This window comes from Aricia agestis, chromosome 4, assembly GCF_905147365.1.
Source record: "Aricia agestis chromosome 4, ilAriAges1.1, whole genome shotgun sequence".
In the NCBI taxonomy this organism is placed as follows: domain Eukaryota; kingdom Metazoa; phylum Arthropoda; class Insecta; order Lepidoptera; family Lycaenidae; genus Aricia; species Aricia agestis.
In genome coordinates this window covers 8,202,634-8,273,963 of record NC_056409.1, presented here as the reverse complement: position 1 = coordinate 8,273,963, position 71,330 = coordinate 8,202,634, and the positions used below count along the sequence as shown (strand labels likewise).

Sequence of the window (71,330 nt, the reverse complement as noted above, 5' to 3'; positions counted from 1 at the left end):
CATGCAGGCGTGGCACAAAAAATAGGTATGATTTCTCGAAAAAAGTATTGAAATCCCACCAAAAACATACCTGTTAAAATTAGGGTCCCTATCAACTCTTTTTTAAGGCGTATAATTAGCCAATAGGAAATTGGCCCTATTTTTTACAGGTATGTTTTTGGTGGGATGTAAGTTACAAGGTTTGTTCAAATTATAAGGGTAAAAATGAGTAATTTCCCTTATGTTATATATTGTTACTTATCCACTTCATCCACTCAAGTCTTCAATTATTTTTATGTTAATGATGTAACAATTATGTATATAAAATAAATATTTTTCAATTATTATTTAAATAAAAGATTTACTTTTCAGAACTACCATGGTCTCAAAACTCATTTGAAGTGTTAGATGGAGCTGTGAATCACGCAATAAGTTTAATGAGGGAATTGAAAGACTGCTGGAACAGTGTCCTGCCATTAAAAATGTATGAACTTTCAATGTGTACTCTTGCACAAGCTCTTTGCCAGTCAATGTTGCAGAGGATGTTTGCTGACACCAAACCAATATGTGAAGAGTTGGTTTATATGCTGGCTATTAGATTTGAAGACACTGTTGATGATATTCTATTTTTGTTTGAGGTAAATGTAATGCATTTTAATTGCTCACTAGCTGTTGCCCGCGACTTTGTCCACATGGACTTTGGTTTATCGCTGTGGTTCCTGTACATCGATTGAATAGTTTAGGCGAAAATTATAAAAGTTTATTGTGCGGGAACCGTACATTTTCCGTGACAAAATGTATCGTATGTCATATTCTGGGACTCAAAGTATGTCTATACCAAATTTCAGCAAAATCGGTCCAGCCGTTTACACGTGATGTCATTTTTTTCTATCGAGAAAATTTTAAGATAGTGTTTTTGCTCAGATCGAATTCTCGGAAATATAATATAGTATCTAATTTTAGAATGAAACAATTCGGGCCTTATTTTCAAGTATAAAAATGAATTATAAAATCGACACTTTAGGGTAGTCGCCCCCTTAACTCACGAGACTAGTTAGAGCTAATGTGACTTACAGCTTACGTGAACATTTTTATTTTTAGCAAAGTTAAAAAAAATCTCCTTTTAATTTCCAGAAATCAGTAAAATTGGAAATGAAAATAAACTGTTGGAATAAATTCATCAAAATGCCCCAGCTTTTGAAAGCTCAATTGTTGGAGATCACAGACCTTTGGAAACACGATACAGACTTGAATCGAAGCTACACATGTGAAGAAATACGATCTATTATTAAAATAAGATTTCCTGAGGATAAATATAGATTAAGAATATTAAAAGAGATACAGTGAACAATTTTTATTTTTTATTTTAAAACAATGATTTAATTTCCGTAAGTAATGGAGGACTTTTCTATTTACCATTTTAGTTGGTTAACTGGCAACCAGTAACATATGATGTGCGGCATATATTTGCGTGCTCAGATTGCATTATTGCGTAATTTGAGCCAATATTGAATACAAAATTGCGGAAGGAAGGAAACAGGAAATTATGCACCATATGCTGCACTTTATTAGTTTAAAGCCGAAAAGTTAAAAAATGTTAGTATTAAACGATCGTTTTTTAACCTCCGACAAAAAAAGAGGGGTGTTATAAGTTTGACGCGTCTGTCTGTCTGTCTGTGTGTATCTGTCCGTGGCAATAATTACATAACTGTGATTAAATTAAGATTTTAACATAAAGCCCATACTTAAATTGTCTGCCAAACTATTTATTTAATTACAGTCAAGTAATTAATATATTTCGTCTCTGAATGCGGTAGTTAGTCTATTTTAAAAAACGTTGTTTAATAATATTTGGACCTAAGACCCAATTTCACCGACCTCTGTTAAATCCTAACAAGGCATTACTTAACGGACCTTGGAAAATTAAACAGACTGTTAAAATACTTATGTCCCACAGTAAATATTTAGCAGCCGATTAGTAAATACAATGTTGAACAACGAGTGAATAACATTCAATTCGTTTGTTCTTGTTATAAGGCGACGAAATTGCAATGTACAAGTTTAATACGACATGTTGGCTGCAATATGTCATTTTCACCTTATTCGTATAATACGTCATCTGGTAGATAATGCGACCACATTAAAATATCACTGATCGCATACATTTGTTACACTACAGTAGATCTTTTTAATTTACCAGGTTAATAATTATGATCTGTCAAAGCTGAAAACATGAATCATGATACAAACTTTTATTTACCTACTTATTTCGGTTTGGTAATTTTGATACAAGTCAGTGTATTTGCAATGTCAAGGAAAATCCGAGGGCTGAATTTTTGACAAAATTAAAATAAATAATTATGCATAACATGAAAAATAATAAATAATATGTAAGGATGTGGCGAAACATGGCGGAAACACTCAAAAGTCAAAACAGATTATTTTATTGATATTGGATATTGTCTAATGTCTTTGAAAAATGTTGTTTTGACTACTATAACGGCATGTTATATATTTAACGGACCTCCCCAGCAGTTAAAGCAGTTAAAGCAGCAGTTAAAATTAAAATTTAACACCGTGTTAGGCGATTTGACATGACATTAGCGTATGGTGGAACGCTCGATAGATCTAACAGGCCGTTAACTGATTTAACAAGCCATTATTTATTTAACATTGCTTGATGAAACTGGGTCTTAACCATAATTTTGAGTTTATAAACTTTCTCGATACATTCTGCATTAATTATAAGTATCTGCATATTTTGTTGTATGGGTTTATTGCCTAAAAATTAAAATCAGTTATTATTAAAACGTTGGTACATCTGCGAAATCAAAATTGGCTAAAACTGACATTCGCGTTCGTAGAAAACTAGGGATACAAGTTCATTGAAATCGTGTCCCTGATTCCCTACTAGTACATAGTCTAAGTACTAGAAAATATTACGTAGGTTATTTGACTATTTTAATTTTTTATTTTAAGGTCCGATCGATTGTTTTGGGTTAGGTATCAGAGACAGTAAGATTATACATCATTTTCTTCGGGAAGTGATTTGATTTTATAAATTATTTATTTTAACTAGCTATCCCTGTGAACTTCGTGTCCCTTTAAAACCTTCCCTGGACTTTTACGAATATTTTAAGACTAAAATCAGCCCAATCCGTTCAGCCGTTTTCGAGTTTTAGCGCGACTAACACATTTGAAAATCCATTTTTATATATAAGACTAGCTGTCCCGGTGAACTTCGTGTCACTTTAAAACCTTCCTTTTACGAATATTTTAAGACTAAAATCCCAATCCGTTCAGCCGTTTCCGAGTTTTAGCGCGACTAACACATTTGAAAATCCATTTTTATATATAAGATTAAGAATTAGCCAAAGGGCGCATTGTCCAAATTTGTCTCATTTAATAATATAGTAAAATCGTTTGTTATTGGCATTGACAGAGAAAGTTATCCGCCCATCACGCTATACTATTTAAGTGAATGACTCTTCCTGCCGCCGATTATTACGTACTTACAGGCCCGCAATCGAGAACGTTACGCACTATGCAACACTTATCGGTAGGTAAACCCTCATGCGAAAACCCAAAAATAATCATTTGTGAGTGAAGTGATGTGCTGTGAAAAAAGTGCGTGCCCTTGAATTGGATTTTAAAATCATCGAAAACTTACATGGAACATAATTCTCTGTTTATAAAGAATTATTAAATATGTGTGAAATTAACAATCTTCACAAGGTAGGAGTAAGGAGCCCTTCGAATATTCGTATAAGTACTTACTGTACTCGATGTTTCTATTTATTGTAAAAGATATTTTAAATAAAAATAACAAAATTGATATTAGACTATATTAACATTTAAATACCTACATACGTACGCCTTCAAAGTCTAAGATACGGGCGAGTGCAGGACCAAGATACATCCCGCATTTCCCCGCAACCTTTTTCAAGTTATCCTCCGAGATCGCACGCGGAGTCCTGGACGAATACAAACCACAATCTATATATTAATACGTGAGCCAAAAACTTTGTATCCCTTTTGACGAAAAATGCGGAAACGTAGGCGAATGAAATTTTGCACAGTTATAGTTTATATGGTGAAGGAGTGCATCGAGCTAATATTATTTTGAAATTATGCTTTTATCATAAATTTTTTAACAAATAAAACATTACACACACTACAACACACACACTAGGAAAAATGACAGCTTTTTGAGTGACAAGCCTATACAGACGAATTATACTCTTTTATTTATGGTTGAAGTCTGTTGACAACAAGGTGACAAAATATTGAAATTGGATTATAGTTTTTTTTATTGAATCTTTGATACTATTAGACAATGCTTACACGGCCAGTCTGAAATCAGCTGAGTCCCAGAGACAAGAGTTGAAAAAAATATGATAAAGTTAATAATTTTTACAAAATATAGGTAGTAGTCCGAATGTCGTTGAAACTAAGGTCGAATTTCGACCATTGGGCGATCTCTAGTTAAATTTATATCCCGTATAGCATAAAATATTTAAAAAGTACAAGGTCAGTGTTAATCAGTAACATATATTAAACGTCGGAAAACACGATTATTGCGTGTTTTACGCTTTGACGATTCAGGCGGCAAAAAGTTATTGCAATGTGCACCTATCTATTATCACTTTTATTTTCTTATCGAAAGCCAAATTAGGTTTAGTAGAGGTAAAAAATCCGAGGCTTCCAAAGAAGAGGTTTCTACACGTTCAACTGTCCGCAACTACGCTTAAAACTAGCTATTATTCTTCACATACTTTTAAATGGTGTACTTCAACTAAACATTTTTCTTTTCAGACGGCATTCCTGATCACAGCGTTAGCGATCGTCGTCAATCAACGTGTCGTAAACGCACAAACTAGCGTATTCGAAGACTTATTGGCAATAGAGACGAAGAATAATGCGCTAACTGTAATAAATGGACCCAAAATCCTCAAACCACCAACAGGCCTCACATCAATATCAAACCAAACGTTTATTCCGGAACCAAGGCCGCCAAGTAAACCACCGATTAATTTATCGCCCGATAAAAAGTACTTCTATGATTTACCTCCGCAGTTTTTTAACCCAGCAAAGAAGCTTCAAGCCCCACCGGTACATGTTTACACCAAAGAACCATTGAAGCTGTCAAACTCTGTATATAAGTTTCCTAATGTTGTTTCTATGCAACATGGAAATAAAATTCAAGCTCCACAATATTCGCCGACTATAAATAGACCTCCAGTATACTCACCAACGAGTGGCAAGACCTCAATCATTAATAGTCCTAAATTTAGTCTCCCGATCCAAACAATAAATGGAATTCGCACTGATTTTGTTAAACCGCCGCCGTTTATTAATATTACGACAACATCGACTACCACTCCGACGACCACAACAAGATTATTGAGAACTAAAAGGATTTGGCCAAAAAGAATGTTGGAGAAGAACAACTCGACATCACTAAATAGCTCAGCTACAAATGACTTTTTAAAAAATAATGTCTCTAACATAACTGATCTTGCCGTTTCGAGTAGTCGAGTAAGAGTAAGATACGCCAGCACCGAAAAGCCCATTACCTCGACGAGCTCACAATCGACAACGCGTGGCTATCGCAGAGTAACGAGAGCGCCAAAGGCAAATGTAACAACCCAAGCCTCTAAAATAGAGCCAAACGATTGGATACCGATTGTCCCCCATCAATATACTAAAAGAAAACCGTTGAGGACGCGCATTAGCAAGCGATCGATCGATCGAAGTGATAAAGAGCGATCAGATGTATATTTCGATAACCAGGGAGAATATACAGACAATAAAAATGTATTGTACCTACAACCATATGGAATACTTCCAATGAACAACCATTTACAAGGCGGAGCCGCAGCTATTGGCAATAGAATGGTTTTTTTTCGTAAAAAGAAACAAACGAACCTGAATAATCAAGAACAATCGTCGATATTAAATCCATTTGCTTACGCCTCTCAACAAAGCCCGAAGTTTGCTTCGTTTGCCGAGACTGCACAAACTAGACTGAAAAATCTTTTAAATCCATTAGCATACGCCACTGAACAACAACCAAAAGTTTTATTGAATCCATTTGCTTATTCTCTTGATAACAATCCAAAAACAGTTTTAAATCCATATGCCGCTGAACCTACAGAACAACGTCCAAAAATTATATATCGAGGACATAAAAAATCGAAAAGTCGTCTGCCTTTACAGTCAACCGGGTACGAAGATCAAAGACAGGAAGCTAGCCATCACGCCAAAGTTGTAACCAAAATCAAACACCATCATCATCACCACCATCACAGATACATTAAAACTGTGGAAAAACCTGTCAACGTTCCAGTAAAAGTGGAAGTCCCAAAGCCTTATCCGGTAGAAAAGCAAGTTCCAGTGCCAGTCCCCGTGGAGAAGATTAAAATAGTAGATCGACCATACCCCGTTACGGTAGAAAAAAAGGTACCGTATCCAGTAGCAGTTAAAGTTCCACATCCGGTGCCTTATAAAGTGGTCGAAAAAGAATACGTACCAAGACCATACCCAGTAATACAACATGTTCCCGTCGTCAAACACGTCGAAGTTAAAGTGCCACAGCCCGTACCGGTAGAAGTGGAGAAGAGGGTTCCTGTGCCAGTTCAAGTCGCAGTGCCTGTCGAAAAGCAGGTGCCATATCCTGTTGAAGTAGAAAAAAGAGTTCCCTACCCAGTCCCGGTTAAAGTTTACGTTCCTCAACCATACGCTGTCGAAAAGAGAGTGCCTTATCCTGTTGAAGTAAAAGTAAAAGAACCCGTGGAAGTTATAAAACACGTTGAAGTTAAGGTTCCTGTACCACAACCGTATCCAGTGAAAGTTCCTCATCCTGTACGCGTTGAAGTCGAAAAAAGGGTACCATATCCGGTTCAGGTAGAAAAAAGAGTTCCCGTTCCATACGAAGTGTTGGTACCACAGAAGGTAGAAGTGGAAAAGAGAGTACCAGTTTACGTTCCGAAGCCTTATCCCGTAGAGAAGAAAGTACCATATCCAGTTAGAGTACCGTATCCAGTAAAAGTGCCAGTCGAGGTCCCAGTTGAGGTTCCGGTATATATTCATCATCCTTTCCAGATTATTAACGACGATGTGCTCGTGGGTGGAGCGTCAGAGCACGAATACTCGGAAAACCAAGTCATCGACAGATCTACCGATGGCCAATCGGCAGCGACGCCACCTCCAGACAATTCATCAACGAGTATTCCCCACCACGCTGTCACGGTTCACGGTAACACTGGCTATAACAGTATCTCGTCTAGATCTGATAGCACATCGGCAACCACACCTGCCCAATCCTCAATAAACTAAAATAGCATTATCTTCACAATAGCAGCTGTGATAACATCATATATTTCACATTGATGATTAATGATAAATACATGATACACAGCAATTGTTTCTCTATCATCGAAAGAGGAACGATATTGTTAAATACGCCTTTAGTATTTTTATTATCAGGCTAGTAAGTTTCGAATAACTTATTGTTACATTGTTACATACATAACTTAATAATTTATAACACTGTTTAGATTTTGTGCTAGTTGAACGATTTGTAAATATAATCATAAGATGAATACTTACTATTAAATTATTTCATTTGCAATTTACCTATTTACTTATAAAAACTGCTGTACTCATAGTGCATCAATAACAGGCACCATACACAATATTTAAGGAGCTAGATAATTTTAGAACCTTAAGTGAAATTAAAATAAAATCTTTCTTAAAATTCAGACCTCAAATTTCTAAAGGAAGGTTGTCCTCAAACCTATGTTGTTTTAAGAGGAGTCCACACCGCCCTTTTTTCCATACAAACGTTGTCCCCTGTTTCCTCCCTGGATAATGCTAGTAGAGTTATAATTTTTTTGCTGAATATCTACGGCCACTAATACAATGTCCCTATGTTTTCTTTTTTTTCATAATTTAATTATTAAATAAGATATGAACGCTCAAAAACCCAAAAAAATGGCCAGATTTTCCGCTGTGTTCAAACGTCCAGAAAACAGATTTGGCTAGATTATACAAAAAAAAGCAAAACATAGGAACACAGCTCAAGCCTTTTTTTAATCTTTAATGAAAAAGTACGTATATCGGTTAAGTTTTGAAGAAGGAATCAGGGGACAACGAATCGTTGATTTTCTGGATTTTCTGCAGTTGTCTCTATCGCGTTCTGCGGTATAGGCTTGAGGTAAGGGAGACAGCTATAGATATTACACGTACTTTTTTTTCATTTCTCTAGCCCCTGGTGTATCCTCTTAACTCTTTTAACTTCAATTGATTGATTTGTCGTATTGGTTTTTAAATTTGTTTTGTATCAATTCATAACAAACTATTTCGTTCTTTTTTTTTTTTCGCGTCCGCTGCGAGCCCGCGCGTTACGCTTACACCGCGTTACTCGTGTGTGACTTTTTCACTTTCAACGATTCATTTGTACTTCCTATTCCGTAATTAATCGTAACATCGCATACCCAAGTATTCTAATATCGTGTTTTTTGTTTTTAAACTTTTTACGCTGGTTCATTGCTCAGTAACTCTTGTTGAATATGAATTCTATTAGTATTGCCGATTGCGTATTAATATTTTTATAAAAAAAACGTTAATTTTAGTCAGTATCGTCAATATTATGTTAATCGGCGATTCCATTATCGCGGGTGCAACAATTTGACACACTAAGACTGGGTTGCACCAGAGGCGCGGGTAAAGTTAAAGTTAAATATGGCGTCCAAACACCCCATATTCTCATACGACATCTGTCAATTTTTCCGGTTATAGTTAAGGTTAAAGTTAAAGATAGTTGGTGCAATCCAGTCTTAAAGCTTCCTACAGGCAAAACAAACAACAACTATATTTTGAAGGGCGTAGGCGTAGTAGGTACCAACTACCAAGGCCTGCAGTAGTGCGCTCTGTTTTATCAAACTCTGATAGAAGAAAATGTAAGGGCAAAAACGATGAGGACTAAAAAGCCTGAGGAACAACGCAACTTGTTCGTATTACTGTTGACCTACAGCTGGCAGCCTCAAATTTATAAACAGGTCGTATAGGCCGCGGCCGAGGTGTGGCAGCTTCTATAAGAGGCCGACTGATTTTGCTCATGGGGCGGCGGAAATAAAGTGGTCTACACTCATAAATATAAATTCTGCTCTGCCTACAGCTGTCGTAAGCCTAACACCATAGAAAGACGAAGCTCTACCTATATTATAAGATAGGGATCAAAATTGAACTTTACTTCTCAAAACTCGTGTTGATAGGAGTTTCCTTGCAAGTATTAGAATTTAGAGCTGCAGTGGACCGCTTACCGCGGCGCCCGCGCCGCTATGTGAAGCGTGGAGCTTGTGAAGTGAGTAATAAAGTTTTTTTTTTTTTTATGAAATAAGGGGGCAAACGAGCAAGCGGGTCACCTGATGGAAAGCAACTACCGTCGCCCATGGACACTCGCAGCATCAGAAGAGCTGCAGGTGCGTTGCCGGCCTTTTAAGAGGGAATAGGGTAATAGGGGAGGGTAGGGATGGGAAGGGAAGAGAATAGGGCGAGGGTAGGGAAGGGAAAAGGGTAGGGGATTGGGCCTCCGGTAAACTCACTCACTCGGCGAAACACAGCGCAAGCGCTGTTTCACGCCGGTTTTCTGTGAGAACGTGGTATTTCTCCGGTCGAGCCAGCCCATTCGTGCCGAAGCATGGCTCTCCCACGTATATAGTGAATAAAAACCGGCCAAGTAAGAGTTAGACTCGCCCATGAAGGGTTCCGCAGCAGCATTAAGGTTTATTTCTATGAAATTAAAAGGTTTTTGATTTATATTTATATTTCAGTTGATTTAATGAAAGTTAAATTAAGGTTTACTATTTATGACGTATAAAAAGAAACCAATTTTCGTTGGTAGTTTATATAGTAAATAGTAATGTACATCATATTTTTTTTAGAATAATCATGCCCCTAATTTTATAAAAAGTTAGGGGGGGGGGGCGCAAACGTAATGTATATTAATGTACATTACATCCCGGGATGTATATCTTTACATTATATTAATGTATCACACACACAACAGGTAATGTAATGTATCTTTCCCTACATTTCAATGGTAGCCGCCCCGCTTGACGCACATTTCAGCAGCTAAAGTGTTATACAGGCTGTTCTTATTTGTAATGTTGTAATACTATGGCCTTTTCACAAAAGTGATGATCTGATGAAGGATCCATAAGTAATCGAGGGAACTCCTCAAAACTTATAGGGAAACATGTAGTGACTTCGGTTTCGTGAGAAGTATTCTAAGCATATGCTACCAACAAGTAAGATTTTGCACCCAGATATACCTGGTATACCGTGGTTCGGAAGGTGCTGAGAGAACTCCTGATTTTTTATAGATACAAGTTTGGGAGTTTCGGCGTTGTTTTAAGAACAGAAAGCATATGCTACTATGCAAATTACATTCATCATCATCATCATCATCGCTACCATATTATACCATTTCATAGTCTTTTAGATCGAGACTCGAGTTTGTCAAGCGATAATTAAAAAAAATCTATAAGTACCTACCTAATATTATAAACCTGAAGAGTATGTTTCTTGAACGCGTCAATCTCAGGTACTACAGGTCCGATTTAAAAACTTATCTCAGTGTTTGATAGATCATTTGTCGAGTAAGACTATAGGCTATATTATATTATCACGCTAAGACTAATACGACCGAAGAAACTCAGGAAAATGTGGGAAAAACGGTGGAAATATTTTTTATGGGAAAATGTACGGTTTCTATAAAATTTCTAATTTACGCGGGCGAAGCCGCGCGGGATATCTAGTACAGAAAAATATTGAGATGTATTTAGATGTATCAAAATATAAATGTATATTTTCATATAGCTCGGTATCTTAAGATACGAAGATGTAAAAATGTACATTATAGCTGCTGTGTGTGGTCTCCTGACGATTTCTATAGAAAGATGTATTGAGATGTATCGAGCTATAATATACATCTTTACATTACCTGCTCTTGTATCGAGATGTATCATGCTATAATATACATCTTTACATTACCTGCTCTGTGTGTGACAAGCTGAAACCTCAATATGATTTTTGAAGACCTATCCATAGATACCCACAGTCCACACGCATAGGTTAGGTGAAAAAAAAATTTTTGTTTCAGTTGTACCTATGGGGACCCCTAAAATTTTTAATAATTTTTCTATTTTTGTATCAAAATCTTAATGCGGTTCACAGACTACATCTGTTTACCAAGTTTCAATAGTAGAGCTCTTATAGTTTCGGAGAAAAGTGACATACGGACGGACAGACAGACAGACATGACGAATCTATAAGGGTTCCGTTTTTTGCCATTTGGCTACGGAACCCTAAAAATGTAGCACCAAGTCGACTCATTAGGGCGGACCTGTAATGATCCGGAGGTAATTACACTTAAATTTTTTGGGCAAGTACAAAAAGTAAGTAGGAAAAAGCTCACAAAGGTTCAGCTAGTCTGTACAGAATGTAAGAAAAAATAGTCAGTAATTGATACTTTTAAATAGGTGATGGCTCTGACTGCCTCGTCTGTATGCAGGGCCCGATCTAAGGGGGGGGGCGAGCGGGACATTTGCCCAAAGCGGCAAAAAGGGGGGCAGCAAAATTGACTTATTCCTATCTTCCAATCTCCATCCAAAAAGCCATCCACGTCCCAAGTTTGAGAATTTTACTTCCAAGGTAAGTAAAATATTTAAGTATGTACATGTATTTTACTCGCATATTCCACCTATTCCCAAAAAAAGCTTATGACTTAGCCCGGGCTAGTGGCCAAACTGCAGTGGCCAGGTCGCGACGGCCATCGAGATAGATACTTTAGTATGAAACTGCCATAGTCCACGCGCACCTGCCACGCACGGCGGCCAGGCAGGTGCATGCCTGGCCTTAGTGTTTTTCTTTATGTAAAGGGCGGCAAAAATTATCTTTGCCCTGAGCGAAACGAAAGGTTTCCATAATCAAATTCAGGTTACGTTTTTTCTAGATTATAATGTGGATAAAAAAGGTTTGTAAAAAAAGAGTTGATACATATTGTATAAAATATATTTCAAAATATAAATACCTCATAGATTAAATGCATTCTCCTCAAACTGTTCTCTATTGGAGTTACTTAACTTTAACAAACTGCCATTCTAATTCATAAATTCCTACTGATGTCTGGTTTTTCTCATCATAATCAGCCCATTCTTTCTCTGTTAGATCAACATCCTCAAATTTCTTACCTGTAAAGTAGTTGTAAAGATCTAAATCCATTGTATTTTGTATTTAATATTATAACATGAAGTATTAACAATTTGATTACATATTTTTTTCAACCCACAAACTAAAAAACATAATATTAGAAAAAACAAACCATTTTCCTCAGACTCTGCAATCCAGCCAGATTTAGGTTCAAAATCAACAGGTTCAACTCCTCTACAGTCAAATATGACAATTGTCTTGAACTTGTTGGTGTCATTATTAGTGAGCGCCCCTAAAATATGAGAACTCATTTATTATACACTAAAATCTCGTAATTGATCAAAATTGCTGCTTTGAACTTGGCTGCCAAGAAGTTTCCATTTATTTTGCTCTAAATGTAATATACTACCAAATTAATAATATAATATATTATGTACTAATTAATAAAAAACTATTCTACTTGCTCGGTGGATAACTGAACACCGGTAGCTTTTTATATCACTATTTATACTGTATACATACCATTACTTCCCTCGATCACGTCGATACTGTTTTCTCGTGAACATAGTTTACATTTTATTAATAAATTTGTCTCCGATCTATTGTGCTTCTGTGGAACTTTATCTGCTTCTGTTAGGTCGTGGAACTTTTCAGAGACTTCTCCACAGCTGCCGCATTTCAATTTTAGGAACCACTGATAATGGGGGTGGTTCGTATACAGCTTCTCAATACACTCCAAGGAAGCTTTTATTTGTAAAGCTATTTTGACCATGTTAGTAGCTTATATTTTTGGAAATTTTTAAGTCAGGCACAACACAAATAAAGTTCAATAATTTTTCCAGAAATTTTGAAAAGTGAATACCATAGACTTAATATAATTATTATACTGTGGCTGCGTTCCAGAAGACGTTAATTTTGACCAAAACGCTCAAAACGTCCCCTTCTGCCGTTCCATTTGACGACCGCGGTCGTGTTGATCGCGGCTATGACGTCACTCATGACGTCATCATTTTCGCTCTAAACGACCCTCGATGAAGATGGGTCAAAGTGGTCGTTCTAGTTTTTTTTTTAATTTTAACGTAACTATATCGCGAAAGCCATGTTTGGAAAGTTTTCACGACAGAGTAGAGACAAAAAACTTTATATTATTTCATTACAAATAATATTTTAATTGAAATATGTATATTAAATGAAATAACATTTTATGAAATATTTTGATTGGAAAATAAATTGTTTTAAATGAAAGGTCAAATGATTTCTTATAAAATATAATACTAATTTTCATCTCTCCTATACCTGTTGACCTCGTACTTGACTAAGAATTACGCGGTATTGTTACCTAACGTTTATAATATGTGACAATAGTCAATATTCAACGTATGTGGTTTTGTTATTAATATATGATTCAATGTGAAAACTCAAATACATATACTTAAGTAATAAAAGTTTAACTATATTAAAATATTAAAAAATGTAATACTAAAAACGAAACAAATATAATATTATGTATTTTATTTGTAAAATAAATGTAACTATAAACAATTACTTTTATTTACGACTTGAAGAAAAGGATCGTAATATCCAAGTTCGGTTCAATGTACCTATGTATAAAAAAAAATTATAGTTCTTTTTTTAAACTTTTCTCAAAACGCTCAAAACGATCCATAATCCGTTCCACTTGGGTTTGTATCACTGACGCTCACATGCTAGTGGAACGGGAAAAACTACAGTCTTGAGCGTTAGCGTTTCAACGTCATCTGGAACGTAGGGTGTGAATACCAAGTGAATACCGACACTCGACAGGCGACAAATGACACTGTCATTTCTGGCATTGACATAATCACAGATGACATAATTTTAATATGTCAATGTCAAGTAGGACCATTCCGGGTATGCATGAATCTAGGACCATATTGTCTACAATGACTATGGTGATATGATACTTGTATATTTTCCATTTTCCGGATGTAACATTTTTATCTATTGACCACTAGATGGAGCTTTTGCTAAACTACAAGTTTATGTAAAATGATCAGAAATATACATCAGGGTTGCCAGATTGGGCGACAAGTAGCCAATTGGGCTATTTTGCGGTCCTCCGCGGCTACAAAAAATTTGGAATGGCGACTTATCGCCTGTTGGGCGACACGGTTTTTTACTTATCGCCTATTGGGCTACTGCCTACTATTGTATTTTCGTGAACGCGGCCATAATATCAACGAACGCAGCGATGCGTTGTCTATGCGCGGCCACTTTCACTCATAATCTGTGGTTCGCCGCGTGGATGGCTGTTGAATATCATTCTGTTCAGGAGCAGAGAGAGCTCCGGTAGGAGTGTTAGTGTTCTGTGAGAGAGAGGCAGTAGATATCATAGATAATCTATACTAATATTATAAATGCGAAAGTATCTCTGTCTGTCCGTCTGTCTCGCTTTCACGCCAAAACTACCGAACCGATTGTAATGAAATTTTGTATACAGATAGTCTTAAGCCTGAGAAAGGACATAGGCTACTTTTTTACTGGAAAAAAGGGTTGTAAGAGGGTGAAAATACGAAAATTTGTTCAAATTAAGTTAGTTCCAAAAATTCATACTAGATGGCGCCTTACATCTCTTACATCGCGTTAACGCTTGCCCAACATCTTTCTATAAGAGGTGGTATCATCGTGAATTTGAGTTTCGATTTTTTTCGATTGTTATTTCTTTTTTACATTATTTAATAAGTCAGTACTTTATATTATACTATATACAGGGTGTAACAAAAACAAGTGATAATACTTTAGGGTGTGTACGAGTTCCCTGTAGAGATTTCATTGTGAAAGTAGCAGCGATGAAAGACCAAAATTTTTTTTCACTTTTGTATGGGCAAGTGCCCGAGCGTCACGAGTTTCCCCATACAAAAGTGAAAAAAATTTTTGGTCTTTCAGCGCTGCTACTTTCACAGTGAACTCTCTACAGGGAACACGTACACACCCTAAATTATTATCACTTGTTTTTGTTACACCCTGTATACAGTGACGTAACCCTATCAATGATAAATAGTTTATGGGTAAAGTTGTGTAATTGGAGGGCTAAATAAGCTTTAAAATTTGGCATAATATATTATAAAGTTTAATTAAAAAAAATGAAATATTATGTGCACACTGCACAGCTGTTTTGATTTAAGGGGTACCAGGGTTTTTTTTATAAAAGCTTTTGACACCAATTTTGTTGACATCGCGCGCTATAAACTGAAGTCCACGCGGACGAAGTCGCGGGCAACAGCTAGTACATATATATACTGAGTAGATATGTTGGATCGTAATTTGCTCGACGCCATCCAACTTTTTGCAGCAGATGACGATTAATATGCATAAAACATTTTTTTATTTGTAAATACATAATTTTAAAATAAATACTATGAATTATAGATTTTCATTGCTAAATGTCACTTTTATAGTTGGGAAAAAAACCCCAAAAAATAAAAACAACTCGTTACCACTAATGCAAATTTACAAGTATCCAATTAAACCAAGAATCTTATGTTATATTATATAAGCTTCTTGAATTAAACGAAGCAAGTCTCCTTAAAATATTGATAAAATTACATGTAAATACATAACTCTAATGTAATAGAACAGTAGCATATAATATTATTCATACGTTTTATTGACATTACGTTTAATTACCGTGTTTCTTTTTTATTGGGCTACTTTGGGCTATCTTTTTATCGCGAAGTGGCGATTTGATAGGTCTTTGATCTGGCAACCCTGATATACATATACCCAGGTTCTGGGCCAGGGGGAGGCAAATTACCCAGGTTCTGGGCCAGGGTGGGGGGGCAAATCAGATTTTTTTTATAAGCTAGGTGTTTATAAAGAATAAAAATTATTAACTTTTAGTTGTAAAAATATTGTATTGCAAACAAATGGCAAAAATGCGTTTTCTTAATTTTTGTTTTTTTTTATAAAAGTACAGTCTATCAAAAAGTCACGAAATTAAAAAGTGGCAACATCGTAGTGTCATCCCTTTTTTCTTAGATTGATTTGAAAGAGATGATATATATAGATATAGATTCCCGCGGGGAAGCGGGCGGTGCGGGCCCGCGTACACAAACTCGCGGAGTTTGTGTACCTGCGCCCACAGGGGTGACGTTGGCGCGTTGTCTACGAATTTTGTGTTGTAAAACGATAACCTTATCTTATATCCTACAATGGGATATTATAATAAATGTTCAGTGTACGGATGTAAATCTGATTAAAAAAACAAAACAGATTTAAATTTTCATAAATATCGGCTCACAGTTTACACTAATATTGTGTTGGCCTTGGTGGCATGTATTTGCATCTCTGTTTTATTGTTTACGTTGTAAGAAGTGTACCCTGTTACATACTAATTAGTACCTACCTACCCAGGTACACATATCAAGTGTAACATACCGCGCCCTTACCGCGCACGTAATAAGAGTTTTGAAGTGGTTCTGTTACACCTGACGTGTGATTAATTATTGGATATTTTATATATTCGAAATTTCGAATGCGTCTTCATTATTTTAATCCTTCGATCGTGATTCGTGGATCCTTGGAAATCTATTGTTATTCTATTGTGTCTCGCTCACCGGTGAGCTTATGGGGCTTGATGGGTTAATTAATTTTTTAAATAGAGAACTAAAATCATCTAAAAATAAAGTTTCAGGTAAATATCTGGCAGTACGACATAATATGTACGATTCATCTACCGGCTCAAAAATTTCCTTTCCACTCCGGTCAAGACCTTGCTGGTCCAGTCCCTTATCTTTCCTATAATTAACTATGGTGACGTGTGCTGTTTAGATCTTAATGCCGACAAACTCGATAAACTCGACCGATTGTTTAATAATTGCCTCCGATTCATATTCAACCTTCGAAAATACGACCATGTTTCTTCGTATCGCTCCAAGCTACACTGGTTACCAGTACGTCAGCGCCGCTCTGTGCAGGCACTGTGTGTGCTATATTCACTGCTGCATCATCCCCATACTTCCAAATATCTCGCCCCTCACTTTCAATACCGTTGCAGCAGGCACGATCAAAACCTCCGATCCACTTCAAATCAGCTTTAAAGTTGCCCTTCTTACAAGTCAAGTTCCGTCCACTCTTCTTTTAATATCCAGGCTATTCTCCTCTGGAACGCTCTTCCTCCGGAAATTAGGATGTCAAAAACCAGAGATACTTTTAACCCATCGATCGTGGCAGCCCCGGATCTTCAATTTTTTTTAGGCGGGGCAAAAACTAAAAAATGCCGCCCCGCCTACCTACTTATGTTTATTTTTTGGGTGAATTTCAACAAATTACCTTTTTTTTTATCATATCGGTGAACTTTTTTATTTATACATATTTTATATACTTTTCAGGTTTTATGTATTCTTTAGGATACAAAATGTTCACAAATTTAATATCATTAACGTATCATTTAAGACTAAGGAGAAAATTCAGTTTGAATTCTGGTTTCCACCGATATGATAAACCGGCACCGATTTTTATTTCTGTGCACCGATATGATAAGCTTAACCACCGAAATGACATACTAATCCAGCGTTGTGATAATATTATTTTTATAATATTATATTTATGTATTTATTTCGATCAAGAACAGGGTGCTTAAAATAAAATTAAAATATTTTTAAAATGTTTTACAATATAAATTACACACCCTCTTACCCACCAAAATTTACCAACCAAAATTGGAATTTGCGAGAAAAATACTCACAAAAAAAAATTCGTGCACTAAAGTTATAGCACATTAACTTAACTATATACAAACCAAAACTCTACCGATATTCAAAATAACAACATGATATTATTGCCACAAGTAGGATAATTTAAGTACACCAAAATTGCATAAAATCGGAGGTTTTGTGATAAAACGGTTTTCTTTCATTTCTGGCTGGAAACTGGTACGACCCAGCCCACAGCCACCTCCTAAACGGGTTAGCGTGTGGCTGAATGAAGTAAATGTCGTATTTTTTATGCTTAGATCGATTGTATTTTTTAGAAACAACGTTTCGTAAATCCCACCAAAATTTAAAAATTTTTAAATTTAATTAAGAGTATTTTAAATTAAATTTAAGAGTTTAGGAACTGTGTCATAAAAACTCAACTACAGAAGTTAGAACAATAAAATTTATATATTATGAAAAGTCAACTATATAAAACGACTACATAAAAATAAAAATCTAATCCAGTATCAAGTTTTCTGTTAATCGGTCTAGATATTGAGTAAAATAGTTCGGCGACAAGCCACCAAAATTGGAAATCGCCTATAAATACATAATTTATAGGCGATTTCCAATTTTGGTGGAAATTATTTTCTTGGAAAATAATAATTATTGAAAAAAAAAATAAAGATAGGCCCAAATTATAAGCGTTATGTTTTACTTTTAAAATCAAAAAGGAAAACGATATCTTGAAAAAATAAGATAGCTTTCAGTATTGCCGCGCAAAAAAGCGGTTTGGGAAATCCAGTCATTTGATGTAGGGATATAGAATAAATAAAATAATAAAATTTATCATCGTTGCCTTTATTAAAGCAATCCACCGATGTGACAAAACTGTGCGTTGGTCATGATTCCAAACACCGATATTAGATTTAAGACACCGATTCGTTTTTTCTTATAATTTCGGTGTAAATTATCATATCGGTGGTTAAAATGACCACCGATTACACCGATGTGAGAGCAGCGACGTGAGAAAAAACGCACTTTTTAGGAAATTATAAAAAATGCATTATATCTAAGATAAATTTGGTTACAGATAATGAAGCTTAATCACTTAATACATTCATTAGAACCAAACAACAATATTAAAACTATTAATTACATTTAAAAAATTCAATCACCGATATTATAAAATAATTGCCCGAGAACATTTTAATGGCATACTTATATTGTTGGCACGAATATGCAGCGGTTTGACGAAAATCTGTCTTGACTGCGTGGAAGCACACACTAAGGAGTAAATTAAAATTGGGGTGGGGAGACTGCCCGACTCGTCGATGAAAAGTAATGCTCAAATTTCTTTTATCCAGCGATATGAGGAAAATTCTCAGGACAAGTACATTTGTGCCTTTAAGTAACTATAGTCGTTAATTGTGTAATAAAATATGGTATATAATAATAGATTAACTAATATTCTACGAAATAATATAAGTTATACCCTTAAATTATTCATATTTTTCTAGTATGTAAGCGTTTTTGTTTGTAAAAAAAGTAGAGGGACAGCACCGATTTGATAAAAATAGATCTTCAAGTTATTTATTTCTACCTTTGTAATAGTCCTAGGCATATTATATTTTTGCCACAATCCTATAGCTACCCATTGAATAGTAAATAAATAATTTACAACAATATTCCCTTTTTTTAATAGTAATTTCAACGAAGACAAAAAAAAGCCGTTTGGGAAATTCACCCCTTTATCATCCATATAATTTCAGCTATCAATATGTAGGATCTATTATATTTAACAGGGTAGGGTTTAAAAGCGAGCGGGAGCCGGACGCGTATTTTGAACTATGCCTACGCGCCTCGCGAATAATAAACTGTTCGTGCAGCACGTCTCACTCCGCGCTCAGGGTATCTGTCAAGTTAATATGGCCATGAAATTGCTGTACTTGTGCTATTATTAAATATTTAACTTTGACCACGGAATAAAATTTATTCCGTGGTCAAAGTTAAATAAATGATGACTTGTCCATTGGTCCGTGAAGTGTGAATTTGGCCGCCCCCTGAATTTGCCGCCCGGGGCTGGATCGTGGAATAACGAGACACAATAGCTTATCTATTGTTATCGCGGCCGGATGCGGCCGCTTAGGGCTTCATGAATGCGCAGGGTACGTGAGTTTTACTTGAAACAGTTGGCAGACTCTTAGTTTTCATAATTTATGGCATAAATTAATATTTATAATATTTTTAGCATCATCATTGTTCAACTATATATTATTATAATATAGGTAGTTATTATATAATAATATATTACGTAATATATTATATATATATATATATATATATATATATATAATTTTATGTGTGATAATATATATATTATAAGTATAGTATAATATTATACAATATATATTTTATAAATATAATATTTTTTTTTTCTGTCCTTTCCTCTTTCAACTCGACTGGCACCTATACAACTTTGTCCTTGTATCGCCCAAAGGTTGACTGGTAGATGATGCCATACGGCATTGAGTCCACCTTTGTACCTATATGTGCATAAAGTTTTTAAAATAAACAAAATAAATAAATATTATGTAAATATAACACGCTGATTAAACAGATTAAATGATAACATTTGCATTACAATTTACAAGCACAATATTTTATTTCTCGTTTCGTGGCAACCCTGGCATATCTGCTCGGTACCTGCTTTAGTTAATGTTCCGAGGGTACCTGTCATCGGTGGCGGCATCGTGCGACGTCAACGGTCAAAGGCAAATATATACTAGTAATCTGTGGTCAAAGGCGTTTCGTTACTGTAGGGACTAATATTGCTATACTATTACCTACTTGGTTTATATCCTCTTTTATGCGCGTTTACAATAACATTACATATAAAATTATATCCTGGTTAAATTTAAAATAAAACTACAATTACTGTGGTAATAATTATACTGCACTTTAATATTTTATTGTAACATAAATATTTTTTTTTTTAAATAATAAGTACTTACTTCTAAGTCTTGACCTAATACAGTAAGTATAGAGAACTCTCTCATATTACATGCAGTAAGTGTAATGTTAACAGAAAACCATCAGAAAACATGTTACATTTTGCGGGAACAGCGTAGCCCATTATTCACCCTCCAACTCATCTCCTTTAATAGTAGCTACATAATAGCACTTTAAATACAACTACGGACAATATTAATTATTATGATTAGTGGCCAACAACTTAGCTTCTCTGCAATGGAACAATTCTAATAGAATTGTCATTTGCATCAGTGTGTAGTGTTAAGCCCATCTCTTGCAATAACTCATTATCCATGGGACCTTGAAGGGTCATCTTTGATATAACTTCCTGAAAATCAACAAAAAATTAAAAAAAAGTCCAAACAAACACGGTTTTATTAATAAGAAAACCAGTACCAAAATAGCTTAGTTAGTCCTAATTTGACTCACTAATAATTGTTTAAATATTCAATTGCTTAAAATCTCAAAATTCTAAAAAACAATGTAACATTTACCTGATTTTCTGGGCAGTTTTCACAAAGGTTGCGTACTGCGAATATAACCCACTGCATAATTACTGTCAATTCATAGGAAATCTTATTAGAAAAACAAGATTGAAACAATTTATACGTGGGAGAGCCATGCTTCGGCACGAATGTGCAGGCTCGACCGGAAAAATACCACGTTCTCACAGAAAACCGGCGTGAAACAGCGTTTGCGCTGTGTTTCGCCGAGTGAGTGAGTTTACCGGAGGCCCACCTCTACCCTATTCCCTTCCCTACCCTCAACTATTCCCTTCCCTTCCCTACCCTCCTCTATTACCCTATTCCCTCTTAAAAGGCCGGTAACGCACTTGCAGCTCTTCTGAGGCTGCGAGTGTCCATGGGCGACGGAAGTTGCTTTCCATCAGGTGACCCGTTTGCTCGTTTGCCACCTTATTTCATAAAAAAAAAAAATACTAATTTTCATATACTAGGGGGATATTAATTACAATTCACGTCATGTTGAATACATTTTCGTCAAAGATAAAATTAAGTAAATAAATAAGAGTTAAAAGGATACATGGATTTCTGGCATCAATGTTACAACAATCAAGCAGCACTGGTATGACTTCCAATTCTCTTATCTGAAACCATATTTTTTTTACATTTAAATATAAGAATGTAAATACATTTATTTTAATATTTATTTCTTTGGTAGAAACTTTGTTTAAACTAATAATTCATGTACTTATTTAAAGTAACAAAAATATTATTCTACATAATAAGCCATACAGCCAATTTACCTGTCTTTTGTTTTCCTGGTTTTTCCAGCATAAATTTGCAAGAGTCCTTACTAATGTTGCTTTGAAACCAAATGAAACATGCTGCTCAACAGTCTCCACATTTGTAACAGGCTTCTTTTCCGTAGTCATGTCTATAGCCCCAAGTCTTGAAATTAAACAGACCGAGATATTTGTATTGGAACATTTTTGAGAAACAACACAAAAAAGTTTTCTATCTCTAGTTATTACTTATTTTGTAAGTCGTAAGTAAAATTATATCTTACCTTGTTTTATGTGATTCTGGTGAGTCGATTTTAACAAATGGTATTTTGTTAGTAGTACTATCATCTGCAATTTTTACTTCCTTAACTGCCTCATTTTTCTTTTCAATATTAGAACTATCCGTACGTGTTTTTTCTGACGATATGCCCAAAATCTTTTGTAGCTGCTCACTCAAATCAAAGTCTGTGGACAAATTCTGACTTTTCTTTACTTCTTTTGGCGTATCTGGCGACTGTTTTTGAGATTCAGTTTCATGCTGCACTTCTGACAATGGTGGTGATATTTCACTGGGTGAGGATTTGACTTCCTTCGTTTCAGCTTTTGGTACGTGTATTTCTGTGGGTGGATCATTTGGAGAACTGTCCTGAGAGTCTGTTCTGCTGCCCTCTTGTAGGTCTAATTTTGGTTGAAGACCTACAGGGATTACTTCAGTTATAGTGTTCATTGTCGCTGTCGGCGATTGAGCGTCAATAATAAGTGGAGGTTCATTGTCATCGCCTATATCAATTTTGTGTTCGAGACTTATCCTTCTTGTTGGCAACACGGTCAACGTTCTATCATCAGATTTTGGTACTGAGCTGCTCCTTTTAAATGCGACCTTAGTAAGGTCATTCATGTTTGTGTTATATTCTTTAGAATTTTTGTCCAGCATGTCAAACTTTAATGTCTGTAAGTTTTCCAAATTGTTCACATTGTCAAACTTATCCATAAATTGAATATTGTCATTGCATTCAAAGTATTGTTCACTACTTTCAGATTCTGTGCATTCTGATTGAGTTTCATTGCAGGACAGCATGTTGTCAGCTGAATCATTTTTACACAGTGGATCTAAAAAAAATCATAATTTATGAGAACTTATAAGTAAAGGCAGGCGCGGTCGCAGCCTGAAATTGGGGGGGGGGGGGGGGGGTCACTCACTATAGTCACTACACTAATCTTTTTTTTTATCTGCACCATTGAGGAACTATGATCTGCACCCTCGGACGGTTCTGGGTTGACAGATGTCTAAGGTCAGACGCAGTGGTGGTTAGGGAATAGCTAGAAATTTTCTTTTATCATCTGGCAAGATTTTGAGATTTTTCAATTTCACCTTAGATTTTGGGGGGGGGGGGGTCATGTCCCATGTGACCCCCCCCTTCGGACCGCGCCTGAGTAAAGGAAACTGATATTTAATACAATATTTTAAATAGACTGTTATATGTTGAAGTAATTTTATGGTAAAATATTATGGTACTCACTACTGGTTGGGATGTTTACTGCTGGTGTAATCTCATCACTAACAAACTGCTTGCCAGTTGCCTCATATAACTTATTTATTGATGAGAAAAAGTTATTACTTTCTTTTCCTAATTTGTGAATGGCTCTTAAAAGAACTGAAATAAAAAATAATTATAATTTTTTTATCTAAAAAATCTAGACCTACCTAAGCACAAAATATGGAAAAGTATAAAATTTGTACTACAGTTTTGGTTAGTTCCAAGAAGACGTTTCAATTTATTTGTATTGAAATAATTACAAGTAACAACTTACAAGCGCAGTTGATAAATAAAGATGTGTCACTTTGTAGACAATCCATGTATGTGTCCATACTAGAGGCCGTAGCTATGATCTCTAGTAGGAACACCACCTCCTGAGGCTCAATTGTCTCAACATACTTGTCTACTGTTTTTAGTATACAATCAGATTTTCTTTTGAACTCATGAGCCATAAATTTTACAAAATTAACAGATACATTTATGTCTTGCGACTCTGTAGACATGAGAATGTTGTAAGCCAAATTGAGCACTAGCATTCTACATTCGGGGTCTAATTTTGCATATAGTTTCTCAATATATGCATTCTCAACACCAATAAGATATTCAATGATCAAGTGAGGATACTCAGTGTTGCCACTTATGTACATGTATCCAAGTGAATTGAGGAGTGTTATATCCTCAGGAAATACATTTGGTTGACCCAGCAATATGTTGTATACAATCATAGCCGCAGCAGATGCAATTTTTTCATTTTGTCCAACCAAACAATTCAGTATTGTTGAATCAAATTTTGTCCAGATCATGATTTGGTTATAAGGATTATTTACAACTAGGTTTCCTAAAGTCTGAACGAGTACTGTCATACAAGACTCATATTTCTTTTGTAATTCTTCATTGATAAAATCAACACTCGGATTATGGTACTCAGAAGCCAAAATATACATTGAGTCAAGTATAGAGAGCTCTTTAGATATGTAGGTTTGCATCTTAGTTCCTGCAGCAGCACACGATCTTACTAAGCGTAAACATTGTTCCGCCACAGCCAATGTACTGCGGTTGTAAGATGCTTGCTCGACGTCTAACCTCATTATGTGAAGCACTTCAGCAATGAGACGAAGGGTATATTCTGATGCTTTCTTTCTAAAAACAAGACAAACAACTTACAATTCGAGTAATTCTTCTAAGCTCCTTTTCAATTACTAGGTTATGTTTATAATATAAATAAACTTACGGCCTCAATCTCCCAGTTTCTGCGTCTCTGGACAGCTGGGCTTCAGCACGTAACATTTCCTCAACAGCATCCCATTCTCCAGTTTCTAATTGGAAATTGATGAGCTTAGCGTCAAGCAGTATTTCTTCAGCGAACCACACACTTTTATCTCTAGACATTATTGCAATAAAACTGAATTTTATCTACGCGAACAAGCCGAATTTGATTTATTTTGCTATTTTCAATCTTCTTCTTTTTAAGTGAATGTAGATTGAATGAAGTAGCCGTAAGCCGAACTGCTGTCAATTTTTTTTACTAAAGAGCAGTCTTAAAGCCAAAGCATTATGGCTTCCGCACACAGGCGCGTTATTATCGGTCGATAATAACGCATGCGTTATTGCGCAATCTGTTTTCACTTTTCAGTACATTTTGTATTAGGATGGTCATACAGTACAACCACAGTGTATAACATTGAACATGGGCGTACCCAGGCAGGGGGGGAGAGAGCTGCCCCCCCAGAAGATAAAATAAACGTCAATTTTTCTGGCAAGTGAGAATTAAAAACCTGTTACCTACTCTGCGCAAAATGAAGTGTTGGAACTTGGAAACAAAATAATATCTTTTCAGTGAGATTAAAAAAAGTAAATTTTCATGATTTTTTTGTTTCAATATACCAGCCCGACCATCTGCTCGAAATAGGTAAGCTGCCCCCAGTGACGGATTAAGACTACTTGATGCCCTAAGTCATTTGTCAAGAGAGTGAAGAAATTAAAAAGTGGCAACATCGTAGTGTCATTCAAATTAATAAAATCCATCAAATCAATCTAAAAAAAAGAATTTGACACTACTATGTTGCCACTTTTTAATTTCTTCACTTTCTTGACAGAATATAGTTTCGCTCGGGGTCCATTTTAAGAAAAGAAATGAACTTCGCACATTTTATAATAAAAAAAAATTAATAAAAAAGGTAATTACGGAAAATATTACTATTAATAAGAATAGAGATAATTTTATTGCTTGTTTGGAGTGAAATTGGTGCAAACTATTGATATTAAATCCTGGAGATGTGATGCCCTATTTGATTAAGGTTAATCCGTCACTGGCTGTAATTTGAAGTTAATAGCCAATGGCAAATCTTTACAATCTTTTAGAATAAATAGAAGGTGAAGGAGACCGGTGCGACTTGTTGAGTGAATGAAAATCGAAGACTGAACTTTCCTGTCTCAAGCGATGGGAAGGGAATGGCATTTGTGCGTGAAATTTTATTGCTTTTTTTGTAACAACGAAAGATTTTTCTCACAGTAATTACTGAATATCGCGGCAAGTTGTCGAATTTTTGTTGATTGTTATTTCTACTGCTTATTAATTCATGTTGTGATAGTGATGTGAATAGTAACAATGTTGGTGTGTAATGAAAGTTAAAGTGAGTGCTTCTGGGTGGAATCCTGGTATAGTTGTTACTGGGCAATAATGGACCGAATTCCCGCTTATAACGTAGGAATTTAAAACACTCGGTGAGTCATCAACGTTTTGAGACAAAATTGTGTTACTATTTGTTTCATTGGCAAACTAAAAATACAAGAATGCTTGGAATGTTAGAAACGAAATATCCCGTTTAGTTGATACGTTCTGGCTTAGCTTTTCGTGTATTTTTGTAAATGAACTATGTTTCTCTTTAAATATAAAACAGCACTATTTAAGATACAACCATTCTGAATCTTGTAGTATGTTATCACACCTAAATAGTACTGTAAATTCTTTTCTTGCTACTATACCCTTAAAAGAATAGCATATCGGACAATATATTCAAGTCGAGCAGTTCAATAATCCTTTTTCTAACAGCCTGAAAGTATACTACTGAAAATTATGATTAATCATCATCTGATGCTACACTGGAAATTTGTTTATAAAACATGTAAAAAATTAGAATTATTGTTGATTAAGTAGAAAAAATATACTTAATAAAAAGTAAAATAGATTCAAAATATATTATTGAACTGTACAAATATTTCTGATTTTAAATATTGTATCATCCTGTTTTAAGTAGGAAGCCCTATTCCCTTTTAAAATTATATTATAGTTCAAATGTGATTATCCTTTGTAAATTAAAGATAAAATTATGCCTGCTAGCTTAAATAAGGTGAATAGTACCTTTAAGAAAAAACCTCTATATTTTTTATTATTATTCTAATATCAAACAACACTTCGCACAACACACAATCCTGTAATACCTCAATTGTGGGTATCACAGACACCATAGATTTTCAATTGTTATGCGGCACCCAGGTGCAGCGAAATTATAAGTATAAAACAAAGTGGCCAGAACTTTGTATATATATAAAAATGCATAAAATTAAAAGAAATATTAATTCATAATTATTTAACTGTCACATTTTTAAAAACAACTCAAATTTAATATTAACTCTCCTTGCCTTTTTTTGGCAAACTGATTAATTAAATCATTCATAGCTGATGATGACTTTAGTTTTTCTAAAGATTCTGCCTCTTTTCTTAAAATTTGAATGCACACTTTACTTGGGGAAAAAAGAAATTACTTTTTTTACTTTTCTCATTTCTGAAATTTAAAAAGTTTTTATTAATTTTTGCTTACGCGCCCCATAGGCTGGGGGCCCAGTATAAATTATAATTGATACTGCTGATACGGCAGAACACCCCTGATTCCTTGCAACACATCTCTAGTGGAAATGTAGCCTAATGCAGAATATGTAAGTATTGTAAATCTTTGTCAAAAAACAAAGCTACTTATTGATCTTGCATTTATTGTTTCAGAGTCCAACCGTGATGGATGAAGGTCTACTAAATGACCTCCTTGAGTGCTCCGTGTGTCTGGAGAGGCTAGACACATCCTCCCGAGTGTTGCCGTGCCAACATACATTTTGCTTAAAATGTTTAAAGGTAAATTGATTCTATATGGTTTTGCTCATCCTATGCCATGAACAGCCCCGGATTTATAAATAAGCCGTTATAGGCCACGGCCTAGGGGCAGTGTCCACAGAGATTCACAGGGTGGCGGAAATAAAGTGGCCTACTCTCATAATAATATAAATTCGGCACTGGTCATGAATCAAGGCTACATGTAGCTAGCCTGCACGGCGGATGTCTTTAGCAGACGCAAATGTTAATTTATAAAAAAAAAGTCATTGAAAATAGTCTTGGCCCTTGGCTAAATGAACGAAGGCAGCACCAGCTAGTTCACTAATAGCGGTCGGCGCGGCGTTCGCACGGTTGCTCTGTCGTTAGAGTGCTCTAGTAGCCCGGTAGAGTTAGTTCAGCCTTGTATGGGAATCTGAAATTAATTATAGTCAGAATTTTTTTTGCACCTATGTTCATGGTCATGGTCATTGTGGTGGTGTGGTCATTTGAGTTCTTATAATTTTCATAGTAAAATCAATATTTACGGAGATAAATGCAAAAAAAAGTCAAAGTATAATTTCGCTTGTATGTCAATTATTATCAAATTAAGCGAAAATAATAATTGTAGCTAAACAAAGTTGTAGGTGATAGATCATTAAATTTTCTGCAAATTTGATTTTTATGACTTTTTAGAAATTAATATATTTTAAGCTCCTACATCTATGATAAATGTACCGGGACCCAAGCGACTGGATAAAACTGAATATTTCTGATCATGAATTAGACCCTATAACAATTACCGCACAACCTACACCTGAATCATTATTAAAAAATTGGCCAAGTGTGAGTCGGACTCGCTCATGAACAGTTCCGTACTATTATAAGGCAAAGATAGACAAAAATTTGTGCTTTTTGTATGGGAGCCCCCTAAATATTTATTTTATTTTAATTTTATTATTAATTATTAAAGTACAAATACAATTAAATATTTTATGCATATTTTAACTGTCTTAAGTATTTAGCAAAAAAGGTCACTAAAATCCTGTTTGTTATATGGCAGCCCCATCAAAATATGTTATAGAGGGAAACAAAATACATAATATCTGAAAAATTCAAGTCTCTACCCATCACGGTTCTTGAAGCCTGGAGAGTGGAGACAGACAGACGGACAGACAGCGAAGTATTAATTTTAATTGCGGTTATTTTAATGAGCTTCAAGTTTATTTCTGTATTTTCTTTTTGTATTTGATAATAATCGCAAATCGCAATACAGGTCGAACAGGTCGAAATTATACTTTGACTTGTTTTTGCAGTTATTTCCGTAAATATTGATTTTACAATAAAAATTATAAGGACTAAAGTTGTAGAAAATCAAATTTGCGACAAATTTGATGCTTATAATTTTCTTAAAAATATAAAAAATAAAGGAGATATAGTTAAAAAAAGATTGGACCTTCAAACCAATATGGCCGCTAACGCACACGTCGGATTTGGTTGAGTTTTTGAATTTAAGCTATTTGTGACCTCCTCCAAACACTGGTGCAAAAAAATCTGACTTAAATTAATTAAAAAAAATCTATACTAATATTATAATTGGGAAGAGTTTGTTTGTTTGTTTGTTTGTTTGAACGCGCTTATCTCAGGAACTACTGGTCCGATTTGAAAAATTCGTTCAGTGTTAGATAGCCCATTTATCGAGGAAAGCTATAGGCTATATTTTATCACGCTAATACTAATAGGAGCGAAGAAATAGAGGAAAATGTGAAAAAAACGGGGGGAAATTATTTGAAAGGGCTTGTTTGAACGTACTGGAACAATTTTTATGTTATTTGGCACACATGAAGAATAGACTACGTGAAAGGACATGATAGGTTTCTTTTTTTGCGGAAAAATGTGCGGTTTCCGTGAAATTCCTAAATTACGCGGACGAAGCCGCGCGGAACATCTAGTCTAACTATAACTGGGGTATAGTCACGAGCTATTTTCTGTGCGACTACGCCGCGCTTCCTGAATTAACTGCCCTTCCTCCGGCATCGTAAATAAACACTTTTATAACTTTGTTTAATCCAAGCCCCGTTCCGTCTCTAGATGATTGAGTCATGCATACTTTAGTGTACATAATGGCTCCTTTTACTGGTAATAAAGTAGTTCATAGTTCATACTTCATAATAAATAGTTCGTAAAGTAGTTCCTCTAGAGAGTTTTGTCGCGAATACTTGTTTGAGACTTCAGGCCGCAATTTTTTGCGGGACAAATGAGAGTTGAGTCAAACAATCCTAATTTAAAATGAGTGTGTCGACATTAATTTTGATTACAGCCCTATATCCCCATATAGGTATAGGCGCTAAAATGTATCTATCTATAAATAGTAAAGCTGATAAATAGGTAATTTACATCATAGATCAATGAAGGAATCCAGGACATAAGGGGGATTTTACACTTACTAATTACGTTATCTGTAACCTCTGTCTACTACTAGACTCTAGAATCTAGATTCTAGTCTAGACGTTCCGCGCAGGTCCGTTAACGTGAATAAGGAATTTTTTGAGAACCGTACATTTTTCCGCAAAAAAAGAAGCCTTTACGTCTACACAATAATATCCAGATTAAAAAAAAAACGGTCCAGTAGTTCGTGAGATTTTTTTTCTTTATTTTTTAAAGGGATTTTTGTACAGAAAGACGATGTCAATCCCATCGTACCTTATGCTAAATAAACTATAACAATTTATAATTATGTATTCCGAAATATAGTTAAAATTATATAGCATTCTAGCAACATCATAAGAAGGCTCAGCTAAAATGCTATGAAATATGCTAATATTACACTAAAGTTTGCGTTACGGAAACACTCCATCAAGCAGTGGACCAGTGGTAGATATCATCCCGCACACCACATTCCTCACAGTTGGGCGACTCCACTTTCCTCATTAAAGATCCAAAACTGTTACAAGGAATGTGCCCGGATCGCAATGTGATCGGAAAGTGACTATTTGCTGCCTACTTAAATTAGAAACTGAGAACCATGGTATACTAAGAGGCTCACACTGAATGTTTTTATACCATATACCCTTGTGTTTAGATCGCTCATCGAAGTATTCTTTAAAAAAAGCAAAACATTTTCATTTATATTTATAAAAAAAATCAGAATAGCTAGGCAAAAGACTCACCTCTTCACCCTCCACCGTAGCTCTTTTTGTCAGCCTCTTCGTTTCCATACAGACCAATGTGGGATGGTTCATGGTATCCATTGGAGAACTATATTTTTACCTTCTCTATTGGCTTGGCAGAGATTACTTAATATATTATAAGCTAAAGCTACGCATCTCTTGCTAGAAGTATATAGTAAGATATGAAGAAGGGCACTTTGACTATCTGTTAAAATCAGTACATTACAAACATCAAGGCTTAGGCGTAACTCGTAAGATAATGCCTGTGAAATAGCGAATTATTCAGCGGACATTATTGAAATAAACTAGTTCGTGAGATAATAGCGCGTTTAAACAAACTCTTCAGCTTTATAATATTATGTATCTAGATTAATTTAGCTATCGAGTAATAAATACATGCATAATGCATAATATGCCTTCCTTCCTGCCATTCAGCTCTAGACACAACTTCCGGTAAGCTGCAAAATTTTTAGCGTTTACAATACAAAATGAAGTTAGTTCCATCTAGTAAAACTTTTAAGTCACTTCTCAATTAGGCCCCTTACACACTGCGACTTTTTATCAGCGATGCAGCATCGACGCAGTCGCAAATGGTCCACCTTTACACACTTGCGCTACTTTATGCACCGATACAGTCGCGATACAGTAGCGATGCTGTCGCCATAGTAAAAGGAGGGGAAGTAAGTTATCTTCATACAAAGGCACCGCGCGCGGCTTGTATGTGTGCGCCATATCTATCAATCTAACTATATTATAAATCTCGGTCAGTTTTATAAGGCTGGTACCGCCGAGATTTTGTTGTGTGCCGTACGTGGCGACGCATTGATACTATGGCGCACACATACAAGCCGCGCGCGGTGCCTTTGTATGAAGATAACTTACTTCCCCTCCTTTTACTATACTGTCGCGATGCAGAAGCAAAATCAATGCAAAAATCTATGGTCTCGCGAGTGTGTATCGATGCTAACGCGCAACTGTATAGATACTAACGCGCGACAGCATCGATACAAAAATTGCTGGTGTCGCGACTGCATCGCTGTTAAAAGTCGCAGTGTGTAAGAGGAATTAAAATTCGCCTTCATCAGTGTATGCGAAGAAAATAATCAAGTTAATAATACTGTGTCATCTTCTTGTGAAACAATTAGCTTAACTTATATAACAACTAGCTGTTGCCCGCGACTTCGTCCGCGTGGACTTCAGTTTATAGCGCGCGATGTCAACAAAATTGGTGTCAAAAGCTTTTATAAAAAAACCCTGGTACCCCTTAAATCAATACAGCTGTGCAGTGTGCAAACAATAAGTACTTCATTTTTGTATGTTAAACTTTATATATTATGCCAAATTTTAAAGCTTATTTAGCCCCCCAATTACACAACTTTACCCATAAACTATTTATCATTGATAGGTTTAGCCCCAATTTCACCAACGTCTGTTAGTGTTAACAGCTTGTTAAAATATCCTGTCTTCTCTTTCATTCATATGAAAAACGAAACAGCTAACGTGATACTAATTCGAGCATTAACTTTAACAGTCGTTGGTGAAATTTGGTCTTAAGGTTACGTCACTGCCTGCACAGATAAAGTACTGAGTTATTTAATATCGTAGAATAGATATAACAATCGAAAAAAATCGAGCAAGCGTCAGCGCGATGTAGAACACGCACGGCGCCATCTATTATGAATTTTTTGAACAAATTTACGACCCTTACAACCCTTTTTTCCAGTAAAAAAGTAGCCTATGTCCTTTCTCAGGCTTTAGACTATCAGTATACAAAATTTCATTACAATCGGTTCGGTAGTTTTGGCGTTTGGCGTGAAAGCGAGACTGACAGACAGACAGACAGACAGAGATACTTTCGCATTCATAATATGAGTACAGATTATGTGCACACTGCACAGCTGTTTTTGGGTATTTTGATTAATTAAGGGCCGCGCTACACCGGAATGGCAGCGGCGAGGCGAGCACTTTCAGCGCTGCCATTCCGGTGTAGCGCGCTGCGCGGCCCTAAGAGGGGTACCACTTACCAGGGTTTTAAAAAGTTTTTAAATTTGACACAAATTTTGTTGACACCGCGCGCTATAAACTAAAGTCCACGCGGACGAAGTCGCGGGCAACAGCTAGTTATGAATAAAAACAATAATATATAATAAAGTAGGTATGATTAGTTCTGTTATAATAATGAAGTAAAAAATAAAGCGCCATCTGTTTTCATATATTAGAATTAAAATGTAAAAATATTTTCTGGATGGAATATAGGCCAACACAACACACTCGAACTCCTTAGAAATGCAGTAGGAGTTCTATAAGATAAGATAGATTGATTATTATTATAGCAAGTGATAATATTATTAAACATAATATTCTAACGTATTAAAAACTATAAACAAAAACATAATAACTAATAAGTATGATTAGTTCTGTTACAACGAAGTAAAAAAAAAGCGCCATCTGTTGAATCGTATTAGAACTAAAATGTTCATTGCATCGCGTCGATATATTTCTGGATTTTTTATAATATTATACATAAAATATATTTAAGATTTTTGAAATATTATTTTAATACACATCCAAGACCCAGGAACATTGAAAACTTTTTGTTCCGCCTGCGGGACTCGAACCCAGGACCCCCGGGATGAGCGCTGGCCACGCGCAATGCGAAGTAATTTTCATCGATATTTTCATGGAAATAAGATATTTTCCCACATCAAAATGTAGCCTATGTCCTTTCTCAGACTCTAGAATAACTGTGTACAAAATTTCATTGCAATCGGTTCAGTAGTTTTGGCGTGAAAGCGAGACAGACAGACAGACAGACAGACAGACAGACAGACAGACAGACAGAGATACTTTCGCATTTATAATATTAGTATAGATCGTCGTTATTGTGTGATTAGTCATTAATCATTATCTCTCCCATTGTACGAAGAACACACATTAAATAATTAATGAAGAGCAATGTAAATATTTTAACAGATAGATGAACTAGTTTCCGGTTTCTTGACACTGGGAGTAGGGACGGGTTATCTTTGTATGAATTGAATGTATGAATAAATTGTTTCTATGTAATATCATCATGATAACATACGGATACGCTTAATACAAAACAATTTGAGATACTACTTAGTACTTATTCCTAAATTGTTTAGGATAAGTAGTGCCCAAAATTGTTTTGTACTAAGCGTAATATTATGTTATGTGCACAATACCCAATTAATCAGTGCATACGTACATCACGAATGGGCCGGCTCGACCGGAGAAATACCACGGGCTCACAGAAAACCGGCGTGAAACAGCGCTTGCGCTGTGTTTCGCCGAGTGAGTGAGTTTGCCGGAGGCCCAATCCCCTACCATTTTCCCTTCCCTACCCTCCCATATTTCTTTCCCTAACCTCCCCTATTCCCTTCCCCACCCTCCACTATTACCCTATTCCCTCTTAAAAGGCCGTCAACGCACCTGCAGCTCTTCTGATGCTGCGAGTGTCCATGGGCGACGGAAGTTGCTTTCCATTAGGTGACTCGTTTGCTCGTTTGCATATTATTTAATAAAAAAAAAATACACTTTTAAAGTTTTAACCAATAATCTTTAGACTGTAAGGGGAAAATAGCGGTTATTGAACATTTATTTTTATATTAAGTTTCCTTCCTGTCGTTATGAAAGTTTTCCTTAATTCCCGTGAGTTAGGACACATTAATCTTATTTCTAAAATGCAAATTGCAATCAAGCAGTGTAGAATATGGATGCATAATAATTAATAACAGACATGGTTAATTTATTTTATTTATATCGTAGTTAACTATAACAACTTTTTTACGCTTTTATTATTAAATTGTAACGTTGATGGTAGAGACAGAGATTAGAGTTTTAGCGTCTAGGTAGTAGGTATCACCTTAAAAAATATAAAACTTCTCATTGTTATGAGTCACAAACACGAAACGTTATAGATCACCAATGGCTTGCAGGTATAGATTTCACAGCTGTTTTGTTTTGGTTACCGTTACTGTCTACCGAACTGGTTTTGTGGGACAGTCGATATTAGCCTGACATTTTTTGTGTAAAAACCAAGTCTTTTAATTAATCGACAGGTCGCTGTTCTTGTCTTGTCCAGTCGTTGGCATCGATATTTAAGGTTTTTTGTTTTTAATGTGACTTTGTTCAATTTTTCGCACGTTTGTTGATATAATAATGCATAATGAAGATAAAGTTTAAAATCATATGACACTGAAAGTGCTCGCCTCGCCGCTGCCGTTCCGGTGTGGCGCGGCCCTGAGGCAATGAACCAGCGCATTGAGCCAACGTGTAGAGTGTAGATGTAGAGGGCTACTTGACTACAAGTTAGTAGCGACAATCCGTAGTCTGCAGTCTACACGTTGGCCCAATGTGTACAACGGGCTTTAGAATTTGAATATTTAATTATTAAGGCATTAAACGTCAGTCAACTCGATAATCGTTATAGGCTACGTGGTCCCAGACATCCTTGTCCTCTACCAAAAAGGACGTAAGTGATGAGTGATGACTGATGACTCACTAGACTGTTATGCCCCAAAGGGTAGGAGTCCGAGCTAATATTCTAAAACCTAAGTCATGTCAAGTAATGAAATACTTGATAACAATTCGACAGTTCATCCTGATGTTGGAATCTTTTTACGCTCGCGCTATTATGTTCGAATTCTTAATTTCTTATATTACAAAGTTTATATAAAAAGCCAATAACCAAAAGGTTATTACTTATTGCTTCCGTTATTGTTTTCGACAAGGTGTAGGTATTTTATAATATTATGTACTACATAAAGTGCAACAAACCATCTCAATTCTCAATGTAAAACGTAATTTTGTGGGCCGACAAATTCTTATTCATCGCCTCAACGCTGATACCTGAGGGATTGTGAATGAGGAAACTGCGCTCACAGGTGACAGGAAGCTCCTTAAGCTATGCAAATGTGGCTTATAAATAGCTGGATGAATATGCATTGTGTGTTACACTTTGATCAATTTTATTGCGGTTTGCTGCTAGCGAACTGTACGAAATTTTCTAAGATATTCATCAACCTTCATTCAGCCTTGTACAAAACTATGCTTCTTATAGGACTTATAGGCGATCTAGAAAACGTCATATCATACATATCATTTTGTCAGGTTACTAAGTAGATGACATATTTTATAATTGACCATAATAATATGACTCACTTCTACTGCAATCAGACATAAACAGAAGGATTTGACAAGGAAGTCTGCTTTGCCCGATATAACTTTGGCTGCCTCCAGCCTTGTACGAAAGTCGAAAACAGTAAAGGACAGTACCTACATTATATTATACTAGCTGTTGCCCGCGACTTCGTCCGCGTGGACTTTAGTTTATAGTTGTTCCCGTACATCGATTGAATCGTTTACGCGCAAATCAGAAAAGTAAATTGTATGGGAACCGCACATTTTTCCGGGACAAAAACATTCCTTGTCTCAGATTCAAATTAGTATCTCCAATGTCCATGCCAAATTTCATCAAAATAGATTAAATAGTTTAGGCGAGAATCATAAAAGTTCATTGTGCGGGAACCGTATATTTTCCGGGATAAAAAGAATCCCTTGTCCTTTCCCGAGACCGAGTATTGCCATACCAAATTTCATCAAAATAGATTGAATAGTGTACGCGCAAATCATATATTGTGCAGTAACCGTACATTTTTCCGGGACAAAATGTATCCTATGTTCTTTTTCGGGACTCACAGTATCTTTATACCAAATTTCAGCAAAATGGTTCCAACCGTTTACGGGTGATGTCATGACCACGTAAAATATAATGTTCCGCGCGGCTTCGCCCGCGTAAATTAGATATTTCACAGACAAATAAGTCCACAAAAAATAGCCTATGATCCTTCACGTGGTCTACTTCTTATGTGTGCCAAATTGCTTCAGTAGTTCGTGAGATAAGCCCATTCAAATAATTTCCTACGTTTTTTTTTTATACATTTTCCTCTAATTCTTCGCTTCTATTAGTCTTAGCGTGATAAATACCTGAGAATAGCGCGTTCAAATAAGGCATTTCAAATAATTTCTTCCGTTTTTTTCCACACTTTCCTCTATTTCTTCGCTTCTATTAGTCTATAGATATATCTGATAAAATATAGCCTATAGCCTTCCTCGATAAATGGGCTATCTAACACTGAAAGAATTTTTAAAATCGGACCAGTAGCTCCTGAGATTAGCGCGTTCAAACAAACAAACAAACAAACTCTTCCCAATTATAATGTTAGTATAGATTAATTTTTCTGTTGATGAATTTATATAGTATATAATATATTAGTCCATTAACTGTCTACTCGTAAAAATAATGTGTAATTTCTGTAGGATAAAATATGTGAAGACTAGTTTGTCCTTGAAAGCTTACAAAATATATTGTTTAAGTATCTAATGGACCCGCATAATTTGCTTTGTTGTAGGCAGCCTAGTATTCTACTTCTAGTCTTATAGTCCCATGCCCCGCAGTTAAAAGAGTGCACTGCCAAGAATAAAGAGGATGGTCTATTTTTGTAACACCTAATAATATACCCAAGTGCAAGTATTTCGGACGTTCAAGATACCTTTTCACTTCGTGGCGAGTGACACGAGCCACACAGCGGCGCCTAATCGATTATGTAGTTATTTAAGGACAACGGATATTTAAGCTCATTTTCAATTCAATCTATTTGTAGGACTCTATGCGCTGCTAGTCCAAAAATATTGGAAACTTTATTCTATTAATAATTATAATTATTAATCAAATATTTTTGCACAAAAATATTATGTTTAAATGTATATTGTAGATGAGAGTCATGTTCTCTAAATTAAATTTTTGGAGCAGTAGAGTAAAATTAAAAGCAATAACCTATTGGAGTAAGTCTAATGTCTTACTCTACTGCCTCTTGACTCTACACTTGGACTAGTCACTACTCACTACATTATAAACTACTAGTAGTTCCTGAGATTAGCGCGTTCAAACAAACAAACAAACTAACAAACTCTTCCGCTTTATAATATTAGTATAGATAAAGTAAGGTGCTCTAACACGCCTACCTATTACTAATACTATTGCTACCCTGCTGAAAGGTTTGCACGTGGCGCATCAAAGTTTGCATGCGTTTAATAAGCTGTTACCTTTGTTTATGTAGGTAAGCGTTTTATCTATAGATATCAATGACGTCGAATACTCGCTAAGTATTTCATTGACAGTTTTAAAGATAAGCGTAGGAAAAAATATTTTAAGTACTTTCGGTGTTTACGAAACGTTCAATCCGATTACCATAAAACGTACAATAGCACAGAATACTTGCATCTTCGCCGGTATCGCGTTCGTTTAAATATTGACTAACAATCGTGAATGTTTTGTTCGGAGCTCATCTCATTGTTTATGTTTGTAGCACTTTTACAGCTGGGACGATGATGATGCAATGGGTAATTTTGTATGTTACGAAATGATATCCTGTTATTTATATACTAGCTGTTGCCCGCGACTTCGTCCGCGTTAGCATAGTAGATCACATCCCAAGTATTATTTATTGTACAAAAATATTCAATATACAGAATTGACTTTCCTACGATTTTATTATATACAGATTTTTCGCGCGGCTTTGCTTGCGTAATTTAAGAATTTCACGCAACCGTACATTTTTCCGCAAAAAATAGCCTTTGTTCCTTAACGTGGTCTATTCTTCATGTTTGCCAAATAACATAAAAATTGCTCCAGTAATAATTTTCCTCCGTTTTTTCCACATTTCCCTCTATTTATTCGCTACTACAAAATATAGCTTATAGCCTTCCTCAACAATGGGCTATCTAACACTGAAAGAATTTTTCAAATCGACCAGTAGTTCCTGAGATTAGCGCGTTCAAATAAGCCATTTCAAATAATTTATCCTGTTTATTCGACATTTTCCTCTATTTCTTCGCTCCTATTAGTCTAAGCATGATAAAATGTAGCCCATAGCCTTCCTCAATCAATCGGCTATCCAATAGTAGTTCCTGAGATTAGCGCGTTCAAATAAACCCTTTCATACAATTTCCCCCGTTTTTTCGACATTTTCCTCTATTTCTTCGCTCCTATTAGTCTTAGCGTGATAAAATGTAGCCTATAGCCTTCCTCAATCAATGAGCTATCCAACAGTAAAAGAATTTTTCAAATCGGACCAGTAGTTCCTAAGATTAGCGCGTTCAAATAAGCCCTTTCATATAATTTTCCCCGTTTTTTCCACATTTCCCTCTATTTATTCGCTACTATTAGTCTTAGCGTAATAAAATATAGCTTATAGCCTTCATCTATCAATGGGCTATCTAACACTAAAATAATTTTTAAATCGGACCAGAAGTTCCTGAGATTAGCGCGTTCAAATAAACCCTTTCATAAATTTCCACCGTTTTTTCGACATTTTCCTCTATTTCTTCGCTCCTATTAGTCTTAGCGAGATAAAATATAGCCTATAGCATTTCTCGATAAATGGGCTATCTAACACTGAAAGAATTTTTCAAATCAGACCAGTAGTTCCTGAGATTAGCGCTCTCAGGAATCAAACTCTGCAGAATTATAATATTAGTATAGATGAGTAACAGCCAAGCCGGGAAAAAACTATTCAATTTAATGAAAATCGAACTTTAAGACCGAAAGATCGGTTTGTTTATTGACCATCGATAGACCTATTCGATAGAGGAAGTAGATAAAATATATCGAACCTTGACTCACATTTTGTGATAAGGTAGTTGATTAGATACTATTCGTATTTAAATATCCTTAACACACAAACAAGGACACTTTCTCTACTCTGCCTAGGTGAAAGAAATGGTGATCTACAGATTTTTTGATTTCCTTAAGGCTTAAGCTGATTCCATATAAAATTCACTTTCTAAACATCCCTAGACTCATCACGATACTGAAGGGCCTTTTAGGGATATACGATTAACGATGACGCGGTCGGTGATATTTTAGAGAAATTTCTCAACTCCCCTAATGCCCTATTGTCGCACCTGCTGCAGGACCGTTGGTATGAGCCCGACACGTAACGGACATTTGTTTTTCTACATACAAACGGTGAACATGATTAATTAGTTCACCGTATTATGATAATTGATAACAGTATACGGATGGATCGTGATCTAGTAGTTGAGGTCGGTGGTTCGATTCCTGGAAAAATGTTTGCATGTTTAGGACAATGCAGGCTGATTGCCTAACGAGAAAGACGGGCAATATGTAAAATACGGTTCTGCTCCAGATTTCTCGCCAAAAAACTTGCTATCGTGTCTGTCGTCCCAAATGGCTATAAGAGTAAAGAAATGAGAGTACTGCTGTGTACTATGGACACACTCGTGCACCTTCCTGATTTCATTAAAGCCGGCTGCGGTCGCCCAAACCGGTGTAGGAGACTTTCCTGATTTACACTTATTTAAGCAATTTTTAAAAACCTTTAAAATAGGCCTTTTTTGAATTTGTAATTATCGTTAAAAAAGTTTTACGCTGCTTTCAATGCCATTAGGTACAAATTACAATCCATTCTCAAAGTTACTTTATAGGGATCAAAGGTGGCTTTTTATCGTACTAAAATGTTACTTCTCTGTTCCAGGTAATAGTGGAGTCCCACAAAGAGCTACGATGTCCGGAGTGCCGGGTCCTGGTGGAGGCGAAGGTGGAGGAGTTGCCGCCGAACGTCCTCCTCATGAGGATCTTAGAGGGCATGAAGAACTCCGCGCCCAAACGGATCCCCGGACAAAGAATAAGAAGTGGACATCCGCAGGTAATGTATTACTTTCCTATTAAGTGTATTTAAATAAAACATTAACTCTTTTGTCTATGCCAGTATTTCGCAAACTTTATGAGTTTTTGGGTTCAAGGTACCACCGTACACCAGTGTGCCGCGGCACACACTTTGCGGATCACTGGTCTATGTCAAATCTCATCAAAGAAAGCCCAGCTTTTGGACTTCGGAGCTTATTCATTACTTAAAACAAACTTTTCCTCTTATAATTAGATATGCACTACCGTGCCCCCAGATGTTGCCCTTGATTTCACAAGTGATGTGGCATAATATGAAAATATAGTATAAATTGTGATCATTTTACCCAACTATTGTGGCGGCAAAAGGAAGGAAGCTTGTGTAACTATGCGAATATTTTTACCTTGTCCCAGACACTACAGTTTCATGAATGGCAATTTAGAATTTTCTATCGGAGAATTATATATCGATTATCCACAAAGGATGCAAAATATTCCATAATAGTAATCGATTCTTACTTGATACTTCATAACAATGTTACTTAGTATGACACTTATGAATCTTTCTACTTTCTAGGCTCAAAGTCAACAAACGTCTCGCTCCGACGGCAAAATTCCACCACCGCACGCTCGCGCGCTTTACGACTACGTATCGAAGGAGCCTGGGTAAGAATTCAGACACTATTCTATACTCTATTTGCGTTAGGAAGACAATAGATCTATTCAGTAACTTCTTATGCAGTTTACACACCGCGGCGGTGCCGCTGCGGCGCCGTGTGTAAGGGCCCAATAGAAATACAAGTATTGAGTAGTGCAGTGTAGTAGTAGTGGCGGTGCCGCTGTCGCTGCGGCGCGTGTGTAAACCCCCTTAATGAATTATGTAGATTTCCACTCCATCCATGGGCATGATTGTTGAATACAAGCGATTACGAACGTGTAGGAAAAACATCAGCTACGATTGCTCATGATCGAAGTTGCTGGTGGCAATCATGGTTAATATCCATCATGGCCAAACATCGAGAGAGCTTTTTCCACGTACACAAGTCGAAATTGATAAATATCATAAACTAATAAATTTAATATATTGATTTAGGGACCTATCATTCAAGAAAGGAGAAACTATAATGCTACAGAAGAAGCTGGACTCGTTTTGGTACCACGGAGAGTGCTCTGGTAGGACCGGCATGTTCCCCATTACCTATGTTCAGGTTTGTAAAATTCATTAATAATTGATTTTCTTTATTTAACGGCGAAAACTGAATTAAAATCCATGTACTACGCAAAGGCCGTATAGGCGTATACATATAATAATCGTTATTCTACAATAATTTATTGTTTAAAAATGTGTATAAGGTAATAAAACTTATTTTAATTTTAGGTGGTGATTCCTCTTCCATCTCCAACGGCGTTGTGTAAAGCCCTGTACGACTTCCGGATGTCCGCACCCGACGAAGACGGCTGCTTAGCGTTCGATAGAGGTCAGAACTAAGCTTTATTGTAAAAAAATACAGTCAAATGATACAGTCCAAATCTTCGATTTTCGAAACTTGGTTATGCAAAAAATAATCCAAATTGGATAATTTACACTAATAATAATAATAATAATATCTATGGACGCTTCACACCACGTCAGTCTGGCCCCGTGGTAAGTACCTGAAGGACTTGTGTTACGGGTACCAGACAACGGAAATATATTTAATACTTTTATACTATACATATATTTAAGATTTTTATTATATGATACACATATATAATACACATCCATGACCCAGGAACTTTGAAAACTTTTTGTTCCGTCGGCGGGATTCGAACCCGCGACCCCCGGCTTGAGCTACCAACAGCCCACCAACTGAGCCACAGCGGTCGTCAAGCAACACTACATGCAACTTTATACTCGTACTATTTTTATAAATGCTGAATTGCTTGTTTGTTACCTCTTAATGCTCAATCCGCTGAACCGGTTTAATTTAAATTTGGTGTCGATATACTTTCAGTCTCGGGAAAAGATATAGGAAGTTTTTATTCCCGAAGAAATGTACGCTTCTCTCGCAGCACGAAGTTGCAGACAACATGTTTTTATACAATTTTTGTGTTGTCGCTTTCAGGTGCAATAATAACCGTGCATCGTCGAGTGGACGAGAACTGGGCGGAGGGGCGCTTGGACCAGCGAGTTGGGATATTCCCCATTGCATTTGTGGAGCTCAACCAAGCAGCCAGGCAACTCATGAACAAGTAAATATCATTTATATTTTATACGGTATAATTTATAAACAATACATTGTAAAAATATTACAACATTATCATCATTGGAGGCATAAAGAGTCGTTTTGAATAGTTTTAACTTCACATAATATATAATATTTAATAATTTATGTAATTGTAATGTCATGTACAGTGCGCCTCTCAATCGACCCGTCCCGCCGCTGCCGGAGTTAGCGAGAGCGGGCCATTCCGAGCACAGACATCACGCCCAGGTAAATGATTATTATTAGTAACCATTATAATAATTATTTTTCTTTGTTTTAAAATTAGTAAAAGTGTAAAAACCTACGTTATATTCTTTATAAAAATGAAATATCGCTTTTACAGCATCCACATAGATACCAGCCCATGTCGTTGTCGACGCCGCCCGCGGGACAGGGCAACTACCAGAACGTCGCCACCATGAGCCAGTCCCACCCCAACTTCCACGGCCAGGCGCTCGCCCCGCCCCTCCACCACGTGGCGGTGTCGCACGGCCTCGTCACCACCACCGCTGTGCCCCGCACCATCATCGAGCCCGCCCACACAAAGCACTCCCTCGACCTCATCAACTTTGCCGCCCACGGCAAGGGCACCCAGACGATGAGCATCCAGAGCGTCGCCCGAATAAGTGATAACTACGACCGAATCAGATCCGCAAAATTCGACAACTACAACTCGACCGTCATCCAGCCGAAGATGGAGAGCCAGAGCGTGCGCGCGCACGAGCAGCCCAACAACTCCACCGCCAGCTCGGACTCCAGCTCGAGCGCCGCCAGCGCGTCGCCGCCCGCCGCCAGCTCCGCCACGTCGCCCAACCGCAGCGACACCAGCGCCAGCGACAGCGCTGAGCCCAGCGCGCCCGCCTCGCCCGACGCCGACACGCAGCGCGCCGCGGCGCTCGTGTCGCCGAACGCACAGGACGAGCCGGAGTCCCTCGACGCCTCGCTTGGCGTGCTAAGTCTCAACGAGAGCTCCACGGCCACCAACACGTCGCTGAACGTCAGTTTGCCGCCATCGGGAAGCCCCAAGCTCGACGCGTCCGGCGGTTCGTCCTCCCAGCCCGCGGGTGACGGTCAGGAGACGGCGAACGGCCCCGATCCGCCGCGGCTGGACACCCCCTGCTCCTCGAAGAACGCGGGCCGACCAAGCGGGCCGGACTCCCTGCTGAACTTCGGCCTGGGCCTGCAGGCGGCTCTGTCCCCGTCGCACGGAAAGGACGGCGGCTACACGGTTTCGAGAACGCACAGGGAGCACCACAGGGAGAGGGAGAAGAGACACAGTCTGACGCCATCCTCGCATCTACAGGGGAACCACACGCAAAACAGGTCAGTAAACTGCTATAAGCTATTAGCTAGCTATTTAGGTAATTATATTAAAATAGATTGACCAACTTCTGAACGAGCGCACGAAACAATGCTTATACAATATACACAGAACTTACTTGATTTTAATTGCTATTAGACACTCGGCGGAGATATTAGCCACAAGTTTGCTGGACCACACGTCGGACAGCGCGCGGCAGGAGCGGTCGGAGCGCGCGGAGAGCTCGCGGGAGCGGCGGCGGCGGCGCTCGCGCAGCAACGAGCGCCCGCTGCCCGCCGCATATGTCGCTCTATACCCCTACAGACCGCAGAAGTCTGACGAACTGGAGCTCAAGAAAGGCGGTAAGTCTATAGACATTAACAATTTTATGTGAGGTCATCGAGTGGATTTTTCTAGTAATCAATTTAAACGGCACGGCATATCACGGCATTTAAATATTTCGTTCGATAGATCGTGTAGGTCTTAAAGACTGGATGTTAATTATAAGAACTGTGTTGTAGGCGTATACACGGTGACGGAGCGATGCCGGGACGGCTGGTACAAGGGGTGGTGCGAGCGCGCGCAACGCTGCGGCGTGTTCCCCGGCAACTACGTCGCGCCCCTCGCGCCGCTCGCCCCTGTCACGCCGCTGCCGCACCGACCTAAACATGATAAGGTATTTCTTTTATTTAGGAAACAAACAGTGATTTACATTTTGTTACACTTTATATGCCATTTTTTTAATACTAATAGTTCCATAAAATGTTATAAAAATGCGGCTTTTCATTAGGTACTTACATGCATAATATCTAATACGAGCTTTTGCCCGCGGCTTCGCTCGCGTTAAGAAGTATTATTATATACAAACTTTCATCCCCTATTTGAACCGCTTGGGGTTGGAATTTATCAAATTTACTTTTTAACTTTTTAATAGGCAAGTTATTCTTAAATATGTCTACGTCTTTAAATCCTTATTTTTTTTATTTTAACTGTTGCACAAATAACTGTTTTAATTGCACACACAAATTTTTACATGAAATATACACAGAAGAAAAACGACACAACAGGTACTGCTTATCTCTAATAGAAATATCCTTAATTGTAAGTCCGCTATGTTAAATAATACGTATAAGTTAAATTCACGATTTACCTTGTAATCAATCTTATAATACCATCAGACTTTTCTTTATTTTGTATGTCTACCTAGATAAAGCTCTCTTCCATCTAGTTGTAATATAATGAAAATGATGATTGCATTATTGATTTTTTTTCCAGACTACCAGTGCGTCGGCTGCAACAAAAGGGGCGGCGCCACCAGACGCTCCGCCTCGTGCGCCTAGTCCGCTCACGACGCCCGGTAAATTACTATAGTATATTGATATACTGTACTAAGTTTAAGTTATTGTAAAATATATCACATCGTTTAAACACTCAAATGTAATGAAATTTGTATTTGTTTCAGCTCAACAACTAACATACCCGTGGAGTTCTCCGATGCATACCACACCACAACAGAGCGCTCCTAGATCAGAGAAGGTATTTTCTAAAATAATTTAGAATCAAAAATATTTCTTTTTGAAACATTTATAAATCATGTATTGCGTATTAATACTAACAAAACATTTTACAGTCGAAGGAGAAATCAAAAGCCGAGAAGTCTTCGATATCGAGCGGCGTAAGTCTGATGAAGCGACTGGCCGCCATGAAGAAGTGCAAGTCGCCGCCGCCGGTCGGCTACAGTATGGACAACCCCGTGTTCGACGACGGGCCCGGCACGTCAGTCATGCCGCATCCCGTGCATGTGCGGTGAGTGACAGAGAGGGATAGATTAAAAGAGAAAGAAAATGTTAGCCGTAAAGGTAGAGTTTTGGAGTTGAGATATGCTACAGAATTTGTTTATAGGCTACATTCTCTAGTAACTTTAGAAACTTGATCTATATTATAATTATTTGAAATTATGAATAATTCACTATGGTCTGAACTCTGAACTACGCGACCGAGTAACAAAACTTTGCGTTAAACTGAAACATAAATAATTATGTTACAACTTACAAAGTAATTTCTTCAAACATATTGTTAAAGATTTACAAAAACTCTTATTGACAAAGAAAACAAAACAAAATTCATAACAAGCGCCACTTTTAGAAACTTTACATTAAACCTAGTGTTACCATTAGTCACATATTAAATAGCAGTCACCTTAGTACAGTTTGCACGTACCCCTAACAACATCATACATTTAACTGTGTGTGCATTGTCTGTGCATGTGTTAACATTGTGTTGTTGTGTCCTCCGAGCTAACAGCACTGTGTTGTCAATAATTTGCATTGTGTTTCTGTATTAATTTTATAAAAGTGGTTTACTGTATACTTACTTCTTAATTTAAATAAAAAGTAAAAAAAGGAAAACTAAAATATGAAATCTTTTAAAGAAAGTGTATGTGTGTCTTGATTTGCAATAAACCATTTTTGTATGGTCCCTTTGTGAATGGAGATACAATATTTGTTAAAAGTATTAAAATATTATTCATATCCATCCATTTATTATAATATGAATCTCTATTCTCAAAACAATATCTATTTTTATGAGATTACCAAGTCCTAAACATTATTTTTTAATAAAAATTATTGACTTGATGATCTCAGCCACGAGTCGTTTGGACGAAACAATACATGCTATGGTACGTTCATTGTATCCATTTTGTTATAAGTGGTGACGATAAAAGTTTGACGCAATAATTTTTTATTAGGGAAATAAAAGGGTTTATCTATCAATGACGTAATAACGCAAGAGGAGGGTTCATACCAAACGTCATGTTAAACATCAAAGGGATACTGTCTTACATCAAAACTCGTGACATATTATTTTGAGAAGCTGAAATTTTGCGTGACGTGATAATAATAAATGTAGATGGCTTCTAATTCTATTTTCTACAATTTATATTTTAAATTGCTGTGACTTAAACTTTTATCGTCGTCATAATATGTCTGCGACGACGCTTGGCGCGTCCCTCGTGCGGTAGTGGTAGATGGTAGTGCGCACAGGTCGGGCTCGTGTCCGTCCCAGCTGCTGCGGGCGCTGCCGGCCACGGGGGCCCAGAGCTCGGGGCCCCAGAGCGTGGGGCACTCGGGACCCCAGAGCGTGGGGCACCCGGGCCCCCAGAGCTCGGGGCACTCCACGCGACACAAGGACAGACACGCAATGCTCGAACATCGTATGCACAGGTTTGACTCTCACTATATAGTATATTACACAGTTTGTTCCAAAAGCTTTGCCGGTAAAGGCACTTATATTGGCAAAGTTCTTGAAATAAAGACTCTTTATATTGCAATTCACTCTAGCACGGAGCACCACCGACCACGGTACTATCACGTTGTGTGCATAAGTTTTTGCACAATCATATAGATACTTTTTTGTGTGTCTTAATCTAGGAATAATAAAAACCAAGGAAAAGTAACTCTGTCAAAAAACATGCTCCACAATACTTGTCAAAAAAGTGTACCTTACTATGGTACCTTAGGTACACATTTCAATACATTTGCAATATTTAGGTGACCTTGAGCGGTACTAGGCTGACGTTACATGACAGATCAAAAGGAACCAAATTTAAAACGATAATAGTATGGGAGTAACGATTCCTTAGTTTTTATTATTCGTAGGTCTTAATACTATTAAAGCTTCTTTTTATCAGATACGAATGTAAAATGAGATCTTCTGAAGGCGTATGTTGAGACAAAGAAGCTTTATTGCTTGACTTAGTGGTACAGCATTTTAATACATTCTTTGATAATATAATTGATAAAATAATATGTTCTTTTTAATTAATCCGCCTGATAAATTTATTTGAAAACAATAGAGGTAATAAATGCTAACAATATTCTCATTAACCCGACCGATCTTTATGAAATAAGCCTTTTCTTTAACTGTTTTCTTTCTATAGCTTTTGATGTGTCAGCTTTTGCATTTTCATTATCATTTCATTACCTTAGGTAGGTATTTCATTACCTCATTATATTTCTGAATATTTTAATCAAGATAATTTAAAGTTTTTATTCCTTTGGGGGTAGAAATCGTACATTTTAAGACCAGTATTATATAACGTAATCTAAAAATAATAATAGCTCCCACACCGGTTTCGGTGACGGTGGCCGGTTTCATTGAAACCAGGCCAACTACGCAGGAGTAATTTTATAGTGCCCAAGTGTGTGCGCAATACACAAGAGCACTCTCTATTCCTTTACTCTCATAACCCAGTGGGACGAAAGACCGACACGACTGGCGAGAGATCAGGCGCCGACCGACTTTTTACATGCCCATCCGACGCATGGATCATCTTACTTGTCAGACAATCAGGTGATCAGCCTGCATTGTTCTAACCAAACTTGGAAATGACATGTTTCCAACGCGGGAATCGAATGGCCTCCGAGTCAAGAGCCGCGCTCTATACCACTAGACCACGAAGGCGTTCAATAAAAATATACTTTTTTTAAAATACACAATCGGTGGATGTTTCACATCAACAATATTGTTCTTCCAAATATTATACAGCATACCATATTCATTTGATGTTCAATATAATGCAACGGGCCGTATGGTTTAGATCGAACGAAGGTCCGTGGCAGAGTCACCGCAAGTCGCAGTCGCTGGACGTGAGCGCCGCGCGCCGGGACCGACATCACTCGCAGCCTGTTAAAGAAAGGTATGTCGATAGTCAACGGGAATTCAACCGAACAAAGTTATTATATCAAAGTTATTATATCAATCTAAATTGCTGCAATAGTCCCGCGACTATTTTCATTCAACATTTTTTTTCCCAATTTCCTTCGTATTTGCTGTAGAAAAAGTGTTTGATTTCGGCACGCCATACAGTGATAACCTTAACTAGACTGACTGGCGCCGTAACGCGATACGGAATATCTATAAGAAGTTATCACTTTAATAAATAAAATTGTATAATTTCAGGTTCCGCTGCATAGCGCCGTACCCGCCCAACTCGGAGTACGAGCTGGAGTTGAAGGTGGACGACATCGTGATGGTGGTGAAGAAGCGCGGGGACGGGTGGTACAAGGGCACGCTGCAGCGCACCGGCCGCACCGGCCTGTTCCCCGCCTCCTTCGTGCAGAGCTGCCCCGACTGACCCCGCCGCGCGCGTCCGCGCTCCCCCTGCTACGCGTACGCCACGCTGCGCGCGCCGCATAACCCGTACGCCACGCTGCGCCGCTCCATGTGAAGCCCCGCCTACCCGCACGCTATACTGTGCGCGTCACGTGACCCGCTCGCCACGTTGCGCTGTTCTGTGTGAAGCCCCGCCTACCGGAACAGTGCCCCACCTATATTAGCCATATAAACCTCCCACTGGGCACTGTAGGCCAAGTTCACCGACACCAAGGTGACCTTCCGATTATATTATATATTCCGGATATTATTATTATATTAATGTGAACAATGAACACAGCGTGTGAATATAAATATTAAATATATTCAATTTTTTTAAACGAATCTAATGAATAGATGGCAGACATATATTTTTAAGCCGTACGGTTTATACAGTGCTGTATACTCAATATTTGCTAAAATGCAATATAAAATAGATTTGTCGCTGACAGTTGAGTAAATGTGGCGAATTTATATCGAGCAATAATTAAATAGATATTTTATTTTACAGATGTATTTTGAAAGTTGAAATTCCGTATCACGTATTATTAGATAATTATATATTGGACTTTGTATTAGCGTCTCAGTTCACGTTGAAGCGTATTTAAAAGTATACAAATGTTATATTGTGGAAATAATGAAGTTTATAGTGTAAATTCAATTTATTTCATTCGCTCGAGTCAGTTATTTCGAGTAAATGTGTGTAAATACGTAATTAATTTAATCAAAATGAAAAGATTCTAGGTTTTTCTAAAATATCATCGATATTTTATTAGTGTTTAATATGAACAATGTATGGAAATTTTCGTAGTAAACGTCAACATTATACACTACTTCCTACTCTTCTTCACGTGTAGTTTAACTCCTTTGTGATTTTTAATTCTTTGCAACAAATTTTACGGGAGACATACCTTCGTCGGAAGACAAGAGAAGCATGAGTATGCTGCAACTGTCTAACAATCAATATACATAATATGGCTCGACTTTGAAAACTTTACTAATCAAAATCATTTAGTCGAAACAACTTAAACTTTTGAGAAATACAAAAATTAACATTAGACTTTTACTACCAATGTAAATAGACAAACATTTCTTACTCTTGAATGTAAGCTTAGGTTTTAAACTTAGCTAAATTTTAATCACCAATGGTCCCCTAGTTGTAAAGTATATATTTTTAAAAACATATTTTTCAATACTTAAAATTGTAGGTAACTTATTAACTCGTGGTTAACGTATTCTTAAAATTTTTGACAATTTTATATTTATAGATGAATTATTTATTCAATATGACGCTTATTATGTTAGTTTAGTTTGTAGACGTCTGAATCCCCGTGTAATAAAAGGAGACGCGATGGCTTTTTATTAATAACTGATAAGCAACTGCTGTGAGGCGAAATACAGTAAATTCGCTATAGTACTTTATTAGTATTATAGCGAATTTAAAATAACCATAATTTGAACAAGCGATTGAGGCCTTTACGGCGTATCTTGCGCAGGGCCTAAATCTAAACAGTGTGATTTATAAAAATCATTTTAAAGATAAACTGTATTGGTTTGGATAGCTATTAAATTTTAAGGCGTTCACCAAATGTATATAAATTTACTTGAAACTCAAAACTTATTAAACTGTTAAAAAAATGTAATGAATTTCTCAAGGGTGCCGGGGATGCCAGACTAACTTTTCTTTTTATTTAAGTGAACACTGCCATATTAATCGTTCTTACAATGTGACATTTTTAATTGATTTTAATTTTAAGGATATCGCGACCTTTAGCTATAATTAAGATACCTTAAACTTTAAAGGTACTTTTACTCTATCCGTAACTAGTTTATAGTCACAACAATCTTAGTAGCTCCTTAAAGTAAATTAATTTTCGCTGTGTTACTTTTAATGTAAATAATGGTAGAATAATTTGAATCTGCACCGGATTATGCTAACTCAATGGAGATAAAATTTGTCCATAAACTGACTGTCTTCCCGCCTGCCTTTTTTAACAATTGTTTTTTATTTAATATCTGAGATTTTTCTGTATCTAACGAACAAAATGTCACTTACCAGTATTTTATACATGCATACCGAAATATTATACCGTGTCGCAGGTCCGGTGCAGATACTAACTAACATTTAGACTCGTACGGTCAGTTAAAAAATTAAAAAAATTGTTTGTAGATTTTACTAGTTAATTATAATCAATTTAAGACTGTATTTATATTATACTGGGAAATCAGTGTAGTAGTTACATTTAAATGAATTTAATCAAATTATTGCCGGCGTATACTATGCTTTATTTTACTGAATTTGTAATTTTAATAATACATAATTATGTACCTACGCTATTTTAATATTATACCTACATAATATGTATGATCTCTTATTATTATTATCTATATGCGTTCAAATAAGATCAAAATGTTACAATTACTCATTTACTTTGTTTATTATACAGTAATATTTGTGAATTGATATAAAACTAATACATACAATATTTTACACGTACCATCACGTACCTAACTGATTATTATTATTAATGATGTATTTAATGTAAAGACGCTCAATTTATTCTTGATGTAAAATTTTGTCCTCGTGTACTGTATATGTGTATAACTGTATAGATTTTCCATTTGTGTTATATTTATTTTGTGTACTCACTGTAAAATATTTTTAATATTTTATAAACGAAAATGTAATTGTGCGTGCGTTTTAATGTTTCCGATCACGCACGAGCACAACGAATCGTCTAGATAAAAAAATCCCAGCTTTTTGACACGTTTAGATGTAATATTTATTTTTCCGTGGTTTAAACAGCTACATAATATCCGTATTTGTAGTTTAGTAAAAAAATGTGCGATTTTATATCTGGTCAATAGAATTAAATTTTTAAATTAGTTTCTAAAATAAACAACATCTATGTAACCACAATCGTAGTTGCGAAATACTCTTGAATTAAGGTTTGTAATAGTGTTGAATTTGTTACTACTTTATGTGGATATGTTTTGCTAAGATGAGCGGTAAAGTCATATCGAAAACTTGAATTAGGTGACTATCGAAGGAAATAAATATTTCTTCTGAAATTAGTTTTTTACTACAACAAACACCTTTCAATGTGAAAAGTCGAATTCATATTCATTTTATATTATAGTGGCCTCAAATCAGTTACTCCGTTTAAATTTATTTTAATTTAAAGCGCTTTGCAGACAGCGGGGTGGGCCGGTCGATTTCGCCGCGAACGATAGCACAAAGGGAATCCTATATTACCAACGCACACGGCGGGCAAATAGACCGCGCCGCAGGTGTCCGGCGGGCACAGGATGCGCCGCTGCCCGCCGTGGATCACACAAACCAGTTTACATGCAGTAATGCAGACGGCGTGTGCTTTGTGTACGCGGCGCCGGCAGCCGCAGACATCGACGGGCATACGCGGCGAAATTGACCGGCCCGCCCCGCCTCGTCGTCTGCACAGCGCCTTAAGTAACGAAGTTCAGCATGGGCAGCTATGCTTTCAACTGAAATATCAATGACGCGTTGAGATGGTTGAGATTAATTTTCTTGTTTACATTTAGATCAAAATGAATCGAAACGAAGAATAAATACAATAAGCGGTGTCGTTAGTAACAATTTTGCGACCGTCCTTATAATACGAGTGTGTTGCACTTAACTTTCACTGAATTGTTCAAGTTTGATTTAAATGAAAGCTCAAAGCTTAGGTAACTTTCGAATCCGTTCATTTTCTGAAAGTTTACGTAGCCTACCTACGCTACTTGTCGCACTCAATACTTGTTATAATAATTAACATAAAGTTAATTGGCCACTGCACTTCTATAATATGTCTGCCAATGTTTTCCTACAAGCCACATAATATGTTTGTAATTCTTATTTCCACAATGTTAAGGTTGACAAATAACAAGTAATAAGACTTGTCGGTTTCAATAACTAGTGCAATGAATGTCAGCTTTGATTTGGAATAAAAAAACCGGCCGCACCGACTCGGCAAGCAGGCGGCACGCTATAAACTTGATTAAAAATTATGTGTGTACCGACCGTTAAAATACTAGACCAATTTCGGTTACACCTTCTAAACAACGTATGTTACATACATTACATATTTGGCTAACACGATTTAAACCGCTAATTAATCAAGCTCGACGTTTCATGTAACTATTTCCTTTTTTCGGTTGACGACGGGCTTGTACCTAGGTATTACCTAAATTCTTGATTTTGTTGCAAAATCGCTGATCACTTGAAACTTACGTTGACACTGTAGTAGCAATTTTGGTATTGATTAATAAATCGTAGCTAGATATATGTAAAATTGAACTAAAATTCTCCTATAATTAGAGATACCTCTAAACTTAAAGTAAACTTTTAGTCTCTGCCCAGGCCCAAAAAAGGTATTATTTATCAAAAGTTAACTACACTTATGTAGCACCTCCATCGTGGGTATCGCAGACACAATAGAGATCAAGAACTAGCATTTATAATAGCAGCTTAGTTAACAACTGGTTGCATGCTTAATATTAACTGAAACATTACTTACTTAATTTTTAATAAACTCGATAAAGACATCCATAAACCACACTGAACAAATAATTATTGTTTTTAACCTAATTAAGTAGATACATATACATAACCATATTAATGCCATTTAGGTACGGTTCTATTAAGAGGCAATAAGTATACGAATAGTAGTAAACTATAATATAATAATATAATATCTATGGACGCTTCACACCACGTCAGTCTGGCCCCGTGCTAAGTACCTAAAGGACTTGTGTTACAGGTACCAGACAACGGAAATATATTTAATACTTTTATACTATACATATATTTGAGATTTTTATTAAATCATACACATATTTAATACACATCCAGACCCGGGAACATTGAAAACTTTTTGTTCCGTCGGCGGGATTCGAACCCGCGACCCCGGCTTGAGTTACCAACGCGCTCACCACTGAGCCACAGAGGTCGTCGACGACGACGTCACTATTAATAATGAGTATACTAATTATAGTAGTAAACGCCAATTAATATTGCTAACCGAATTTATGTGTGTATACCTACTGACTACTGTATATTATAATTTATATACGTACTATACACACATAAATTCGGTAAGCAATATTTGGCGTCATAGAGCAATACTCCGTTGAGTCTTCTTGAGACTCAGGACGTAAAAAATATCAATTAGACATCACGACTTACGGCACCATGGCATATTGTATATGTACCATCGAGGAAATTGATTCCTATGCAGTTGACAGACCAACGTCATTTGGTCAGATCATGTCTATTCAATGTTAATTGTGATCTGTCGGCTGGGTTTGACGTAACGCGACCAAACTACGTAGGTCCCCCATCTGCCTAGAAATCAACTTTTCGATAGTACATGGTTCATTGCGATTGTTTTTGCGCAATGTTGCTCTTTGCGACGAATCATAAACATGATCTTTACTTTCTAACTGACTTTAAAAATGTCTATAATTATTAAACTAATTTTGTGTTCGTGAGTCATAAAGTTGTTGGTACATATCTGATATCAGTGTCTATAACAGTCTACAACTCTACAGGGTCGACGGGTCACAGGACGAGCTAAAGGCCTGAGGTCGCGTCAATCACGATAAAATGTTATACTGCCACGTAGGTACTGTTACATTTAGCTTCTAAGTTGAAAATCATAGCAATAAAACGACTAATGAGGCTAGTAAATAACTGTTAATTTTAAAATTCGTCACCTCTAAATAATATACGTCAACATGGGGTTACACGTCTGAACTCAAGTTCATTGCTCTGATAGAGTTCACCTGTATTTTGAGAGATAATCTATTGAAAATTACTTTCATAGATGGTGATATAAAATTAGATAAATGTCTACCTCGAGAAAGTAAAATATTTGCACCTTTTTTTTCTCGTTGGGGGAATGCGTTTACGCATCCCCGGGCCTGGGGGGGGACTACCGAGGTATAAGGGACTCCCCGGGGCGAACGGAAGACGCACCCGGGACTACCCACTAAAATCCCAACGGAATTCCTGCTCCTGAAGGTGGGACTACGGGAAACGCGTGATACACCACCGCAAAAAATATTTGCACCTGCTTTGTAATAAAATGGAGAGCAAAACGGCACATACAAATATAGCGGCTTTGTCGGAAAAATGCAGTATCCTTGCTTTTAATATCATAATAATATTATGTTTTGTTACTTATGACAAATTATTTTTATTGTTTGAATAATTATGCAAGAATCATAATTTTTATAGTAGCGCTTAACCTGCATTAATCTGGCTCTACGTAGAGATTCTAGTTTCTATCAGACTTGACGGTGGTCGGTGAACTATTCACAAAGTTATGTTATAATAACAAAGTTTAAGATTTCGGTTTTGGAAGTGGGTTGGGCTTGATCATAATTCGTAATCATTAAATTCATAAATGAAAATCCATATATCTATCTATAATTAAGTCGTTCTCAACCGAAATAGGCAGCGTAGGCAATACCTGCGGTGCAAGCGAAACATTGTGTGAATGTCAATTCGCCAGCCCGCCGCCGACCGCCGTGCGCATGGCTGACTCACCGCTCAGTGAAATTCGGAGGCCGCCGCGGTCGGACGTGTCGCCTCTCGCCGGGTGATACTGACATGTTATAAATAAACAACGCGATGCCGACCGACATCATGTCGACCTGCCCCGCCGACCGCCTCGGCCAGGCCCTCGGCAAGAAGAACGACGCCGAGGTGAAGTCCGGCTTCCTGGTGCTGGTGGGGCGCGGCGGCACGCGCCAGGACGTGCGGGTGGTCGTGTACCGGACCTCGCTGGAGCACTTCGCCGTCATGTACCCGCGGAAGCGGCTGACCAAGGCCATCGGCGTCGTCAACCTGCGGAACACCGCGATAGAGCGGATCGGCAGCGGCTTCTCGGTGCGGCAGAAGGGCTCCGACGACACGATATCGGCCAGGTTCGTGTGCTCGGAGCGCGACATCGAGGCCTGGCTGCTGGCGTTCTCGGCCGGCGCCGCGCCCGCCTGCCCGCAGGCCAACCTGCCGGTGCTCGTCGAGACCGAGGAGAGTTAAACGGTTCAATTGAAGTTTTTTGTGAATGTCTTCGTTTCGGCGTGTGATTCTTGAGAAACACCGCGCGAGGCTGTCGTTTTGCAATGGGATGCAAAAGTGAAAGTTGTGGTTTTTTGTGTATAAAGTAATCGTACACCTACGTTCTTTCACTTGCCGAATTCGGTTTGTGTTACGATTGTGAGAATTACTGGTGTCTATCGATGTCAGGCGCTACGATATAATTATTCGAAGCCTATAACATTTCTATTTGTTTTTTAATGTTTATCTTCTGGTTTGAAACCGTGGTCCGTGACGGTTTAACTTGTAAACACAGGATGTATGAGGGTTATTAGTTGATAAGACGAAGGAGAAATGAGGGGAGATTATATGAAAAGTACTTATTTAGTAAACATATTATTAAATTTTACCGGCTGTAACTTGACTATTATAGGGAATCTTAGTTGTGACTTGTGATGACTGATGCGGGAGTAAAAATAGAGACACCTGCAGAGGGTACTGAAATGTTTAGTAATCATGTTCTTTATGTAGAAAGCTAGTATTTGTTGGTATATTTTCCAAGTAGGGCACGATGTCTTTAGCGCAACAATATTTACGTGAAGTGCCTGGCAATGACACTCAGGTGAAGCAACATTTTCACAATTTGGAAGGCATCCTACTTGTTAAATACGTCCTTTACTTACTTCAATAACTTATCAAATTCAAGTCCGTTCTGAAACATTTTTGGACATTGACTGCTGTCTGCTCCAGTACTCCAATTCTATAAAATTAGCCCTCGTAGGTGCCCAGTATTTAAACTGTGTAAGATTTAAATTGTTGTGATATTAAGTAGGAACTTATTGTTTTGTAAATATTTGTAGGTACTTAACTTACTATTTGGAATTTAATCGACCTTTTGATTGTAAACATGTTTGCTTTCTCTCGTTCAATTTTTGCTCAAAAAATTGTGCTCATCAGCATGATTTTGGGCATGAAATGAAAGTAGACTATTGCCAGGCGCTATAGCAAACAGTTTTACTTTAAAAGGACGAAACAATAATGAATGGCCTATTATTATAATCAACTAATTGTCGACTATAAAATTAAGTAGTTTATTCTCTTTATAAATGGAAAAATGTTTTATGTGATAACGTGTGATTGTATTTTGTTATTATAATTACTTATTTGTAGATACTGTAACATACAAAGACTATCTAGATTCTAGATCATTCATGTTTTATTACCATTTTGATTAAATAGATAATTGTAATAACTTATTTTTCTCTTTATCAATCCCTCGTTATCGGAATGAATATACCTATATAATCATTTCAACTTTCGGAACAATGCTGATATTTTAATAAATCACTATAGCTACATACTTGGGTCTACAACATAATTTATTTTTAACAAGAAAATTCTCAGAAGTATTTATAAAGTTCAAGCTGACAAGTGGCCGCATTTAATGAACACTATTATGGTGGGCGGCTCCGCGCTTCCTATAGGTCAGCTACGTAGGTGGACATAATTGACATTTTAATCTCACCATTTTTACCTCCATCGGGTTCTCGAAGCAAATTGATCATTAATCATTATGAAACTACTTTAAGCCGACGCGAAACTTATAATTCGTCTTTAACCAGCTGCAAAATATCGTCATCAGCATCCCAATCGGCCTCCGGATCTGACGTCATTTGTCCCAGAGCCTCCATCCGACGTTCGACCGTCACTTTATCCAGAATATGCTCCATCTTCATATGCATGCAGTCGTTGAATACGGACGCGTACTCACATATCTCGAATATGTGCTCGACGATATCCGTGCACTGAACGATAGCGGATTTTAACCGTCTCAGTATCTCGCCGTCGTCACCGTATACCGCTCTATTAATTTCTAGGAGATGGCTCCCCATGATTTTATTGTTCTTTATGATGGAGTTCCTCCTTAGCATGCACGCTACGAAGCACTTACCTTCTATGGACGACTGGGGTACTCTCTTGAGAAAGTTCTCGACGTCCACCATGGACGCCTTGGTTTGTCGCGCACACTCGGTTAAATTATGTCTGAACGGCTCCACCACATTACTCATTTTCTCAAACTGGTCTATATAATCCTGTTTTTCGAGTGGCTGAAGCGATAAAGAACACGTTGCATAGAAAATAAATATCAAAAGTTGATAGAAACGAACGCTAAGAAACATTTTCGAAAGTCATTTGCCGCGTTTTGTAATCGCTGTAAGCCTGAAACCTAATTGGCTTTGTTAACAATGCTCGGATTACTTGCGACCTACGATTGATTCGAGTACCATTTCTTTTATCTTGTTAACATTATATTTTAATTTTTAACCTGCTGATTCAGATCCAATGTGCAGACTTGCACTTTAAGACCAAGAAGCGACTACAAAGTACCAAAACAATAAACACTGTACAGTAAATAGTCATACACGAAGTGATCATAACTTGTTCTTAACTGGTAGGGCTTAATTGGTTGTTAAGAGGCAGACCATAAACTTCAGTATTTTATTATCATTATTCACATGCAGATTGGCGAGCGTTACACAATCGAGAAAAATTAGCTTACTTTAAAAAGGACTACTCATAAGTATAATATTCGTAAAAGTTTTGTAAAATATATTGTACTTACATTATTATACACAAATAAGAGAATATTTTTCTAATATGGCGTAACAAATTTAAACCCTGGAGACCTTCTGTTCATAGCATAAATTCAAATATAAAGATAGCAACAAGTTATAAGATCGAATTAAATAGAACAAAGAAGGTGGGGCATTTAGTACCCACTAATTTAGCACGTTGAGACATACTATACCGAATGAAAGGGCTTGAAAAGTTGAACATTGTATGACATTGTATGACAAAAAATCTGGAAAGTAATCGTTTATGGCAAACTTGAGGAAAGTGTTGTATTTTAGCATATTGATTCACATTTTTAATAAATGTATGAGAAAACAATAAAACCTTAAAAACCTAACCTTTCCTGGATTTTACCGTATATTGTTGCCTTAAAGAAATCGTTTATAATAAGCAATACTAGCGAATGGTGCAATAATACATAATGTTTTATTTTGCCTAAGAAAAAAAAACATCCTTTATTATTGCACCATGCGCTAGTATTTCTAATTATAAACAATTTCTCCAAAGTGATATTGAACAAAAATTCAGGCAAAGGTTTGACATTCAGCATTTTATTGTTTTTTTTTCATACATTTCTTTGAAATGTGAAGCAATACCAATATTGAAATACAACCCTTTCCTTGTGTGTGCCATATTATATGATTACTTTTCAGAAATTATTCCTTACTAGCAACACTACATATTAATTCAATAATACAAGTGTTTTTTTTCTTTTTCGGAAAAATAAAACATACTGTATTATTGCGACATTCGCTAGTATTGCTAATTATAAAACATTTCTCCAAAGTGATCATAAACGATAAAATCCAGGAAAGGTTAGATTTTAAAGTTTCTTTATCTTCTTATACATTTCTTTAAAATATGAAACACTCTACTAAAATACAACATTTTCCTCAAGTTTGCCAATATATGATTACTTTTCCTTACCAGCAACACTAAAAATTTATGCAATAATACATCGTGTTTTTTTTTGGATTTTTTCCTACCTTCTAGCCTCGTTAAAGTTTTTCTCCCATGGTTTAGAGATTTTATGCCATACAATAAAAGGTACAGCTCTTTAAGCACTTTCATTTGCTATATTATGTCTGGATGTGCTACAGCTTGGGTACGGGTTCCATACAAAAAATCCCCTTGTTCTTTTCCTATTCTACTCAGTAACGAAACATTATCCGCACAAATAACATTACATACTAAATAGTAATTAACTAACTATCTTATCAGTTGGAAAATGCCCTTTATTCCATTTGGCTAAAGCTGACCTGATTGATAAATTTTCGTACAACTATTATTATAAATCTAATATAATAAGAGCGAGCCACACTGCTCCGGTGCGTTGCGATACAAGACCTTAAGAGCCTGTCCACACGGGCGTTGCGATGCGTCGACGCAGCGTTGCCGTTTGACGCATTGCCGGCCGTACACGGGCGTTGCGTTGCGTCGACGCAGCGTTGTCGTTTGACGCATTGCCGGCCGTACACGGGCGTTGCGTCAGCGTTGCGTTGCGTCGACGCAGCGTTGCCGTTTCACGTATTGCCGGCCGCACACGGGCCCTGCGTCATCGTAGCGTTATTACGAAGCAGTCTTTACGTCAACACCCCCTCTCGCTTCGTCTCGGGGGTCCGTCATGTATGCGTTGCGCGCTGCTGTCACGGACTGGCTCTAACAGAGCTGGTAACAGCGCAGAGCGACATTCATCCCTACTCTCTTAAAGTTTTTCTCCCATGGTTTAGAGATTTTATGCCATACAATAAAAACTCTCTTAAATCTATAGTTTTGTCAAAACGTCGCGTCCGATAACACAACGCTTTAAAGTGGCATAATAGAAAAATATATAGTAGAGCCCAGTCACATTGCTTTATTGACAATGGAGCAGTAAGGCTACGCTCTAAAATGTAAACACATTAATTACATTGACATAAGTATATACCTAATTTTTTGTTATTAAAACAATCGATGTTATGTTTAACTTTAAAACTTTTTTTAGTATTTAACCTAGTAAATAATAATCGAAGAATTCAATAATAATATAATATTGTTGTTACAAACCGCATTAAGTCTGACACAAGTGGACCCCAATAAGCATAATATCAATGAAGTACAAATGATATTATTTTACTTTTAGTCATTTAATGATTTAAAACACACGTGTGATTTGTCGGGAGCTTAGACAATACGTTTTCGTTACCTTTTGTTTATAGAACCGCCGATTAAAAATGACGTATTTATTTGATAAATATTCATAATATAATTCGATATTACGCCTCAAGCACACCGACGCTGCAAAACGCGAAACAGCGGTGAACCGATTTGCTGTCTCACTCGCCACACGGCAATGCGTTAAATGGCATCTCGCTCTATTCCTGGGGCCGTACCACGAAACTGTTTTGAGACTCAAACAACCGTACGAGAATGCCGCGACCTATTCTAACAAACGAGAAAATTACGTTGTTAGCGCAGGACGCGGCATTCTCAGCCGATAGTTAGAGTCTCAAAACGGTTTCGTAGTAGGCCTACTGTTTCGCAGATACAGCGTCGGTGTACTAGAGGCGTTATGTACTCGACATTTTACTTAATATGTCTTGTCAATTCCGTACAATTTTAATCAGCGAATCTTTATGAGATAAAGGGAACGTGTCGGCTGCCTTCAGTGCTCTTTAAGCACTGCGGTTGAGTAAAAATCCTATCATTATTCGAAGCACTTATTTTATTGAACAGTTCGTGAGCTAGCCGCGTAGCTCTAGCGCCAGTATCATTGTTTTCCGCGCTTGCCGGGCGGCTTCTGCAGCTGGAAGGAGTCGCTGGCGGTGTTGAAGCCGCTGGCGTTGAGCGACGTGTTCAAGTTGCTGGCTTGAGGCTGCGGCTGCCAGCTCGGTGCTGGAATACACATTTCAATCTCATTCTTATATTTGTACTCGCGCGCAACTGCTGCATGAACAGGGTATTTATACAACAAGACAATATTATTGTATTCTCAAGTAAATGCATTTTATGGCTACGGCTGGCAACTATCCGTACAATATGATAAATGAAAATAAAAATTTAATTTAAATATAACAATAATTGTTTTTGTTGATTTTATCTTTTTTAGCTATTTGTTTAAAAATAACTGCTTACCTGAGTTATCAACTGTTGAGAAAGAAGACAGCATACTTCCGAAGTAAGTGAATGGGGATGGACCAGCCAATGATGGAATGTTACCTGAATAAGAAATCATATTAATAAAAAGTTGAAGTCATGTCTTTTTTCTGCATCAAATTTTTCGCCAGAATGGGTAAAAAGATAAAGAAGCCAAGTTCAAGTTTCAGTTAAACCAATTTATTAGAAGATTTTTAATGTTTTAAATAAATAAAATGTCTCATACCTAAAGCCGCTCTCGGATCGGACAGAACGGCGCTCCCGACTTCGCTTGAGTTAGTTTTCAACTTTTTCTTTGAGCCCTCCGCATCACCTAATATTTGATCCAAGCTCGAAATAGCTGGAATCAAAAAATGGTCGTAAGTATTGAAAAGTGGTGGCATGTTTTTAAATATTTGAAGCTAAGAAAATTTACAAGTTCATTGGTTGGACTATTGTCTATTGACAAAACGAATAATAGGTAAGTTGTCTCAATTTTTTTAAAACTCTAGCACACTTTATATTACCATCGAGGAAATAGATTCCTAGCCAGTTGGCAGATTAACGCCATTTGGTCGGATTGCGATCTGTCGGCTGGGTTTGACGTAACGCGACCAAATTACTCAGGTCCTCTATTTGCCTAGGAATCAACTTCTCTGATAGTACCTCGTCTATGAGATGGTCTATATAGCTCATAACTCCTGAACAAGTGCCAACTCACCGCTTTCATTGTTTGTGTCGAACACGTCGGTGGGGTCCTTGAGCACGTACTTGCGCAAGTTGAGGTACTGTTCCTTCTGCGCCTGGACCTGCGCGTGCGCCGCCTGCAGCCGCGCTGCCAGACCCACTAGCGACTCGTGCATGCGCCTTATGCCCAGCGTCAGCTCTGAAGTATAGATTGGACGCAAAACTCGTCAAAACGAGTTTTGCGAGTTTCTTACGCCGGTTCTTCTCGCTGGGTAGAACCAGTAGAAGACGTTCAGAAAACGTTTGATTTTTTTTATTCAGAATAAAAAATGAGTTTGAGTTTGACAGCATCATATACGTACTGCATTGGTATAATAATATATTTCAGAAAATTGGCGTGGTGAACTGAAGAAACCTTATTTCTATTTTCATTCTATCCAAAATAGATCGTAGCGAAATAATAGATAGTGAGGTCGACACTGCAAACTTCAAAATGTTACTCAATGACTGACCCTGCTCGGTGAGCAGCTTGGGCGAGGCCTGCATCTGTTTGTCGGCGATGTCCATCTGTCGCCGAAACGTGATGAGCTGCTGCTCCAGCTCAGATATCAGCTCCTTCACGTACGCTGGCGGCACCATACCCTCGAGCTCGGATCCTGAAGTCATTAATAGTCATCGATTATTATAGTTTGTTAACGATAAAAGGGTTAGAATATTCCTATTTTTTATTTCTTTTTGTTTAGATGGCTAAGGCTAATCTCTAGTTTAGTAAAAACTTTAAATGCTAGTGAAAAGGAAATCAGTGTAACGGTGTAACTGACTTAAGAGCGTTTACGCATAATGTCAAGTTTCCATACAAGCCTCACGGCGGGCTATCAATTGCTTTGCGCGCAGCGATTTAATTAGTTTTAAAATATTTGTAGAAAAAAAAAAAAGATTTGTTAATAATATTTAAAAACTATTTTTTTAAATCAAAGTGTTCTTCTATGATATGAAGCTATCATATTATTATATTTAATTAAGTTAAATAAATAAGTAAAAAAAAGTTTTAATTTATTGATATTTCTCACTCTTTGAATTTAAATTACTTATAGTTAAATACCTAAATGAAATAATTTTTTCAACTATTTGCTTAGGGATCTTGTCAATAGGTAATATTTTTTTCTAATTGATCTGTCGCTGGTTTCGTAAATTTTAAGCTTCGAAACTGATACTAAAACGGAATTTAAGAAAACCTCTGTTAACGTATCGAGATTTAATGTAGGTACGTGGTAGGTACAGATACTCTATAAATCGTATTTTTTTCTCTACTAACTATATAGACAGTAAAATTTCCTATAAAAATAAGTACTTAATCAACATTTTTATAAAGATAAGACGTGGTTGATGATTTTTTCAAGTTTGAAAAGTACAGTTTTAAGCCAAATTGAGCGTGAACACCGTAAACGCTCTTAAGCTGAGCTACATAGTTTATGTAGATAGTTCAACATGTAGAGGACTATAAAGAATTAATTATTAAATTTTAACAAATAATTATTAATGTTTATTTTATAACTTTAGTAAAACACTCAAGCTATGACAAGGATGCGCTCATATACTTGTTGCAAATAAGAAATAAGGTAATCTAAGAGGAATGTGCTAATAAGGGATGGTAGGGTGCTAATAGGGGATGGTAGGGTGTTAATAAGGGACGGAAGGGTCACCCTACCTAACAAACTGATTTTGCTTTAAAAATTAAGTAAATAACATCTTAAAATCCTAGTCAACAAATAGGTACTAAAAGTCCGAGCCAACGAATAGCAACTTAAAATCTCATTTAATAGCAACTAACCTGGCGGGTCCCTAGCGGCGGTCTCGGCAGCGGCTAGCGCGGCAGCAGCAGCGGCACGCAGGCGGCGCGAGTGTGCGCGCGCACGTCCGCACTCCCCGCGCAGCGACACCACCGCGCGCAATGTTGTCTCCACGTCGCGAGCCACCTGCGACACATTTGTTAGTTTACTACGATCCGACAAGCGTTGTATTGCCAGATAATTAAATCGGCACACAAAATTTCATCAAACCGATCAAATATAAGAGTTTCGTAACAAACACCGCGACACGAGAATTTTATGTAAGTATCAGATAGTGCCGTAACTTTTTAATTTCTATACTGATTAAATGCTGCTTGCAACTTTGCTGTTTAACACCAATATCAGTTTATCTTAGCTTTTATTTTTATATTTGTTGTTGCAATCGTTTAAGCGTAAAAAGGTAAAACAGACAGACTTTCTTTATAGTATAGACGTGGAGATGAATATATTATCTTTCATTTGAAACCAAAATATCCTCGCAGTGTGACTCCTAATTTTTTAAAATGGTACCTGAAAATCACTGATATTTGTGAAAAAATGTGATAGCATTCTTAATTAAAAAAAAATATTAATTTATTATTGCCTATCTACAATACCTTATGCAATGGCTTGATTGATACTCTCATAACATCAGAGCTCAGGCACTTTTGCTTCTTCACAAACTCTTTGAATGACTCCACAGTAGTTGTTATTTCATTTGGTAGCTTTGTCTGTTTGGGTGGTTCAGCTGAAACATTAAATTGTAATGTCAACATGAAAACTCGCAAAATTCATTTATATGAATTTTAAAATTAAAAAAATAAATAAATTGATGAAATTTGAATTTAAAAAAAAAACGTATGTAGGTAAAGTTAAGCTCAGACGAGAAAAATTCTTGCGAGTTTTGACTTATCTTAAATCACTGTTTACAACGTAATCTTGATTAAATAAAAAAAGAAATTAGTACATACAACATCAGAGTACAATTAGTAGATTTGTAGGAATTATATTATGCATTTTTTTTTCAGTTATTCATAGCTGTGTGCAGCTTTGGCTCTTGCCTCGCTTGCTCCTAAATCCCATTCCATAAGAGCTAGTATAGTATAATAATGTGTTATCAGGTTATATTATAAAAGTTGGGAACCAAATTACTTTTTCCATCCGCTGTTGTGGTATTGGTGGTGCCACCCACTTGCGTTGAACCACCCAGTCCCAGACTTGGTGTAGCTGAAATAATAACACACATCATATTTAACAAGGCACAGATAGACGGTATTTGCCAATTGCATCAATTGCTATTACTACCAATTGTTTAATAAAACATTATCAGGTCTTCCCTTTCAAAAATATATGAAGATTAGAGATAGCATGCTAAGTCACTATAGTCAAACTAATAAGTCGCTAATAATAGTCATAAGAATTTAAGGTGGCACCAACGGTCATTGCCTTTCTAGTGTAGGAGCTATCTAAAAATGGTAGCACTGTATTCTGTTAACTAAAAGATTTAACTCATATAAAGACACAGACTATTATTATAGATTCATCACTTCATTGCAGTTTGTATAGAAAACAACGAAATATGGAATGTTTTTGACAGGGGGTCAATGACCGCAACAGACAGAATTCAGCAATTTGAGAGTAGTGGGCTAAACTACATTAAGTAATAACTAAAATATTATACATTTGACTATATATTTACTGTCTAGTTTGTACAATTTTAAACCATATACTGGTGTAATATAAACAATACACAATATAATAATTCTACCTTTCTATGTATAAAATTGTTTTAAATACACTGTCTAAGTGTGATTTTGCAAGGAAAACTTACATGAAGGTAAAATTGTGTTTAAAGAATCTCTTTTTGCACTTCTTAACATGTAATAATAGTTGTCCCCTTTAAAGGTTGAGAAAAACATTAAATCTAGTTTAAGAAAGGCATTTAGGTGTGATTTTGATGATTAATCAAATTAAAGTCATACTTAACATTCTGACAAATAAATATTACAAAATTGAAATCCTAATATTTCTTGCAGTTATGTGCTTTATGGAATACTTACCAAACGAGGTTGATGTTGCAGCAGCTGAAGAAGCAAATAGTCCCAAACCAGACTGTGTTGTTGATGTACCAAAACCAAAACCACCGAGGCCACCCAATCCAGCACTAGATGTGGTTGTTGTGCCAAATGACAAACCTATAATGTTACATTAAAAAAATATATTAAATTGAACAACATTTAATTATATTTAAATGATATCACTTTAGTTAGTTACTTAATCACCTGTAGATGCAGAAGTGTTTGTTCCAGCCCCAAAGTTTAAGCCTCCAGTGCCTAGTCCGGTACCAAAAGATGTGTTCGCTCCAAAAGCAGGTGTTGTTGTGGATCCTGAAGGTACAATGATTTTGGTTACTTAAATATTTTTTGTTGTAACAGTCATTATTGTAACAGAACTAATCATACTTACTTTATTATATATTATTGTTTTTATTCATAACTAGCTGTTGCCCGCGACTTCGCCCGCGTGGACTTTAGTTTATAGCGCGCGGTGTCAACAAAATTTGTGTCAAATGCTTTTATAAAAAAACCCTGGTACCCCTCAAATCAATACAGCTGTCCAGTGTGCACACAATAAGTATTTAATTTTTTTATATTAATCTTTATATTTTATGCCAAATTTTAAAGCTTATTTAGGCCCCAATTACACAACTTTACCCATAAACTATTTATCATTGATAGGTTTAGGGTTACGTCACTGCATGGAAGATGATACCACCTCTTATAAAAAGACTTTTGAGCAAGTGTCAGCGCGATGTAGAAGACGCACGGCGCCTTCTATTATGAATTTTTGGAACTTACTTAATTTGAACAAATTTACGCATTTTCACCCCCTTACAACCCTTTTTTTCAGTAAAAAAGTAGCCTTTGTCCTTTCTCAGGCTTTAGACTATCTGTATACAAAATTTCATTACAATCGGTTCGGTAGTTTTGGCGTTTGGCGTGAAAGCGAGACTGACAGACAGACAGAGATACTTTCGCATTTATAATATTAGTATAGATTATGTGCACACTGCACAGGGGGCCTATTATGAGCTCTTAAATCCATTCACTTTACGTCCTTATACAGTCAGTATAAGGATGTAATCCATTCACTTTACGTCCTTATACAGTCAGTATAACTAAAGTCCACGCGGACGAAGTCGCGGGCAACAGCTAGTTTTGAATAAAGTAACTTACCAAAAGTAGGAGCAGCGGAACTTGCTCCGAATGACAGAGACGGTGCTCCAAATGTTGGTGCTGCTGATGTTGCACCAAATGCAGGAGCTGCAGATGCCGCACCGAATGTCGGTGCTGGAGTTGAACCAAATGCAGGGGCCGTAGATGTTGCCCCAAATGCAGTGCCTGCACCAAAACTTGGAGCTGAAGTGGTGGCACCAAAGGCTGGGGTTGCACCAAATGTTGAGGTGCCACTTCCGAAAGCAGGAGTAGAAGTTGCGGGTGTACCAAATAACCCCGTAGATGGTTGCGAGGTTGATGGCAGCCCAAAACTGGTTGATGCCGGCCTGAAATAATGAAAAATATACTATTATTTTATGTTGGTCAACAGAAATATATCATGAACAAGATACAGAAGCCAGATGTAGGTTCACTTATATTAAGAGAGAAGGTTAAAAGAGAAGGTTAAAGGTTAGTACAATTGTAACTTGGTCACCAAGATTTAGCTGGCTAGATCTTGGTGACCAAGATTTCAATTAACATAGAAAAAATCTTTAGGAATTTTTTATTCAGAGATTTAGAAATAAACTGTAATAAGTACAATTATACATACTTGTTAGCGCCAAAACTGAAGCCCCCAGTAAGACCTGTTGTCGCCGGAGCACTGGACGGGGCACCAAATGAAAAAGACATTTTGCGTATTACTTAACCTACGAAAATAATTAAAAACACAAACACAAATTCTAAAAGCCTTGTATATTGTAAATTCCCATATAATTCAAAATTTTATAATATAAAAATTATGCGCTCGATTCTCGAATCTCACGCTTTGACACTTGACGTTGACGTATGTAACGATTTTTTTGACATTTGATTTTGACGTTTAGTTTTTTTAACGTCACTCGAGTAAGTAGTAGGGACAAAAACCGGGACATAAATCTTTTAATTTAAATGATAGGGTGAACATGACTAGTGATTGGACATACTAGTCATTGGACAGAGCACAACCTGTTTTTCGTTCTATTACTTTAAAAACGGCAGTTTTTAAAGCAACCTTATTAAATATTGTGTTTTTATGTCTGTCCAATGACTAGTACTGTCCAATCACTAGTCATGTTCACCCTATCATTTAAATTAAAAGATTTATGTCCCGGTTTTTGTCCCTACTACCTACTATTTCATTAGACAGTGGTTTTAAAAGGGCCGGATGCAATATTAGGCAATTATACCTAATTATTTTTCTTGTGTATTAAGAGCTCACCTGACTCTAAAAATTAGACATCGTCCTTCTCTCTTCACACTCACGCCCGTCTTTCATATTATGCCAGGTGAAAAAGGACGGCGCGGAATCATCGCCGAGTTAGTTTTACTTGAATAAAAGACGAACTATAATGATTATGAAAAAAGCGTTTTGAGCAAATTTAGGTTTTATCAATACCTTTTTAGATATTAAAAAATATTAAACAAAAGACAGCAAACTTCGAAGATCCAAGCAAAAATGTGTCTAAAACAAGGTTTTTTGTAAAAAAGAAACTATCGAGCATTTTTGAGTAATCGTGTTTTCGTCTTGAGCATTTAATCTTTATGAACTGAAGTTACTTGTGTCCAAAAATCAGTTTTCTAGACCTTACAGATTTTGAGATCTAGGTTAATGTATGTAGTCAAGTTAGGGTCATATGGGCTCTTAATGTGTTGTGGGTAAAATGACTCTAGGGTGTTGTTCCCATACTATAATGTCGATTATTTCCACTATTTAGCGAATTTTGCAGTATGCAAAGTAGTATGACGCCCGACGCCACCAGCTTTCGGCAGAATTTTCAGTCCAGCTTTTAATCTACTTCCCGACTCATTATAGAAGTACAGCTGCAGAAATGTTATATAGAATACTAGCTGTCCCGGTGAACTTCGTGACACTTTAAAACCCTTCCTGGACTTCTACGAATATTTTAAGACTAAAATCAGCCCAACCCGTTCAGCCGTTTTCGAGTTTTAGCGCGACTAACACATTTGGAAATCCATTTTTATATATAAGATTTTTTATATACTTACTTATGAGAAGATTAACTATTTACTTACACAAAAAATATGAAAAAATCAAAGCGGCGGCTTTAAGAAATTCGAGAAAAAATGGATTTGCATTTTTTTGCAAAAGCAAAATAAATAAGGTAAGAGCACTAATGGTAGACTCGGAACTAATAGATGACACTTACGACAAAAATACCATAAAAATAAGAATTAGTCTAATTTTTTCTCAACACTATAAATTTTATAAGCTTCTCAAGCTATATGTTGACGTGAAAAAATACAGTGTGTAAGAAAAATAAGTGATAATACTTTAGGGTGTGCACATGTTCCTTGTAGAGAGTTCACTGTGAAAGTAGCAGCGCTGAAAGACGAAATTTTTTTTTCACTTTTGTATGGCCAAGGGCCCGAGCGTCACGAGTTTCCCCATACAAAAGTGAAAAAAAAATTTGGTCTTTCAGCGCTGCTACTTTCACAGTGAACTCTCTACAAGGAACACGTATGTACCCTAAAGTATTATCACTTATTTTTGTTACACCCTGTATATTAGGGACGCCTTCGGGAACAAAATTTTAAAATGGGATCAGTTTGCGTAAAAAATGTGACCGCGGCAGTTTCTTAGCAAATAGGTAAAGGAAGGCGAAATTTTGCACGTAAGTTTTGAATACATTTATTTGATTTTTTGTAATTTCTATTGATTTCATTGGATTAATGGTCATGTTGTTTACACTAATTAATGTTTATTTATGATTTTTTATCCATTTTCCCTAACAATATAAAGGGTGTCTACTATTAGCTCTTGAAAATGTTAAAAAACCTAATAGATGACATGGAACTCATATCATCATTTTGCAATACATACTAAAGTTATTTTGTAGTTTATTTTACTGCAAATATCATCAATATTCTCTGAAAATATAATTCTATTAACAAGCTAACAAATGAAAACGACTGTACCTGAAAATTGACATATTAGACCTTGTCTGATCTAAAAATCGATTGCTTTAGTTTTTTAGCAGTAAAAAGAAGAAAAAGGAGAGCTGAGAAAATAAAGAAGAAAAAAGAAGAGGCAAGAGAAGCGTGGAGACTTAAGACTTAAGAAAAATTGATAAATTTGCTAGGAAAAAATATATGAAAAATAAAAATATAAAAGGAAAGATAGTTTTAGCATGGAAGAAGAATGGATAGAATCTGGAGACAACGTGGATAATATTTCATATACATGTAGTTACTATAGTTACATTAAATGAAATCTTTTGAAAAAACGGCAAATAAAGACCTATTAATAGGAAAAATGTTAAATGTGTGGCGGTACCCACAATTCGCCTAACATTCCTGCATCGCGCTATCGAAATTTCGGAGAACGGCAAGATATATACAACGTCTGAGATGACGTCAGTGGGC

At 36.7% G+C, this 71,330-nt stretch overlaps 7 protein-coding genes and 1 long non-coding RNA gene across 13 annotated transcripts in view; 3 read left to right on the top strand and 5 right to left on the bottom strand.

Annotated features, from left to right (window-relative positions):
• LOC121726383 overlaps window positions 1-7,459 on the top strand; it is a 10,439-nt gene extending 2,980 nt beyond the window's left edge. The window contains exons 3-5 of the mRNA XM_042113730.1: window positions 352-617; window positions 1,114-1,266; window positions 4,795-7,459. Coding sequence (XP_041969664.1) covers window positions 352-617; window positions 1,114-1,266; window positions 4,795-7,317 — 2,942 coding nt within the window. The 3' untranslated portion in view covers window positions 7,318-7,459. The remainder of the gene's footprint in view (window positions 1-351; window positions 618-1,113; window positions 1,267-4,794) is intronic.
• Window positions 7,460-12,039: 4,580 nt separating this feature from the next.
• Window positions 12,040-13,048, bottom strand: LOC121726378 (UPF0587 protein GA18326). The gene is made up of 3 exons (XM_042113723.1): window positions 12,718-13,048; window positions 12,368-12,487; window positions 12,040-12,236 (listed from the first exon to the last, which is right to left on the bottom strand). The coding sequence occupies exons 1-3, from the start codon at window positions 12,965-12,967 to the stop codon at window positions 12,121-12,123; spliced, it is 486 nt and encodes a 161-aa protein (XP_041969657.1). The 5' UTR covers window positions 12,968-13,048; the 3' UTR covers window positions 12,040-12,120.
• Window positions 13,049-20,835: 7,787 nt separating this feature from the next.
• On the bottom strand, window positions 20,836-26,612 carry LOC121726384. Its single transcript, XR_006035527.1, has 3 exons — window positions 26,603-26,612; window positions 25,460-25,469; window positions 20,836-21,028 (listed from the first exon to the last, which is right to left on the bottom strand). It is a non-coding gene; the product is annotated as an uncharacterized LOC121726384 (long non-coding RNA).
• On the bottom strand, window positions 21,038-25,152 carry LOC121726361 (ataxin-10). Its single transcript, XM_042113698.1, has 8 exons — window positions 24,916-25,152; window positions 23,959-24,824; window positions 23,667-23,801; window positions 22,431-23,256; window positions 22,168-22,312; window positions 21,945-22,008; window positions 21,398-21,459; window positions 21,038-21,231 (listed from the first exon to the last, which is right to left on the bottom strand). The coding sequence occupies exons 1-8, from the start codon at window positions 25,071-25,073 to the stop codon at window positions 21,106-21,108; spliced, it is 2,382 nt and encodes a 793-aa protein (XP_041969632.1). The 5' UTR covers window positions 25,074-25,152; the 3' UTR covers window positions 21,038-21,105.
• On the top strand, window positions 26,118-52,435 carry LOC121726358 (E3 ubiquitin-protein ligase SH3RF3). 2 transcript variants are annotated; one of them, XM_042113686.1, is made up of 17 exons: window positions 26,118-26,408; window positions 27,685-27,810; window positions 40,517-40,687; window positions 41,243-41,331; window positions 41,759-41,873; window positions 42,044-42,143; window positions 42,771-42,897; window positions 43,061-43,139; window positions 43,255-44,234; window positions 44,371-44,573; window positions 44,733-44,887; window positions 45,487-45,568; window positions 45,674-45,747; window positions 45,842-46,017; window positions 47,256-47,435; window positions 48,812-48,910; window positions 49,174-52,435. In XM_042113686.1, exons 2-17 carry the CDS (start codon window positions 27,697-27,699, stop codon window positions 49,346-49,348), a joined length of 2,919 nt encoding a protein of 972 aa, XP_041969620.1. In that variant the 5' UTR covers window positions 26,118-26,408; window positions 27,685-27,696; the 3' UTR covers window positions 49,349-52,435. The 2 variants fall into 2 exon arrangements, with proteins under 2 accessions (XP_041969620.1, XP_041969621.1); XM_042113687.1 differs by lacking the exon at window positions 47,256-47,435.
• A 3,440-nt stretch (window positions 52,436-55,875) lies between these two features.
• On the top strand, window positions 55,876-57,571 carry LOC121726381. The gene has a single exon (XM_042113727.1). It carries the CDS (start codon window positions 56,018-56,020, stop codon window positions 56,426-56,428), a length of 411 nt encoding a protein of 136 aa, XP_041969661.1. The 5' UTR covers window positions 55,876-56,017; the 3' UTR covers window positions 56,429-57,571.
• Window positions 57,572-57,626: 55 nt separating this feature from the next.
• On the bottom strand, window positions 57,627-58,900 carry LOC121726376. 5 transcript variants are annotated; one of them, XM_042113719.1, is made up of 2 exons: window positions 58,814-58,900; window positions 57,627-58,652 (listed from the first exon to the last, which is right to left on the bottom strand). In XM_042113719.1, exon 2 carries the CDS (start codon window positions 58,603-58,605, stop codon window positions 58,027-58,029), a length of 579 nt encoding a protein of 192 aa, XP_041969653.1. In that variant the 5' UTR covers window positions 58,606-58,652; window positions 58,814-58,900; the 3' UTR covers window positions 57,627-58,026. The 5 variants fall into 5 exon arrangements, with proteins under 5 accessions (XP_041969653.1, XP_041969654.1, XP_041969655.1 ...); XM_042113720.1 differs by having other exon boundaries at window positions 58,829-58,848; XM_042113721.1 differs by having other exon boundaries at window positions 57,627-58,645; window positions 58,814-58,837.
• Window positions 58,901-61,744: 2,844 nt separating this feature from the next.
• LOC121726366 (nuclear pore complex protein Nup58-like) lies at window positions 61,745-68,724 on the bottom strand. The gene is made up of 12 exons (XM_042113703.1): window positions 68,518-68,724; window positions 67,926-68,251; window positions 66,972-67,076; window positions 66,750-66,884; window positions 65,842-65,916; window positions 65,307-65,437; window positions 64,692-64,836; window positions 63,373-63,516; window positions 62,895-63,059; window positions 62,421-62,534; window positions 62,174-62,257; window positions 61,745-61,933 (listed from the first exon to the last, which is right to left on the bottom strand). The coding sequence occupies exons 1-12, from the start codon at window positions 68,595-68,597 to the stop codon at window positions 61,809-61,811; spliced, it is 1,629 nt and encodes a 542-aa protein (XP_041969637.1). The 5' UTR covers window positions 68,598-68,724; the 3' UTR covers window positions 61,745-61,808.
• Window positions 68,725-71,330: the final 2,606 nt, after the last annotated feature.

Bases quoted from the DNA above. Each gene is read 5' to 3' on its own strand.
- LOC121726378 (XM_042113723.1), bottom strand. From the start codon at position 12,967: ATGGTCAAAATAGCTTTACAAATAAAAGCTTCCTTGGAGTGTATTGAG. The intron at 12,488-12,717 runs GTATGTATACAG...CTCATATTTTAG, and splicing joins CGTGATCGAGGGAAGTAATG to GGGCGCTCACTAATAATGAC. The intron at 12,237-12,367 runs GTTTGTTTTTTC...ACTACTTTACAG, and splicing joins TGCAGAGTCTGAGGAAAATG to GTAAGAAATTTGAGGATGTT.
- LOC121726361 (XM_042113698.1), bottom strand. From the start codon at position 25,073: ATGTCTAGAGATAAAAGTGTGTGGTTCGCTGAAGAAATACTGCTTGAC. The intron at 23,257-23,666 runs GTGAGTACCATA...GATTTTTTTTAG, and splicing joins AGTAAACATCCCAACCAGTA to ATCCACTGTGTAAAAATGAT. The intron at 22,009-22,167 runs GTAAATTGGCTG...ATATGGTTTCAG, and splicing joins ACCAGGAAAACAAAAGACAG to ATAAGAGAATTGGAAGTCAT.
- LOC121726358 (XM_042113686.1), top strand. From the start codon at position 27,697: ATGGATGAAGGTCTACTAAATGACCTCCTTGAGTGCTCCGTGTGTCTG. The intron at 42,144-42,770 runs GTCAGAACTAAG...TGTCGCTTTCAG, and splicing joins CTGCTTAGCGTTCGATAGAG to GTGCAATAATAACCGTGCAT. The intron at 44,888-45,486 runs GTATTTCTTTTA...TTTTTTTTCCAG, and splicing joins ACCGACCTAAACATGATAAG to ACTACCAGTGCGTCGGCTGC.
- LOC121726381 (XM_042113727.1), top strand. From the start codon at position 56,018: ATGCCGACCGACATCATGTCGACCTGCCCCGCCGACCGCCTCGGCCAG.
- LOC121726376 (XM_042113719.1), bottom strand. From the start codon at position 58,605: ATGTTTCTTAGCGTTCGTTTCTATCAACTTTTGATATTTATTTTCTAT.
- LOC121726366 (XM_042113703.1), bottom strand. From the start codon at position 68,597: ATGTCTTTTTCATTTGGTGCCCCGTCCAGTGCTCCGGCGACAACAGGT. The intron at 68,252-68,517 runs GTATGTATAATT...TCATTATTTCAG, and splicing joins TTCAGTTTTGGCGCTAACAA to GCCGGCATCAACCAGTTTTG. The intron at 61,934-62,173 runs GTAAGCAGTTAT...TGTGTATTCCAG, and splicing joins CTCAACAGTTGATAACTCAG to CACCGAGCTGGCAGCCGCAG.